Source organism: Salvelinus alpinus, chromosome 9 (genome assembly GCF_045679555.1).
Source record: "Salvelinus alpinus chromosome 9, SLU_Salpinus.1, whole genome shotgun sequence".
NCBI lineage: Eukaryota > Metazoa > Chordata > Actinopteri > Salmoniformes > Salmonidae > Salvelinus > Salvelinus alpinus.
This window is the reverse complement of record NC_092094.1, coordinates 50370589-50442677: the sequence shown is the minus strand read 5'-3', so window position 1 is coordinate 50442677 and position 72089 is coordinate 50370589. Positions and strand designations below refer to the sequence as shown.

General features: G+C 42.4%; 1 protein-coding gene across 1 annotated transcript; it reads right to left on the bottom strand.

Annotated features, from left to right (window-relative positions):
- Positions 1–48273: 48273 nt before the first annotated feature.
- Positions 48274–58830, bottom strand: LOC139530297 (guided entry of tail-anchored proteins factor CAMLG-like). The gene is made up of 4 exons (XM_071326561.1): positions 58448–58830; positions 52462–52934; positions 52236–52301; positions 48274–49695 (listed from the first exon to the last, which is right to left on the bottom strand). Exons 1-4 carry the CDS (start codon positions 58608–58610, stop codon positions 49495–49497), a joined length of 903 nt encoding a protein of 300 aa, XP_071182662.1. The 5' UTR covers positions 58611–58830; the 3' UTR covers positions 48274–49494.
- Between the last annotated feature and the right edge of the window lie 13259 nt (positions 58831–72089).

Sequence of the window (72089 nt, the reverse complement as noted above, 5' to 3'; positions counted from 1 at the left end):
AACTGGACATGCATTGTTGGAGTGCATTGTTGTGCTCTGATCCGTCTAGGCTAGTCTTGCTGGGGGTAATGAGGGATCATCGTGTGATGTATGTCGGGGTATGCATCCAGGTGAGAGCTTTCTCGAGGAGGCAGGTTGTTTTAAACGGTCTCAGGCAAAGCCACATTGATTAATGTTTAGCGGCTATAAATGTGGTGCAATATGTTCACAAGATTAGGTATGATTTAAAAAGTGATCATGCCTCTCTTGGGTTCCTGCTGGGTCATAGTGTGCCTACTAGAGGGCGTGGTGTATGGTATTTGAATGCTGAGCTACTAAAAGAAGAAATATATTGATATGATTGCCGATTGTATTAAACAGAGAAATGTTGAGTGATTTTAAATATGATAATATTAGATTGCGGTGGGAGGGTCTAAAAGAGAAGATTAGAGGGTTGAGTGTTGACTATGCAAGACGGAGGATTTTTCTTTTAAAGAGGGAGCGTATAGCTTTGAATAAACGACTTGACATTGAGCTGGAATAAGTTGATATGGTGGAGGGTTATGATGTGGCAGACTTTATGGAAGCTCAGGCACCTGTACATAACTTTGAAAAGAGTGCATGTATGGGGCAATGGGGGGTGGCGATCAAGGCTGTAATGAGGTGTGAGGTTTTATTGATGCTAAAATATCTGATGCTGAACGAAAAATATATGACATAGATATGACAGTTAAGGAGATACGGGAGGCTATCTTGGCCAGTAATAGGAAAAAATGTCCGGGATCAGATGGGCTGAAAAGTGAGTTTTATCATCAATTTGTGGATATTTTAGCACCTGCATTGTTGAAACAGGCACAGGTAGTTCCAGAATCATTGTCCACAGGATTGTTAAATATTATAAAACAGATGAGAGAGAGAGAGAGAGAGAGAGAGAGAGAGAGAGAGAGAGAGAGAGAGAGAGAGAGAGAGAGAGAGAGAGAGAGAGAGAGAGAGAGAGAGGGAGAAAGAGAGAGAGAGAGAGAGAGAGAGAGAGAGAGAGAGAGAGAGAGAGAGAGAGAGAGAGAGAGAGAGAGAGAGAGAGAGAGAGAGAGAGAGAGAGAGAGAGACTTTTATCACCTAGTTGATCCCAAACCCAGGTGCAACTTGTCACCTTAACAACCCAATCAACTCCACCTGTCCCCAATCTGCAAATATAAACACAGAGAAGGAGGCAGGGAAACCGAGGGGGTATAACCCCCCCCTTGAAAATCAGGATCTAACAAAGACCTGAAAACAAAACCCACAAATACGCCAATACAACTGATCAAAAACCATAACTAATAATGGTTCAGACACAAAATATTATACAAACCATAAAGGTAAGATGCCCACCGGATGCCCATGATACCAACCCAGCCAAATCACCAGACCCCATCCGACCTCAGCAACCGTGGTGCCTGGAAGCAATTTAAGAGAAAGAAATGGAGACCAAGCGACAGGAGAGCAGAAGCCAGAGCAACAGGAAGGACAAAATAAACCCTGTACAGACCACCATCCGAAAATAAAAACAAACAACGAAGGCATCCGAAGATCGACTAATTGGTGCAGGGGAAAGCGCATCAGCCACCACATTATCCAGACTTTTTACATGTCGTACATCCAAATGGAACACCTGCAGGAACAAACACCAGCGCATAATCCTGCGATTTGGGCAAAGCATGGTGTGCAGGAAAGTAAGGGGGTTGTGGTCAGTGTAAACCACAATAGGGACCACACATATACCTCAAAAGGCTGCAACGCCCTCTTTCTCCCCCACTGAATAATTCAACTGATAGCTGTTAAACTTTCGGGAGAAATAACAAACAGGATGTTCAACACCCCCATCTGCTTGAAGCAACACTACACCTGTCCCTAAGTTACTGGCATCCACATATAGGCTGAAGGCAGTTCCAATCATGGGGCAGCCAACACAGGGTCAGAGCTAAAAATAAGTTTCACATTTTCAAAAGCACTCTGACAGCAGGAAGACCAGATTAAATCAGCCCTCTCCTTCAACAGATCAGTCAGAGGTGCTACAACCGTGGAGAAGTTGAAGCAAAACCCCTGATAATACCCAACCATACATAGGAAGCGTTGCAGCTCCTTCTTGGTGGTGGGCGGTGGAAACAGATCGATGGCGGCCACTTTAGCCCGCACCGGGAGAACACGACCCTGCCTGACCACTCTGCCGAGGTAGGTCACTGTTGGCTAAGTTCACAGTGAGACAGGCCTCAGTCAAACGTTCAAACAGAGTGCGTATCTGCACCAGATAGCACTACCAAGTGTCACTATAAAACAACCACATCATCTAGATAAACAGGCCAGAGATCACCCTATTCATAAGACGCTGAAACGTAGCAGGAGCGTTGCGTAGGCCTAAACTCCTGACCGTATAGGAGAAAAGACCTGAAGGAATAATAAAAGCAGATATTTCAGGAGCTCTTGATGGCAAAGGCACCTGCCAGTAACCCTTCAGCAAATCATACTCGCTGAAAAACCGGGCAGCATCAACCTGGTAAACACAATCTTCCATCCGTGGGAGTGTGTCACACTAACCTTCCGGTAGTCAGTGCAAAATCTAAGAGATCCATCTGGCTTGCTCACCAAGAGACACGGGGAGGCCCAACTAGAGAATGATGGTACAGCGATATCATTAACCAGCATGTAACTTCTTAAAAAGTTGGAAATAAATTGTTCATGCGGTTACTAAAACAGCTGTATTGTTCGATTGGTATAAATATATTTTTGTTCCGAATTCCAGATTTGAATAGCAGAACAATTAGAGGAAGATTTCATACACTAACTGTTTACCTAAGTTGTTGGGAAAGTTGTCAAAGTAGCATATCTGTGTCAAAAGTGGAATGGAATGTTGGAAGTCATGATGTCACAATGGGACCTTTAGAATGTTGAAGAAATCCCATGAAAGTGGAAAAAGGACAAAAAGAAGGACAAAATATATATATTTTTAAAGTATCAAAAGGTTATATAAATTAAACTTAATCCAGACCGGTTTACACATTTTAAAGTATGAATGACGTTTCTAGCTTAAACGATGTAAGAGGAGTAGCGTGGCAAATATTTAACAACTATATTAAGTCGAAGTATGACAAAGATTTAAAGTGGGGACTCTTGCTTCCGAAGCTCCATTAATACGTCAGAAATCATTCTTACAGGATTTAAAGTAGGGACTTTTGCTTTGCAAGTCTTACTAATTATTAGAATATGGTATATATTAGTAAATTCTTGAATTCTATCCATACTGGCTTTTTTTATTTGTATGTTTTATTTTACCCCTTTTCGTGGTATCCAATTTGTAGTTACAGTCTTGTCCCATCGCTGCAACCCGTACGGACTTGGGAGAGGCGAAGGTTGAGAGCCGTGCGTCTTCCGAAACACAACCCAGCCAAGCCGCACCGCTTCTTGACACAACGCCCGCTTAACCCAAAAGCACCAATGTGTCAGTGGAAATGCTGTACACCTGGTGACCGTTTCAGCATGCATTGCCCCCTGCTGGCCAAACCCTCCCCTAAACCGGACCAATTGTGCGCTGCACCATGGGCCTCCCAGTCATGGCCGGCTGCGACAGAGCCTGGACTCGAACCAGGATCTCTAGTGACACAGCTAGCACTGCAATGCAGTGCCTTAGGCCACTGCACCAGTCAGATACCTGAAAGTTGAAACAGATAGGTGTGAGGGCCTATGTCGTCCATACAAGCTGTCACCAATTTATTAATGTCACACCCTGATCTGTTTCACCTGTCTTCGCCTGCCCTGACCCTGAGCCTGCCTGCAGTTCTGTACCTTTTGCCACTGCCCTGGATTACTGAGCTCTGCCCGCCCCCAATCCTGAGCCTGCCTGGCGCTCTGTACCTTACGAACTCTCCCCTGGACTATCGACCCCTGCCTGTCCTTGACCTGTCCTTTGCCTGCCCCCTGTTTATATAATAAATGTTCGTTATTCAAACTGTCTGTATTTGGGTCTTTTCCTGAGCCGTGATGAACTGGCCATTACGGACCCAGCAGACTCGGATCAGCTCCGCAACGCCGTCTCCTCCCAAGGAGCCACAATTGGAAGGCACGAGGCGTTGCTTCGGTTTCCAGACCTTAGCAGAACGCCATGACTGAGCGTTGAATACATTGCTGGAGAATTCCGCGGGTTGTCTGATACGCAGTCTACCACGACAGTAACCTCCCAGCCCCTCAGTAACCCGGCTGTCAGCAGCGCGTCTCTCCCGGCCACCCAGGCTTCCCGAGAACCACACTTACCTCCCCCAGAATGCTTCGCTGGAGAGTCGGGAACCTGTCGGGCGTTTCTCTCTAAGTGTTCCCTCATCTTCAAGCTGCAGCCCTCCTCCTTCCCCTCGGACTGCTTGAAGATAGCGTACTTCATCAAGCTGATGTCTGGGAGGGCTCTCGCCTGGGCTACGGCAGTGGGGGAACAGCAGTCTACTGTGTGCTTCAGTCTGGAGTTAGTGGTGGAGGTGAAGAATGTTTTTGATTTCCCATTTTCCAGGAGAGATGCTGCCCGGAAGTTACTCCAGCTTTGGCAAGACTCCCACAGTGTGGCAGACTATGCTGTGGATTTCCGCACATTGGCTGCTGAGAATCCCTGTTCGACACGTTCCTGCACGGATTATCAGGGGAAGTTTATGGACGAGCTCGCAGCCTGGGAACTGCCAAGGATCTCAACTCGCTCATCGCCCTGACCATCCGGATCGATGGGCGGCTACGGGAACATAGGAAGGAGAGGAGGTCCGATTCCGGTCCCACTCGCCTGCCCAAGGATTCCACCTTGCCTCCAATGCATCTTGGAAGTTCCCGACGTCTACATTTCCAAGAGAATCCGAGGCTACCCAAGTTCCACGAGAGTCTCCGAAATCTGGGCCAATGCAACTAGGCAGAGGTACAGTGGGGCAAAAAAGTATTTAGTCAGCCACCAATTGTGCAAGTTCTCCCACTTAAAACGATGAGAGAGGCCTGTAATTTTCATCATAGGTACAGTTCAACTATAACAGACAAAATGAGAAGAAAAAAAAACTGAAAATCACATTGTAGGATTTTTTATGAATTTATTTGCAAATTATGGTGGAAAATAAGTATTTGGTCACCTACAAACAGGCAAGATTTCTGGCTCTCACAGACCTGTAACTTCTTCTTTAAGAGGCTCCTCTGTCCTCCACTTGTTACTTGTATTAATGGCACCTGTTTGAACTTGTTATCAGTATAAAAGACACCTGTCCACAACCTCAAACAGTCACACTCCAAACTCCACTATGGCCAAGACCAAAGAGCTGTCACCAGAAACAGAATTGTAGACCTGCATCAGGCTGGGAAGACTGAATCTGCAATAGGTAAGCAGCTTGGTTTGAAGAAATCAACTGTGGGAGCAATTATTAGGAAATGGAAGACATACAAGACCACTGATAATCTTCCTCGATCTGGGGCTCCACGCAAGATCTCACCCCGTGGGGTCAAAATGATCACAAGAACGGTGAGCAAAAATCCCAGAACCACACGGGGGGACCTAGTGAATGACCTGCAGAGAGCTGGGACCAAAGTAACAAAACCTACCATCAGTAACACACTACGCCGCCAGGGACTCAAATCCTGCAGTGCCAGACGTGTCCCCCTGCTTAAGCCAGTACATGTCCAGGCCCGTCTGAAGTTTGCTAGAGAGCATTTGGATGATCCAGAAGAAGATTGGGAGAATGTCATATGGTCAGATGAAACCAAAATATAACTTTTTGGTAAAAACTCAACTCGTTTGGAGGACAAAGAATGCTGAGTTGCATCCAAAGAACACCATACCTACTGTGAAGCATGGGGGTGGAAACATCATGCTTTGGGGCTGTTTTTCTGCAAAGGGACCAGGACGACTGATCCGTTTAAAGGACAGAATGAATGGGGCCATGTATCGTGAGATTTTGAGTGAAAACCTCCTTCCATCAGCAAGGGCATTGAAGATGAAACGTGGCTGGGTCTTTCAGCATGACAATGATCCCAAACACACCGCCCGGGCAACGAAGGAGTGGCTTCGTAAGAAGCATTTCAAGGTCCTGGAGTGGCCTAGCCAGTCTCCAGATCTCAACCCCATAGAAAATCTTTGGAGGGAGTTGAAAGTCCGTGTTGCCCAGCAACAGCCCCAAAACATCACTGCTCTAGAGGAGATCTGCATGGAGGAATGGGCCAAAATACCAGCAACAGTGTGTGAAAACCTTGTGAAGACTTACAGAAAACGTTTGACCTCTGTCATTGCCAACAAAGGGTATATAACAAAGTATTGAGATACATTTTGTTATTGACCAAATACTTATTTTCCACCATAATTTGCAAATAAATTCATAAAAAATCCTACAATGTGATTTTCTGGATTTTTTTCCCTCATTTTGTCTGTCATAGTTGAAGTGTACCTATGATGAAAATTACAGGCCTCTCTCATCTTTTTAAGTGGGAGAACTTGCACAATTGGTGGCTGACTAAATACTTTTTTGCCCCACTGTAGGTTGTCTCCAGCCAAATGTTTACACAGGCTTAACACAGTGTTGCCTGTATTGCGGGACTACTGGTCATTTCGTGTCTACCTGTCCACTAAAAGACCAGGCTCACCGGTAGGGGCAAATACTCTGGTGGGCCATACGGAGAACTTTCCTTCTCTCGTTACTCGCACCCCTCTCCATGCCTTCCTGCTGTGGGGGAACCAGTCAAAATCTCTCTGGGTACTCATCAACTCTGGGGCCAATGAGAGTTTTATGGACACCACCCTGGTGTCAGAGCTGGGCATCCCTACTCAACCCCTTTCCATTCCCATGGACGTAAGAGCACTGGACGGGCACTCTATAGAAAGGGTCACCCACAATACCATCCCCATTAACCTGCGGGTGTCAGGGAACCACAGCGAGGCTATACAGTTCATGCTTATTAAGTCTCCTAAGGTTCCCGTGGTATTGGGATTCTCTTGGCTCCAGCGACACAATCCCCTCATCGACTCATTCACAAGCATTTCGCTACACTCGCATAAACATCTGCTAACCATGTGTATGTGACAAATAACATTTGATTTGATTTGACTGGGCTGCTAGTGCTATCAAGGGCTGGAGCCCGTTCTGCCACGCCCATTGCCTGAAGTCGGCGCAGCCTACCCTGGGACGTCTTCCTGTGGGCTCAGAAGTAGCCTCAAACCTCTTTGTCGTTCCTGCAGAGTACCAGGACCTCCGGGAGATTTTCAGTAAGGCCCGGGCCTCTTTGCTTCCTTCGCATCGACCCTATGACTGCGGGATTGATCTTCTCCCGGGCACCACACCACCCCGGGGACGACTGTATTCACTGTCAGGTCCGGTGACCAAGGCTATGAAGACCTACATCGAGGACTCCCTGGCTGCAGGGTGTATCTGTACTTCTGCCTCCTCCTCCAGCGCAGGGTTCTTCTTTGGGGAGAAGAGGGACTAAACCCTGCGGCCGTGCATCGACTATCAGGACCTCAATGACATCAAGGTTAAGAACTGCAACCTGCTAACATTCACCGCCTCGACCTTTGAGCTGCTCCAGGGGGCCACCATTTTCTCCAAGTTGGACCTGCGGAACACCTACCATCTGGTGTGGCTACGGGAAGGGGAAGAGTGGAAGAAAGACTTCAACACGGCCAGCGGACACTATGAATATCTGGTTATGCCATTTGGCATATCAGCCCCTACTCTTCCCAGAGTAAGAGGATGAGGTCAGCATACCCTCGCCCTAGATGTTCGTCCGCCGCTGTCGCCATACCTGGAAGAGAGCCCGGTCGGCTCTTCTCAAGACCACCTCCAGGTATCAGCGACAGGCTGACCGCCACCGGACCCTGACGGTCCCCGTTATCGTCTCGGGCAGAGGGTATGGTATGACTCGGGATCTGCCCCTCTGGGTGGAGTCCCGCAAACTTTCCTCATGTTTTGTTGGCCCTTTCCCCATCTCCAAGATTCTTAGCCCCTTTGCTGTTTGTCTTCTGTTGTCCCGTACCCTCCGTATACATCCCACTTTTCATGTGTCTAGGATTAAACCTATGTCTCACAGCGCTTTGTCTCCTGTTTCCAGGAGCTTGTGCTTGTGTCGCCCATCTTCCCCATTATCCCCTGTGCATTTATACCTGTGTTCTCTCTTTGTCTGTTGCCAGTTCGTCTTGTCTTGTCAAACCTACCAGCGTGTTTTTTGTCCTCCTGTTTTCTTGAGCCCCTGTTTTCTAGTTATCCCGGTTTTGATCATTCTGCCTGCCCTGAGCCTGCCTGCCGTTCTGTACCTTTTGCCACTGCCCTGGATTACTGACCTCTGCCTGCCCCCGACCCTGAGCCTGACTGCCGCTCTGTACCTTACGGACTCTGGCCTGGACTACCAATCCCTGTCTGCCCTTGACCTGTTCTTTGCCTGCCCCCTGTTTATATAATAAACGTCTATTATTCGAACTGTCTGCATCTGGGTATTTTCCTGATCCGTGATAATTAATGCATAATTTGTCTAAATGGATAATGGAAACACTTCGACCACTTTTTTTTAGGCGTCATCATTAAGACCAGCTGTTTTTATAGATACAAGATAGTTCAATGGAAACACATCATAGCAGGCAATTGTCACATCTATTTTCTATGCGAAATTTCTAAGTGTTGCACAAAAAATCTCTGGAAAGATAGCTAATGATGTCTTGCGCCTGTCTGTCTGTGGCATCTCACCAGCGGAGGGAGGGGTTGGGTCTCAGGATACTATGGATAGTACTTTACAGTGGCCAAACCTGAGCACAGAGATGACTGTGAGCATTCTGGACTAGCTGACAGCGTGGCCTGGAGCAGTCAAAAACATAATTCTATATTGCCACAGATGAATTTCTGTAGTTCAATGCTTCCCATGTCTCCCCCTTCTGGATATTGGGATACAATTCATACTGCGGTTTCAAAATATACAGTGCTTTCAAAAAGTATTGACACCCCATTACTTAAAAAATGTAGCTCAACATGTGAAAACAGCTATTTCACATGTTTTTTTGTAAGGGAAGTGATTCAGCTAAATAGCGTAAAAATCTTGAATCAATTACAATATGATTTACATTTTACATGATCACATAGCACTGACTTTTCAATATGACCCTATCTGGGATTTGGAGTCTGCTGATCTTTCTGCTGTGCCACAAATTCTAGCATTCTCTGAAGTCCCCTACACATTCAATACCTATAATTCATCTCAGCACTTAGCAAAATAGTGCCATCTACGTGGTTATTTTAGCTATCAGTTAATCTGACTATTCACTCATCATCGATTTAATTTGCTAATTTCAGCAAATTCAGGGTTTTCTGTATAGTCATGTTGGTGGGTGTCACACCCTGGCCTTAGTTATCTTTGTGTTCATTATTATTTTAGTCAGGTCAGGGTGTGACATCATGAAGTATGTGTTTTTGTATTGTCTAGGGGGTTGTATGGTTTAGAGGGTTAAGGAGTATAGATGGTTTAGTGTTATGTGTAGTTGTCTAGGAAAGTCTATGGTTGCCTGAATGGGTTCCCAATTAGAGACAGCTGGTTACTGTTGTCTCTGATTGGGAGCCATATTTAAGACAGCCATAGGCTTTAGCTGTTGTGGGTCATTGTATATGTCTTGTCTATGTAGAACGTTTGTTGCTTGTCTGTGCACTTACGTTATTTAGCTTCACGGTTGTTTTTGTTAGTTTGTTAAAGTGTTTCGTGTCGTGTTCTTTCATCTTCATTAATAAAGGGAAGATGTATCAATATCACGCTGCGCCTTGGTCCGTCTCTCCACGTGACAGTGGGGCATATTATTCTGTTTAATGTTACTCCTGAATCACTGCTATAAAAATAATAGTTTTTCTTGAGTGTATTTTTAACAAAGCTGAGATTGACTTTGTCCAAAGTGTGTAGGAATCCAGGTGAAATCAGTCATTGACACTCACATAATGTTTTAGCAGGAAGCTTGGAACGCCATGAATCAGAAGGTTGTGAGTTCAAATCCCAGGTTAGGCCATGTTGAATAATAATTACTGTATAAATTAACATACAGTACATCATGCATGTCAAATATGTAAATTGGAAACACTGACTATTTCGTGACATCACCTGTGAAAAATATTCCCATATGAAAATTTGTATCGTCATGTGTTCCAAAACCACGTGAATTATCATCACATGTGAAGTGTTCCAAAAATGCATGATTTCACATATGGGGGCAGCGTTCATTGTTGTGGAGGACTTTAACAAAAGTAGTTAGTAATCGGTGACCACGGATGTCTATCAACACATTGACTATCCAACTCCACACTTGACCACTGCTACACACTACACAAGGGTTTAAGGCCCTCTCCCGTCCTCCTTTCGGCAAATCCGACCAATACTACATTTTTCTCCCCCCAGCCTACAAACAAAGACTCAAGAGGGTAGTTCCGTTGGTCAGGTGTGTATAACGCTGGTCTGACCAATCAGAATCCATGCTCCTAGACTGTTTCGATCACGTGGACTGGAATATCTTCCGTAAAGCCTGTGGGGATAACATCAATGAATACACAACACAGTCACTTGATTCATCAAAATATTCATAGATGTCATGTCTTTCAAAACTTATCAGAATAAAAACATTTGGATTGATGGCAGCCTTGTTGGGAAACTGAAGGACATCATACAATTGTATTACTAAACAGTACAAAACAACCTACGCATTTTGATCAATATTGCGAGACACAAGTAAAGGGACAAAGTGGAGGAGCAATTCAACGGGTTGGATGACTATGCAGCACTCACTTCCGTCATCATGAAGTGCTTCCAGAGGCTAGTCAAAGACCACATCACCTCCTCCCTCCCCGACACACTCAACCCTCTCCAATTCGTCTACCGCCCTGACAGATCCACAGACGACGCAATCACCATTGCACTGCACGTTGCCCTCACCAACCTGGACAAAATTAATGCAGGTAGGCAACATTACCTCCTCCACATTGATCCTCAGCAAAACAAAGGAGCTGATTGTGAACTTCAGGAGGAACCAGGTTGGGCCCGCCCCCATCCTCATCAATGGGGCGGCCATGGAAACGGTCAAAAATGTCAAGTTCCTCGGCGTACACATCTCTGATGAGCTGAAATGGTCAAACCACGCAGACACAGTGGTGAAGAGGGCAAGGCAGCGACTCTTCAACCTCAGGAGGCTGAAGAAATTTGGCCTGTCCCCGAGGACCCTCACAGTGTTCTACAGGAGCACCATCGAGAGCACCATCAAGAGCCTACTGTCAGGCTGCATCACAGCCTGATACGGCAACGACATTGCCGCTGACCACAATGCTCTACAGGGGATGGTACGCTCAGCCGAATCATAGATGAACATACTTCCGGCGCCGACCGAGATGGCCACCTCGCTTCGCGTTCCTTGGAAAATATGCAGTATTTTGTTTTTTTATGTGTTATTCCTTACATTGGTACCCCAGGTAATCTTAGGTTTCATTAAATACAGTCGGGAGGAACTACTGAATATAAGAGCAACGTCAACTCACCACCGTTACAACCAGGAATACGACTTTCCCGAAACGGATCCAGTGTTTTGCCTTCCACCCAATACAATGGATCTGATCCCAGCCGGCGACCCTATGCGACGCCGTAAAAGGGGCAAACGTAGCGGTCTCCTGGTCAGGCTTCGGAGACGGGCACATCGCGCTCCACTCCCTAGCATACTACTCGCCAATGTCCAGTCTCTTGACAATAAGGTTGATGAAATCAGAGCAAGGGTTACATTCCAGAGAGACATCAGAGATTGTAACGTTCTCTGCTTCAAGGAAACATGGCTAACTCAAGTGACGCTAACGGAGTCGGTGCAGCCAGCTGGTTTCTTCACGCATCGCGCGGACAGAAACATACATCTTTCTGGTAAGAAGAGGGGCGGGGGTGTATGCCTTATGATTAACGAGACGTGGTGTGATCATAACAACATACAGGAACTCAAGTCATTCTGTTCACCCGATCTAGAATTCCTCACAATCAAATGTCGACCGCATTATCTACCAAGGGAATTCTCTTCGATTATAATCACAGCCGTATATATTCCCCCCCAAGCAGACACATCGATGGCCCTGAACGAACTTTATCTGACTCTTTGTAAACTGGAAACCACACACCCTGAGGCTGCATTCATCGTAGCTGGGGATTTCAACAAGGCTAATCTGAAAACAAAACTCCCTAAATTCTATCAGCATATCGATTGCTGATAGTCTTCCGACTAGCTTGGAAAGACAGTACCGTGCAGTACCGAAGAGCCCTCACTGCTGCTCGATCATCCTACTTTTCCAACTTAATCGAGGAAAATAAGAACAATCCAAAATTTCTTTTTGATACTGTTGCGAAACTAACTAAAAAGCAGCATTCCCCAAGAGAGGATGGCTTTCACTTCAGCAGTAATAAATTCATGAACTTCTTTGAGGAAAAGATCATGACCATTAGAAAGCAAATTACGGACTCCTCTTTGAATCTGCGTATTCCTCCAGGGCTTAGCTGTCCTGGATCCGCACAGCTCTGCGAGGGCCTGGGATCGGGAGAGACACTTAAGTGTTTTAGTACTATATCTCTTGACACAATGATGAAAATAATCATGGCCTCTAAACCTTCAAGCTGCATACTGGATCCTATTCCTACTAAACTGCTGAAGGAGCTGCTTCCTGTGCTTGGCCCTCCTATGTTGAACATAATAAACAGCTCTCTATCCACCGGATGTGTACCAGACTCACTAAAAGTGGCAGTGATAAAGCCTCTCTTGAAAAAGCCAAACCTTGACCCGGAAAATATAAAAAACTATCGGCCTATATCGAATCTTCCATTCCTCTCAAAAATTTTAGAAAAAGCTGTTGCGCAGCAACTCACTGCCTTTCTGAAGACAAACAATGTATACGAAATGCTTCAGTCTGGTTTTAGACCCCATCATAGCACTGAGACTGCACTTGTGAAGGTGGTAAATGACCTTTTAATGGCGTCAGACCGAGGCTCTGCATCTGTCCTCGTGCTACTAGACCTTAGTGCTGCCTTTGACACCATCGATCACCATATTCTTTTGGAGAGACTGGAAACCCAAATTGGTCTACACGGACAAGTTCTGGCCTGGTTTAGATCTTACCTGCCGGAAAGATATCAGTTTGTCTCTGTGAATGGTCTGTCCTCTGACAAATCAACTGTACATTTCGGTGTTCCTCAAGGTTCCGTTTTAGGACCACTATTGTTTTCACTATATATTTTACCTCTTGGGGATGTTATTCGAAAACATAATGTTAACTTTCACTGCTATGCGGATGACACACAGCTGTACATTTCAATGAAACATGGTGAAGCCCCAAAATTGCCCTCGCTAGAAGCCTGTGTTTCAGACATAAGGAAGTGGATGGCTGACAACTTTCTACTTTTAAACTCGGACAAAACAGAGATGCTTGTTCTAGGTCCCAAGAAACAAAGAGATCTTCTGTTAAATCTGACAATTCATCTTGATGGTTGTAAAGTCGTCTCAAATAAAACTGTGAAGGACCTCGGCGTTACTCTTGACCCTGATCTCTCTTTTGACGAACACATCAAGACTGTTTCAAGGACAGCTTTTTTCCATCTACGTAACATTGCAAAAATCAGAAATTTTCTGTCCAAAAATGATGCAGAAAAATTAATCCATGCATTTGTTACTTCTAGGTTAGACTACTGCAATGCTCTACTTTCCGGCTACCCGGATAAAGCACTAAATAAACTTCAGTTAGTGCTAAATACGGCTGCTAGAATCCTGACTAGAACCAAGAAATTTGATCATATTACTCCAGTGCTAGCTTCCCTACACTGGCTTCCTGTTAAGGCAAGGGCTGATTTCAAGGTTTTACTGTTAACCTATAAAGCGTTGCATGGGCTTGCTCCTACCTATCTTTCCGAGTTGGTCCTGCCGTACATACCAATACGTACGCTACGGTCACAAGACGCAGGCCTCCTAATTGTCCCTAGAATTTCTAAGCAAACAGCGGGAGGCAGGGCTTTCTCCTATAGATCTCCATTTTTATGGAACAGTCTGCCTACCCATGTGAGAGACGCAGACTCGGTCTCAACCTTTAAGTCTTTACTGAAGACTTATCTCTTCAGTAGGTCATATGGTTGAGTGTAGTCTGGCCCAGGAGTGTGAAGGTGAACGGAAAGGCTCTGGAGCAACGAACCGCCCTTGCTGTCTCTGCCAGGCCGGTTCCCCTCTCTCCACTGGGATTCTCTGCCTCTAACCCTGTTACAGGGGCTGAGTCACTGGCTTGCTGGTGCTCTTTCATGCCGTCCCTAGGAGGGGTGCGTCACTTGAGTGGGTTGAGTTACTGACGTGATCTTCCTGTCTGGGTTGGCGCCCCCCCTTGGTTTGTGCTGTGGTGGAGACCTTTGTGGGTTATACTCGGCCTTGTCTCCGGATTGTAATGTTGGTGGTTGAGGATTTCCCTCTAGTGGTGCGGGGGCTGTGCTTTGGCAAAGTGGGTGGGGTTATATCCTTCCTGTTTGGCCCTGTCCGGGGGTTTCTTCGGATGGGGCCACAGTGTCTCCTGACCGCTCCTGTCTCAGCCTCCAGTATTTATGCTGCAGTAGTTTATGTGTCGGGGGACTAGGGTCAGTTGGTTACCTGGAGTACTTCTCCTGTCTTATCCAGTGTCCTGTGTGAATTTAAGTATGCTCTCTCTAATTCTTTCGTTCTCTCTTTCTCTCTGAGAACCTGAGCCCTAGGACCATATGTCAGGACTACCGGGCATGATGACACCTTGCTGTCCCCAGTCCGCCTGGCCTTGCTGCTATTCCAGTTTCAACTGTTCTGCCTGCGGTTACGGAACCCCTACCTGTCCCAGACCTGCTGTTTTCAACTCTTAATGATCGGCTATGAAAAGCCAACTGAGATTTATTCCTGATTATTATTTGACCATGCTTGTAATTTATGAACATTTTGAAAATCTTGGCGCTCTCTAATTTTCTCCTTCTCTCTTTCTTTCTCTCGGAGGACCTGAGCCCTAGGACCATACGTCGGGACTACCGGCCGTGGTGACTCCTTGCTGTCCCCAGTCCGCCTGGCCTTGCTGCTATTCCAGTTTCAACTGTTCTGCCTGCGGTTATGGAACCCCTACCTGTCCCAGACCTGCTGTTTTCAACTCTTAATGATCGGCTATGAAAAGCCAACTGAGATTTATTCCTGATTATTATTTGACCATGCTTGTCATTTATGAACATTTTGAAAATATTGGCTCTCTCTAATTTTCTCCTTCTCTCTTTCTTTCTCTCGGAGGACCTGGGCCCTAGGACCATGCGTCGGGACTGCCGCCCGTGGTGACTCCTTGCTGTCCCCAGTCCGCCTGGCCTTGCTGCTATTCCAGTTTCAGCTGTTCTGCCTGCGGTTATGGAACCGCCACCTGTCCCAGACCTGTTGTTTTTCAACTCTTGATGATCGGCTATGAAAAGCCAACTGAAAATTATTCATGATTATTATTTGACCATGCTTGTCACTTATGAACATTTTTGAACATCTTGGCATAGTTCTGTTATAATCTCCACCCGGCACAGCCAGAAGAGGACTGGCCACCCCTCATAGCCTGGTTCCTCTCTAGGTTTCTTCCTAGGTTTTGGCCTTTCTAGGGAGTTTTTCCTAGCCACCGTGCTTCTACACCTGCATTACTAGCTGTTTGGGGTTTTAGGCTGGGTGTCTGTACAGCACTTCGAGATATTAGCTGATGTACGAAGGGCTATATAAAATAAAATTGAATTGAAAATTGAAATTGATTGTGCTACCAGGGCTGGTAAAACCTTGGATCATTGTTATACTAACTTCCGCGACGCATATAAGGCCCTCCCCCGCCCTCCTTTCGGAAAAGCTGACCACGACTCCATTTTGTTGCTTCCAGCCTACAAACAGAAACTAAAACAACAAGCTCCCTCGCTCAGGTCTGTTCAACGCTGGTCCGACCAATCTGATTCCACGCTTCAAGACTGCTTCGATCACGCGGATTGGAATATGGTCCGCATTGCGTCCAACAACAACATTGACGAATACGCTGATTCGGTGAGCGAGTTCATTAGAAAGTGCATTGACGATGTCGTACCCACAGCAACGATTAAAACATTCCCAAACCAGAAACCGTGGATTGACGGCAGCATTCGCGTGAAACTGAAAGCGCGAACCACTGCTTTTAACCAGGGCAAGGTGACCGGAAACATGACCGAATACAAACAGTGTAGCTATTCTCTCCGCAAGGCAATCAAACTAGCTAAGTCCCAGTATAGAGACAAAATAGAGTCGCAATTCAACAGCTCAGACACAAGAGGTATGTGGCAGGGTCTACAGTCAATCACGGATTACAAAAAGAAAACCAGCCCCGTCGCGGACCAGGATGTCTTGCTCCCAGACAGGCTAAATAACTTTTTTGCACGCTTTGAGGACAATACAGTGCCACTGACACGGCCCGCTACCAAAACCTGCGGGCTCTCCTTCACTGCAGCCGAGGTGAGTAAAACATTTAAACGTGTTAACCCTCACAAGGCTGCAGGCCCAGACGGCATTCCCAGCCGCGTCCTCAGAGCATGCGCAGACCAGCTGGCTGGTGTGTTTACGGACATATTGAATCAATCCTTATCCCAGTCTGCTGTCCCCACATGCTTCAAGAGGGCCACCATTGTTCCTGTTCCCAAGAAAGCTAAGGTAACTGAGCTAAACGACTACCGCCCCGTAGCACTCACTTCCGTCATCATGAAGTGCTTTGAGAGACTAGTCAAGGACCATATCACCTCCACCCTACCGGACACCCTAGACCCACTCCAATTTGCTTACCGACCCAATAGGTCCACAGACGACGCAATCGCAACCACACTGCACACTGCCCTAACCCATCTGGACAAGAGGAATACCTATGTGAGAATGCTGTTCATCGACTACAGCTCAGCATTTAACACCATAGTACCCTCCAAACTCGTCATCAAGCTCGAGACCCTGGGTCTCGACCCCGCCCTGTGCAACTGGGTCCTGGACTTCCTGACGGGCCGCCCCCAGGTGGTGAGGGTAGGTAACAACATCTCCACCCCGCTGATCCTCAACACTGGGGCCCCACAAGGGTGCGTTCTGAGCCCTCTCCTGTACTCCCTGTTCACCCACGACTGCGTGGCCATGCACGCCTCCAACTCAATCATCAAGTTTGCGGATGACACTACAGTGGTAGGCTTGATTACCAACAACGACGAGACGGCCTACAGGGAGGAGGTGAGGGCCCTCGGAGTGTGGTGTCAGGAAAATAACCTCACACTCAACGTCAACAAAACAAAGGAGATGATTGTGGACTTCAGGAAACAGCAGAGGGAGCACCCACATATCCACATCGACGGGACAGTAGTGGAGAAGGTGGAAAGTTTTAAGTTCCTCGGTGTACACATCACGGACAAACTGAATTGGTCCACCCACACAGACAGCGTTGTGAAGAAGGCGCAGCAGCGCCTCTTCAACCTCAGGAGGCTGAAGAAATTCGGCTTGTCACCAAAAGCACTCACAAACTTCTACAGATGCACAATCGAGAGCATCCTGTCGGGCTGTATCACCGCCTGGTACGGCAACTGCTCCGCCCACAACCGTAAGGCTCTCCAGAGGGTAGTGAGTTCTGCACAACGCATCACCGGGGGCAAACTACCTGCCCTCCAGGACACCTACACCACCCGATGTCACAGGAAGGCCATAAAGATCATCAAGGACAACAACCACCCAAGCCACTGCCTGTTCACCCCGCTATCATCCAGAAGGCGAGGTCAGTACAGGTGCATCAAAGCAGGGACCGAGAGACTGAAAAACAGCTTCTATCTCAAGGCCATCAGACTGTTAAACAGCCACCACTAACATTTAGCGGCCGCTGCCAACATACTGACTCAACTCCAGCCACTTTAATAATAGGAATTGATGGAAATTATGTAAAAATGTACCACTAGCCACTTTAAACAATGCCACTTAATATAATGTTTACATACCCTACATTACTCATCTCATATGTATATGTATATACTGTACTCTATATCATCTACTGCATCTTGCCATCTTTATGTAATACATGTATCACTAGACATTTTAAACTATGCCACTTTATGTTTACATACCCTACATTACTCATCTCATATGTATATACTGTACTCTATACATCTACTGCATCTTGCCTATGCCGTTCTGTACCATCACTCATTCATATATCTTTATGTACATATTCTTTATCCCTTTACACTTGTGTGTATAAGGTAGTAGTTGTGGAATTGTTAGGTTAGATTACTTGTTGGTTATTACTGCATTGTCGGAACTAGAAGCACAAGCATTTCGCTACACTCGCATTAACATCTGCTAACCATGTGTATGTGACAAATAAATTTTGATTTGATTTGATTTGATTTGACCTTTGGGTGCTCACTCCCTGCCTTCCAGGAAACCTACGACACCAGGTGTCGCAGGAAGGCCAAGAAGATCATTAAGGACTTTAGTCACACGAGCCACAGCCTGTTCTCCACACTTCCATCACTCAGATGCCGGCAATATAGGAGAATCATGGCAAAAACTGTCACACTGGCCAAAACCTTCCTTTCCCAAACCTTGAGGCTGCAAAATATCCACTAGGCAGCTTCCTGCTCCTGCTGTCCACCTCATGCCCCCCAGAAATTCTACCCCTCCCCCTTGCTGCTCCCTCGATGGATATTCCTGCAATTTCTTTGTATTTTTATTTATTATGGATCCCCGTTACTCTTTATGGGGTCCAGAAAAATTACAATACATTGACATATTTCACAACACACTGTGTGTTCTCAGGCCCCTACTCCACCACACCCTACCTACAGTTGAAGTCGGAAGTTAACACACACCTTAGCCAAATACATTTAAACTCAGTTTCTCACAATTCCTGACATTTAATCCAGGTAAAGATTCCCTGTTTTAGGTCAGATTGGATCACCACTTCATTTAAAGAATGTGAAATGTCAGAATAATAGTAGAGAGAATTATTTATCTCAGATTTTATTTCTTTCATCACATTCCCAGTGGGTCAGAAGTTTACATACACTCAATTAGTGTTTGGTAGCATTGCCTTTAAATTGTTTAACGTCGGTCAAACGTTTCGGGTAACCTCCCACATGCTTCCCACAATAAGTTGGATGAATTTTGGCCCATTCCTCCTGACAGAGCTGGTGTAACTGAGTCAGGTTTGTTGGCCTCCTTGCTCGCACACGCTTTTTCATTTCTGCCCACAAATGGTCTATAGGGTTGAGGTCAGGGCTTTGTGTTGGCCACTCCAATACCTTGACTTTGTTGTGCTTAAGCCATTTTGCCACATCTTTGGAAGTGTGCTTGGAGGCGTTGTCCATTTGGAAGACTCATTTGTAACCAAGCTTTAACATCCTGACTGATGTCTTGAGATGTTGCTTCAATATATCCACATAATTTTCCTTCATCTGATGCCATATATTTTGTGAAGTGCACCAGTCCCTCCTGCAGCAAAGCCCCCACACAACATAATGCTGCCAACCCCGTGCTTCATGGTTGGGATGGTGTTCTGCGGCTTGCAAGCCTCCCCCTTTTTCCACCAAACATAACAATGGTCATTATGGCCAAACAGTTCTATTTTTGTTTCATCAGACCATGTGCAGTTGCAAACCGTAGTCTGGCTTTTTTATGGCGGGTTTGGAGCAATGGCTTCTTCCTTGCTGAGCGGCCTTTCAGGTTATAGTCGATATAGCACTCGTTTTACTGTGGATACAGATACTTTGTACCTGTTTCTTCCAGCATCTTCACAAGGACCTTTGCTGTTGTTCTGGGAATGATTTCCACTTTTCGTACCAAAGTACGTTCATCTCTAGGAGACAGAACATGTCTCCTTCCTGAGCGGTATGATGGCTGCATGGTCCCATGGTGTTTATACTTGCGTACTATTGTTTTTTCAGATGAACGTGGTACCTTCAGGCATTTGGAAATTGCTCCCAAGGATGAATCAGACTTGTGGAGGTCTACAATTTATTTTCTGAGGTCTTGGCTGATTTCTTTTGATTTTCCCATGATGTCAAGCAAAGAGGCACTGAGTTTGAAGGTAGGCCTTGAAATACATCCACAGGTACACCTCCAATTGACTCAAATTATGTCAATTAGCCTATCAGAAGCTTCTAAAGCCATGAAATAATTTTCTGGAATTTTCCAAGCTGTTTAAAGGCACAGTCAACTTAGTGTATGTAAACTTCTGACCCACTGGAATTGTGATACAGTGAATTATAATTGAAATAATCTGTCTGTAAACAATTGTTGGAAAAATGTACTTGTGTCATGCACAAAGTAGATGTCCTAACCGACTTTCCAAAACTATAGTTTGTTCACAAGAAATTTGTGGAGTGGTTGAAAAACGAGTTTGAATGACTCCAACCTAAGTGTATGTAAACTCCTGACTTCAACTGTATCTACAGTACAACATCCATATGTTAGCGTGTATAGTGCATATGTTATCGTATGTGTGTATGTATGTGTCTGTGCCTATGTTTGTGTTGCTTCACAATCCCCGCTGTTCTATAAAGTGTATTATTATCTGTTTCTTAAATCAAATGTTATTGATTGCATCAGTTACTTGATGTGGAATGGAGTTCCATGTTGTCATGGCTGTATGTAGTACTGTGCGCCTCCCAAAGTCTGTTCTGGACTTGGGGACTGTGAAGAGACCTCTTGTGGGGTATAATCAATTTCCATGATGTGTCGGCGCTCAATATATATATTCAGTATCCTATAATGATTTGTATCATCAGCGCTGTTTGGCGCGTTGGTAACACATTTACCTTTAGATTAGAGGACCGGAGTTCCAATCGCAGACAGCATCATGATTCATTAAATCTCATTCTAACCAATAATGGGGGGTGCTCATTATAAATATATTGTGATTTAGTTTAGGTATCAGACTAACTTTTCTTATGATTTGGTTTGCAGAGCATACACGCTGGCAGTTTTATCGCCAGTTCACCCTAAAAGAGAATTAGACGAGGTGTACATCATCTCATCCCTGTGTGTGTCGTCTCTTCCCTAAAGCACGCATAGCCAGAAGCAAAGGCATTGAATAAAAGTTTGAAGAAAACCAGTTAATTTCTTTAAATCTAGCCAAGCCTAAGACATAGACCTAATGCCTGCGCCTTATGTAAAAAATAGTATTAGTTAGCTTGTCCACTATAACAACAGGTTCAAGTGCAACCAGATTAACTTGCTTTGAAGATAAAACGACTTTCAACGCCCACTAATCCCTTGTCCCTGTTGATAGAGTAGTGACTTCAACTAGCTTTGGCTGCTATCTAGTGGAAAGGAATGGTAACTACACTGGACAGCTAGTTGGCAGAGTCAAAGTAGACTTTAATAATATATGCCATATAGCAGACGCCTTTATCCAGAGCGAACTGGGTACATGGTAGTGGAAACAGATCACAGAAACAGGATTACAGTTTTGATATCATGGGTGGTCAGTCCTTGCATCTATAGCTCTGTCTATGAATTTGAGAGTGGTTACATTTCTCCAGCCCCATCCCTCCGCTTTTTACCAAATAAGGACCAGGGAGTCACTGTGTTATTGTTTCTACTGCTGATTGACCCTTTAATAAGTTAAGATGCAGATGAAATACACACCAACATATGTTACAGATACTGTATAAAAATGTCCCATCACTCAGACGTTTAGTGAATACACAGCATCCAGCACAGCAAACAATCAATCAATCAAATATATTTTACAAAAGCCCTTTTTACATCAAAATAATAACCACAGTGGTTATAGAGGGTGCAACAGTTCAACACCTCAGTAGCAAATGTCAGTTGGTTTTTCATAGCTGGGCATTAATAGGTTGAGAGAGAGAGTCGAAACAGCCGAACTGGGACAAGGTTAGCACATCCATTGAAAAGGGTAAAAAAATCAGTGGAAAATCAATTCCACTCAGATTCCCTTCATGGATGGGTGCATCTTTGAATTTGCTGTTGAAAGGCCTGCTCCTTCTCCATTTTCGTAACACCACCCCGCTCCCCCAAAGTGATAGACAGTTTATCTTGGCTAGGACTGTGATGACTGTGATTCTGAGCTCTCAGGTTCATACAGCGAGTTCTGGTCTTCACTGATCTCACTCTCCGTCAGCTCCATCTGTGGCGTATAGGGGCAGGACTCGGTTGCATACTGATGGTCGTGAGCTCAATCTAGCCGGGCCCCGAGCTCTTTAGTGATGGTCCCTGTGGACCTCTTCTCCACCGCAGCACAGGAACACTCTGGCACCCAGGGGTCAGTTTGGCATGCTGTACTAACTGTTCTCTCCTGTTGGTAGAAAACAATTAAGGCATCTATTAGGCTATAGTTATATTCAATAATCACTGCATATACTTGAACTAAACAATAGCCTTAGAAATAACATGGATTTGCAGATGTACCTCCTCTGCCTCATGTACAGTCTTCTCCAGGATGAAAACCTTTTCAGGGAAGAAGATGTCATCCTGAAAACAAACAAACGTTTTGTTAAGACAACTAACCCAAATATATCAATTGGCGATGACAAGCTACTTGTCTTGTAGGCTTTGTCCATACACACACACACACACACACACACACACACACACACACACACACACACACGGCAAATACAGGGACATTCGTTTTTCAGCAAGCATTAAATATGTCTACTTCAGTCTAGCTAAATGAGGTGGAGCTAACAAAACATTACTAAAACAAATCTGTCAACAAAATGTATTACAGTACTTGACTATCTGAGGTGGAAGCTAGCTACAGTAGCTAACATTACCTAATAACAGGGGTAATGTACGCTAATCCCATTCCGTACAAATGTGCGCAACCGCGACATTCAAACGAGGCTGCAAAGAAAACTAATGGGACTGTAGTGACTGTGTTGACTTCAAAATCTGGGGTGTGAACTACGTTTCTATTCAAGTGTTGATTGACATGGTAATGGCTCTATAGTATTGGAGAAAAGTTGAAAAAACTGACCCCTCCGACGCTGTACGTTACATCGTGACGTGTCATGGCGTAACGTACAGCACGCATAAAGCAACTAATTCTGTCTTACAGCCTCTCTCCACCAGGTGTAGCACTTCTCTCGCCGTTTAAAAACAAGAAACGGACAGTGACGGGGGTAAGGGGGGGATACCTAGTCATTTTTTGCATCATCACTGCAAGCTATCATGACTCTCAAAAGCCGCTGTTTACTTCTGAAGATCACTTTAGCACCGCCCTAAAAACACGATTCAAATTCGACACAAACCTTCAAATAGGTATGTAATGACACATTACATAAACTCTTTATAGTGTTTTATTTACATTTTAGAGGCGATAAGGTAATAAGTTGGACAGATCGAGTGAAAAAAGCCGTTTCCCCACACGACATCTCTCCTTCCCACTATCACGCAATAGGTTTCGCTTCCCCACCCGCCATTTTTAAAAAGACCCGACGGAGCTCATTGCCTTCTTGAATCATGCAGAGATTGGCATCATGAAGTTCTGGCATCATTGATTTTGTTGGAAAGAGGAGAAATTGTACTTTACAATGGTATTGATATTACAGTAGATCTGGAAGTATTACGTTTTTTGGGCGCTAAAATAAAGTAAATTGTATTGCCCAGCGTGATGTACAAAAGTTAGTTAGTTGACCTTACACAGATAAACTGTGTTGCAATTTTAGTTGCATTTGAGTTGCTTGCTAACGTTATTTGCTGGGGGGGTGTTACGCTAAACACTTCAGACGCAATTAGCTAGTTACCTTCAACTTGTCCAGTGTCTAACGCTAGACTAGTCAACAACGGTCATGACTGGTTAACGTTACCTCAGGCTCCATTGCATGGCTCGCGTCGTCTCCTCCGTTCAGTCGCTTTTGCTTGACTCCAAAGTCAGCGATGTTGATGATGGTCAGTCAGTAACCCCTACACCATAACCCTCGAAATGTCAAATTGAGGCGCAAGCAAAGGGCTTCAACATAGGCCTATGAATCCTTTCCATTTGGAAACTCCCGGTTGCCGCATGGAAAGTGCCCTTGATTGCGAAGTCTGCCTCTGCGAAATGGTGTCTGCAAATCCTGCTAGCTTGAGCTGGCACGTCCTTCAAAAGTTGGAGGTCCTTTGGCAGCCGATGTTAGTTTACCAAGGGATTTTTGGAGCCAATTCATACAGCCTGGCACTATACAGTGTTTGAATTTAATTACTACTTGATGTTTCCATCTTCGTTGTCCGCCCTTAACCTCACTCTCTTCGATTCACTTTCCGCACGAAAACTCAATACCACAGACAATTTGCTGATTCCTGCCAGTGACACACTGGCGTCAGTCATTACTATGGCAATTTAAAATGGCGCTGACAATAGCTAAAATAAACCTCATCAGCGATCAAAATACTAAATATAGAAATGTTTTTATGTTAAATGCACATGTTTAGTATTAGTGGATTGAATACATCTCTTTGCTTCGATTTACTTCCTAAAGTGTTTCCAGAAGACAACCCTGTATAAACAACCAGTAACTGACCTAGAGACAGAAACCTGGCACAATGAATAGGTGTTCAGGAGTCTTATGGCTTGGGGGTAGAATATGTTTAGAAGCCTCTTGGACCTAGACTTGGCACTCCGGTATCGCTTGCCGTGCGGTAGCAGAGAGAACAGTCTATGACTAGGGTGGCTGGAGTCTTTGACAATTTTTAGGACTTTCCTCTGACACCGCCTGGTACAGAGGTCCTGGATGGCAGGAACTTGGCCCCAGTGCTGTACTGCGCCATTCGCACTACTCTCTGTAGTGCCTTGTAACCAGTTACGAAAAAATATACTTATTTTTAAATCATATATCTTTGTAGTTCCATAGAAATTATCTGTGAAGGGAAAATTCCTGCTTATGGAATTTGGACAATTTTACTGGGATTTTATCAACATCAAAATTACACAGCAGAAATTCTAAGCCACCAACAGAGTCAAATAAATACTTAGGGAAGACATTCCAAATACTGTTATGGTTCTCAACATACTTTAAAAAATCCCATTTATTTAAAAAATATTATTTAGAGTATTGAAATCTAAAACCTCAAGACCTCCTTGTTCTTGGGTATTACTGAGAATATATTTCCGTAGATACTGAGGCTTGTTCCTCCAAATAGAATGATAAAGAATCTTGTCTAAGTCCTTTACAATTTTAGGGGCAAGTCAAGTGATGACGATACATAAACCGATCTGGATAACCCTTCAGCTTTGAACAATAAAACCCGACCATATAATGAAATATCTCTCAGTAACCAGAGGTTCAATTTATTCTTTGTTTTCTCAATAAGGGGGTTAACGTTTAATTCTCTCCTTTGTTATTCGTCCTTGCATATACCAATTCCAAGATAAGTTACCTTCTCTTTAATTGGGATACCATATACTTCCTGTAAAACACAGACCTGAAACTAAGGAAATGTCTTCAATATAGGAAACTGCTTTAGAAACCTCATTCCTGTCTCTCAACAAATATGGTGGTATCATCATCCAGTTGACATAGTTTAAATTCCTTACCAAGTGCTGAAACACCTTGAAAATTCCCTTTCTTGATATGATGAGCCATAATTTGAGTAACCAATAAAAATAAAAATGGACTAATTGGGCAACCCTGCCTAATGCCACGCCCAATATCAAATCTTTAGGATGTCCCGTGAGCTAATTTCACAGAGCTAGTACAACCACTATATCAAGTTTGGACTGCTGTCAAAAAAAGTCACCAAACCCCAAAACCGTATTGCTTTGAATATAAACTCATGTTCTACAGTGTCAAAAGCTTTATAAAAAATCAAGAAACATAAGAATAGTCAATCATATCTAAGATCAACCTGATGTCATTACTAATGTGTCGACCATGCATAAAACCAGATTGTTCTTCATCAATTATATGATGTAAGCCTTGTTTCAACCTCTATTCAACAGGCTAATGGGCCTCCAGTTGTCTATATAAAGACTACCCTTATTAGGTTTGGGAATCAAAGTAATTACACCTTGCTTTAAGGAAGCTGGTAACTACCCTTTTTCTATTGATTATTGGAACATAGCAAGAATGAAAGGAGTCAAATGATCATTGAATGTTTTATAAAACTCGCTTATTAAACCATAATTTCCAGGGGACCTATTGTCCTTAAGGCTTTTAATAGTCTTTTATCTCAATTTCAGATAACTCATCATCACAAAAATCCCTGAAATCATTATCTATCTTCTTAGCAATGTTTGCTACATTGTCTAAGAAAGGATCCATATTGGAAGTTGCATTTCCAGTAATTCCGGATTAGTCAGATCATTTTTTTTTTTGTATAATCCATTATTCCATTTATGATGTCATATTCTTTCTCTCTCTTGGCACAAAAAAATTCTTTCCCCGTTGAAATAGCCAAAAGCCTTATATCAAATTTCATTAGCTCCCAGTAACTTCCAAACGTATTCATAACACAGGCACGAATCCAACATTTATCAATAATTTTTGCTACTTCCTTCTTAAATACTTCATTCTCTAGTAAAGTCTTATTCAATTTCCAGTAACCTTAACTAACTTTTTTGTTGACAAACCATGCATATTTATCTTTATTGAAATCCCTGTGGTGGTTGGTTCAATTGAGACTGCATCAACCTTGTCAGCCATATCTTCAGATATCAGCCAGCAATCAATATGGGATTGTATAGATAAATCTTTGGTACTCCATGTAAACATCATCTTACCTGGGTTCTTATGTCTCCAAATATCTAGAACACCTAACCTAAGACATATATTCCTCATCTCACAAACAGAATTGCTATCCTTAGGAGGCCATCTATTTAGATTATCATGTAATACTGTATTAAAATCTCCACCCCATATTACTTTGGCCAATGGAAATTTAGACATCATTTTACTTATTTTCCTCTCAATGTCTCTAAATAAAATACAGTTACTTGACTTGTTATTGGTAGCATAAGTATTCACAACAATGAATTGACTGTGGTTGACATCTACCAGTAGCAATAATCCATCTCCCTGTATTATCTTCTTCATGACTCATTATATGACCCTTAAAGTTGCCAGTGACGGAATTCTCCATCACAAAGTTTTTGAGCAATAATGTATCAATATCTATCATTCACAAATTAGCTATGACATAGGCAATGAATATACAGCAAATTTGTTTTATTTCATCCCCATCTCAAAATCAAATGGTTTTGACCGCTTGGATGTTTTTAGTGAGCTTCCTTTCTCCTCCCATTTTTAGCCATGCAGTGCTTTCATAAAAAGTTATTCTTTGTTATGAAATTATCAACTTTACCCAGTATATCTAAAAATAACTATATACACTGATTGCTTAGAGCAAAACTACCAAAACGATTGCTGATGGTGAACCTGAACAATTAAAAATGAAATCTATTGTAAACCCCATTCAACAGTTATAGCTAGATGTGTTGTGTCTCCGGTAGTTTAATTGTATTCCGGTAAAACACAATTTTCAACAGCACATAGATAACAATAACCTAGCAAATGACATAGGTTGTCACTAAACTAATATAGCCTAATATCACGCAAGCCATATCAGGAACATAGTGTGGGTCAATGTGTGAAGCTGGGCAGTTTGACCAGGCTACTGATATTCCCTAGTGTTGTTCAGAATGCAAAATGACTTGTAGATCAATGACTGTCAACACAGTTAAATGCTTAGTTCCACACTGAAGGAGAGAACGCATCAGGGTTTCTGTACAGCACGTTGAGATATCAGCTGATGTAAGAAGGGCTATATAAATACATTTGATTTGATCAGTTGTCACAAAAGAGGAGGGTTTTTCCAAAGTGGTGATTCTAAATGTTTGAATTGATTTTCTGGCCAATGCATGCTACATTTGGATTGGTTTGGTGTCTGCAGACCTATGCAGTCTATTTTACACATTAGAATTCTGGATCGACGTGTGTCGTGGTTGTTGCATCCATAAGGACAAAGGACATAGGAAGTCCATACTTCCTGAACATCGTTGGCTGTACCTACAACCTACCTGTCACTCACAGGCTGCAGATTAGTTCTGGATAGCACAGGGAGGGAAATGTTTAGACAACACGTGATATGGCAGCAGGCCTATTTAATAATCTCTATTATTGCCAATGAGAGTCGAGAAAAAGCAGACTGACTCCAAACCCAAATTGGTGCCACGGGTTCAAGTTTCAGGAATATGCCGATTACTTAAATTGGGACATGACTTCCTTGATAACCAACTTGATCAAGTTCACCGATTGTGTTACATCATGCGAGGGAGAAAAGTAGGTCTCCAAATTGGTTACAACACACTAAAGGCTAAATGCAATTTCCTCTCCTGAGTAATTCTATTTCGTCCTGTCCGTCCCAAATGGTACCCTATTCTCTATAGTCCACTACTTTTGGCCAGGGCCCATAGGGTTCTGGTCAAAAGTAGTGCACTATGTAGGGAATCTGGTGCCATTTGGGGGGGGGACATCATGTCAGAAGGTGGATAGAGCTACAGATATGGCTGCAGCCTATAAACAATGGCATTTGAGTTGATTTAATTATATGAGGAGGAAGTATTTATGGGCTTAGTTGAGATTGCAGTGGGCAATTGCTCTGAAATAGCTGTTCCTGATTTTTTTTCACAGTGGGCTCCGGAGCGGAGCGAGGAATTTCACTCTTCTTTTTAGATTATTAGAATAACCATAATCACTCCCTGGATGCCTAGACTCTGATTTGAGTGCACACATGCCACCAGAAATAGGGTGAGAGAAAGAGGGAGAGAGTGTGTGTGTGCTTGCGTGTCAGGTGGCAGTGTCGGTGGTGTGGGTTCTTTCTGCATTTCAGAAAGCTTGACGCCAGCAGCTTACTGACACTATAGCTGTGTTTGAATACTCATACTAACCGTACTATTTAAGACATCAATTGAGTATGTTGTATGCTTATTGGTCATAGTATGAATATAGTTAGTATGACAAAAGTTCCCGGATGTCGTACTAAATTTGACAAAATACAAGCAGTGGACACTATTTCCGGGCGTAGCTTCAGAACGTTTTCAGATCTGAAGAAACTGCCGGAAAATATGCAGGCAAAGTCCGACAGCGGATACAAATTCATTGCTTTAACTAATTATGACAAATGTTAAGAAAATGTTGAGCAATGTAATAAAGTAATGGCTTTTCAAATAATTGAAAACATGTTACGTTGGCTGACAATTTGTTAGCTACGCTATCCTTATGAACAGCATAGCATTACAGGAGTCTGTACTGGTATGTTTGCAACTGATACATCGAACTTGCCAGGCAGTATATTAACTATACTCTAACTAACTACCCAACGTTTATTGACTTGATTATTCACATCATTCTTAGCTAAGTCGTTGTGCATTCTCAATGGAGATTGTTAATTCTGGCTGTCTACTCCAATTTCAGAGCACTTTCAAAGCCTAACCAGCTCTGCTTTGGCAAGTAAAATGGTCAGTGAGGTTCTCTCCTTTGTGTCTGGAAATAGGTAGCCAATGATAGCCAGTTAGCTTGGGTGCTTTTGTGAGGTCAGAGTGCTCGGATCAACCCTACTCCTCGACCAGAGCGCCCAGTGACGCTCTCCGAGAGCAAAGCGCTCTGAATTTACGAATGGACAATCTGACAACGCTATGGATTTACAGACGCCCAGAGCATACCCTGAGCACACTCTGGCACTCCAGATTGAATTTACAAATACACCAGATATAGTAAAATGTCTAGCTAGTGATTTGTTATCCTAGCAAGAGCTTACATAGCAACAGCATCAACTTCCGGTGGACAGGTGAATCGCTAGTACGCTCAACTGAAAGGATACTGTTCGTTTACAGTATACCAAAAGGAACTAATAGTATGTAGTATATACTCATTAAGTATTTAGTATCCAGTATGTTAGTATGGGTATTCCCACACAGTTTATGTTCTCAAACATCTCAAACAAATATGCAACCATTTAAACAACTGGATTAGCACGAGAAGCAAAAACGTATTTTAATTACTCATCTACAAGTACCTTCTCCTTCCAATCTTTCTTGCATGCAGGACTTCTCATGTCACTTTTCCGGTAAATTTCTGCAATAATCTCATCCAAATGTGTATTCTTGAAGTACGATTTAGTGTTTATACTCTCAGTAGCCATGTTGTACTTTTTCAGTTTTTAATAAACTTTGTAGAAAAAAGCATGTGCTGCGTCTTGTGGATTTTCAATGGAGAATGAATTGCATTGCACGCAGCTATAGGACAATGGCCGTTAGTACTACAAAGGGCTATCTAGCTAGCTATGTTTCAAAACGATAGGTGGTCATTGGACCAAGACACTGTCAATCAAGTGAACACCGCTCATCTCATTGGTGCGTAATGATGGCTGTCCTTCATGGGTTAATTGACGTGTTGTGTAGCCAAATAGTAATGTAGAATGAGGAAACAAAGTTTGGTTGCCTTCTAGAGTGTCTGAGGATTAAACAGGAACCAAATTTGATCGGGTGACACAAGGTTTAGCCGGTTAGATTTCATAGATTGTTTTGTAGCAAGTTGAAAGAGTCGGAATTCCTGCAAAACGCTATATACAACATGGATTGTGTCAGGATATAAAAAATAAAAAAAATCCAGCAAAAATACGCAACATTTTATCTCTGGGACCTTCAGGCTGACAAATCAGAGCAAGATTCCTTAATGTAAGTACATAGTCATACCATCAGAGGTGAATATATCAAACCAGTTGCATTGATTAAAGTGTTTTGTTGTTGTGCACTATCCTCAAACAATAGCATGGTATATTTCTTGCTGTAATAGCTACTGTAAATTGGACAATGCAGTTAGATTAAGAATACTTTTAAGCTGTATGACCATATAAGACATGTCTATGTCCCGGAAAGTTGGCTTTTGTTTACACCGCCATTCTAGTCAAATATCGCATATTGAGGAGCAACTGTCCCGATTTCAGGACACTGATCCAGTAGAGGTAAAATATCAAAAATACCTCATTTACATAAGTATTCAGACCCTTTGCTTTGAGACTCGAAATTGAGCTCAGGTGCATCCTGTTACCATTGATCGTCCTTGATGTTTCTGCAACTTTATTGGAGTCCACCTGTGATCAATTCAATTGATTGGACATGATTTGGAAAGGCACACACCTGTCTATATGAGGTCCCACAGTTGACAGTGCATGTCAGAGCAAAAACCAAGCCATGAGGTCGAAGGAATTGTCCGTAAACCTCCGAGACAGGATTGTGTCGAGGCAGAGATCTGGGGAAGGGTACCAAAAAATGTCTGCAGTATTGAAAGTCCCCAAGAGCACAGTGACGTCCATGATTCTTAAATGGAAGAAGTTTGGAACCACCAAGACTCTTCCTAGAGCTGGCCGCCCGGCCAAACTGAGCAATCGGGCAAGAAGGGCCATGGTCTGGGAGGTGACCAAGAACCTGATGGTCAATCTGACGTAGCTCCAGAGTTCCTCTGTGAAGATGGGAGAACCTTCCAGAAGGACAACCATCTCTGCAGCACTCCACCAATCAGGCCTTTATGGTAGAGTGCTAGGCAGAAGCCACTCCACGACCCGCCTCAACCTGTTAAACAAGTCATTTTTTCTCCACATGATTTGTGTTAAGGTAATTAAACAATAGGTGTAATAATGGAGCTGTGAGTCAGGAAGCAGGTGAAACGTTTAATAAAACAAAACCATGACCGAGACAATCCCATGTGGCTACACAAGAACAATACCAACTGGTGAATGAACCTGGAAGAGTGACATATAAAGGGAGGAAATTATGAAGGTAATGGAGTCCAGGTGTGAATCATAATGATTAACCGGTGCGCGTAATGATGAGTGACAGGTGTGCGTAATGATAAATCCCAGGACCGGTGGTTAGTTTTCCGGTGATGTCGTATGCCGGAGGGGAGGAGCAGGATAAGATGTAACAATACCCCCCCCCCCCCCCCCCCCCAAACCTCTGACCTCTGACAACCTCTGACCGCAGGACTACGATGACCAGAGGGATGACCCCGAGGACGAGGAGCGGGTCGGTCTGGGCGGCGAAGGTGTAATCACGGATGATGTTGGGGTCCAGAATGTTCTCCACCAGAGCCCAACACCGCTCCTCTGGGCCATACCCCTCCCAGTCCACCAGATACTGGAGCTGACCCCCACGATGTCAGGAGTCCAGTAAGAATATGACAGTGTATGCCGGACCATCCTCGTAGTCCGGGGGGTGGAGGTGTGTCGTGGGGAACAGTATCAGCTAGGGAACCAGGAACCACCGGCCTGAGAAGGGTGAGATATGATAGTGACTGGGTAGTTGTAACCTGTATGTCACCTCGTTGACCCCCCGGAGAACCTTGAACAGCCCCACAAACCGGGGGCTCAGTTTCTTGCATGGCAGGCGGAGTGGGAGGTTTCTGGTAGAGAGCCAGACGTGGTCCCCAGGATGGAACACAGGGGTCTTACTGCGGTGGCTGTTTGCCTGTTCCTTCTGATGATGGACAGCGCTGGAGCCACTCATCTACCGCGGGAGCCGCGGTCTGGCCCGGGGTCAACGGGGCCAGGGCTGGCTGGAAACACAAAACACACTGCAAGGGGGTCCAGCCAGTGGAGGAATAATGTAAGGAGGAATCGTGCCCACTCACCCTGCCGGTCCTGACAGTGACTTCTCAGGAACCTCCCCAGCTCCTGGTTCATCCTCTCCACCTGCCTGTTGGACCTAAGCCGATACCCAGAAGTGAGGCTGACCGTGACCCCAAGCTCCTCCAAGAAGGCCCTCCATACTGATGATGTGAATTGGGAGCCACGGTCCGAGACGATGTCCTCTGGAAGACCAAAATGCCAGAAGACCTCCTGGAAGAGTGCATCAGCAACCTGGAGAGCAGTGGAGAGACCATTAAGAGGGATTAATCGACATTCCTTGGAAAATCTATCCACTACCACCAGAATGGTGATGAAACCATCACAGGGGTAAGATCAGTAACAAAGTCAATGGACAGATGTGATCAAGGTTGCTGAGGCACAGGAAGTGGCAGGAGCTTCCCTGCTGGAGCATTCTGGGGGGACTTGGTTTGAGCACATACAGAACAGGAATTGACTTACCGAGTGACATCCTGCACCAAGGTGGGCCACCAGTACTTCTCAGCGATGGAGTGGATGGTGCGAGAAATACCTGGATGTCCAGCGACAACAGCTGTGTGTGCCCAGGTCAGCAGCCAATCCCTTATCCCTGTGGAAACGTAGATGCACTCGGGAGGACAATTCCGGGGTGCAGGCTCCCTCTCTAGAGCCTGGCGGATGTCCACATCTACTTCGCAAACCACTGGACCTACAACTTGGGAAGATGGGATTATGGGTGCCCTCTGGACAAGAACCTCTCCCAAATCGTAGATACGAGACAGGGCATTGACCTTGATGTTCTTAGAACCTGGGCGATAAATCAGCGTAAAGTCGAACCTGGTGAAGAAAAGTGCCCACCTGGCTTGGCGCGGATTCAGTTTCCTCACTGTCCGAATGTACTCTAGGTTCCGATGGTCGGTGAGGATGACAAATGGTTCCTTGGCGCACTCCAGCCAGTGTCTCCACTCTTCTAATGCCAACGTCACTGCCAGGAGCTCCCAAATTCCTGACGTCGTAATTCCTCTCTGCAGAGGACAGTTTCAACAAAACTGCCCCCACGCCCACCTCAGATGCATCTACCTCAACCATAAAAGGTAGAGTGGGATCTGGGTGTTTTAGCAAGGGGCGAAGGTGAAACGCCCCTTGAGGAGACGAAAGCCCTCGTAGCTGCTGGAGACCACACCAACCTACAAGGCCCACACTTGAGGTGAGAGGGGCTGCAACGGCTCTGAAGTTCTTGATGAAGTGGCGGTAGAAGTTGGAAAACCACAAAAACCGTTGTAACCCCTTGATGGTGGTTGAAACTGGCCATGACTTACGGCATCTACCTTCTTGTCCTCCATCCTCCCTACAGGGTGATTTGGTAACCCAAGAAGGATACAGCTCCCTGATGGAATTGGCACTTCTCCGCCTTGACGAACAGGTGATTGGCCAAGAGGCATTCCAGGACTGCTTGAACGTGGGTGATGTGATCCTCCAGGTTGGTCGAGAAGATCAGGATGTCATCGATGTATACAATCACCTGACGTCCGAGCATGTCCCTGAACACCTCGTTGACGAATGCCTGGAACACTGACGACCAAATACTCGTAGTGACCAGACATCGTGTTGAACGCCGTCTTCCACTCATTGCCCTCCCGGATGTGGATGAGATTGTACGCACTCCGCAGGTCCAGTTTGGTGAAGAACGGGCACCGTGGAGCTGCGCGATGGCTGACGGCACCAACGGGAGAGGGTACCAATACTTTGTGGTGATGTCATTGAGTCCTCAGTAATTGATACATGGGTGTAATCCTCCCTGCTTCTTGGCCACAAAGAAGAAACCAAACGACGAAGGAGATAAGTATGTGCGGATGAAACCCTGTTGGAGTGCCTCTTAAATATAATCCTCAATGGCCTGGGTCTCAGCCACAGACAGAGGGTAGATGAGTCTGCGCGGAGGTGTAGCTCTGAAAAACAGGTCAATGGCACAGTCCCAGGGGCAATGAGGAGTGAGACAGGTAGCGTGGGTCTTGGAGAATACCTCCCTTAGGTCCTGGTATTCCTCTGGGATGTTGGGCTGAAGGGCAACCAACCGACGTGGAACCACAGGGGACAGGGAAGCAGGTTCTCCGGCATTCAGGTGACCGGTCTGTGATTCTTATCCTCGACCATGAGATGGTATGGTCATGGCATTGGAGCAAGGGAGGCCGAGGATGATTTTGTGACCTGGTGCACTGGTGATGAAGAAGGGGATGTTCTCCTGGTGATTGGACTCAAATGTGAAGGTGAGTGGTTGAGTGATGTGTGTGATGGTTCCAGATATTAATGGCCGACAGTCGAGACCTTGAACTGGAAAAGGAGAGGGTAGATGGTAATGTTATGGTGGTAATGTTATGATGGTAATGTTGAGAGAGGAGGCAAGGGTCTGATCCATAAAGTTCCCCGCAGCACCGAAATCCACTAAAGCTGTAGACAAGGTAAATGAGGGACAGTCAGCCAGAGTGATGGACACCAAAAAGAGTCTAGCAGGAAGAGCTGAATCTGTAATACTCACTGCTGGTCCAGGGGATGGACCATCACGTGACTGTCCCTCTGCTCTAGTGGATTCTGGATTCTGAAGTACCGGACACCACTGGAACTTGTGCCCTCCCTGGCCACAGTACAGACATAGCCCCAGCTGTATCCGTCTGCGTCATTCTGCCGCAAAAAGGTGTGTGACCCCTACCTCCATAGGTTCATGCTCTGATCCCGAGTACTCGCCGAAGGAGGGAGAAAAGTGATGAGAATGCCAACGCTCCCAGAGAAGGTTATCCAGCCAGATGGCCATCGCAATGAGTGCGTCCAGGTCTGTCTGGACCTCCTCGCGCAGCCCTCTTCTAAATAGGCTTTGAAGTGCCGGCTCATTCCATCCACTGGAAAGTGTTACTTTCCAGAAGGTGAGCGCATACTCAGGTGCCGTCTGATTCCCCTGCTGTAGCTGAAGCAGATGCTCACCTCCCTCTCTGCCCTCCATGGGATAATCAAAAATGCATTTAAACAGTATCAATGTAGTATCAATGTTGTGACTTTACTTTCATTAATCTAATGACTGTTATTTATTTAATACACTAACTATGTTTAATTGTTACCCGATTAAATTAATCATGTAACAATTAACTCATTAAGATTTGGGGCACCGCGGAATAAGTTGTTTAAAACTTCTTGTCAATAGGAGGGGCCATTTCGACTTTGTAAAAAATTCGTTCCCAAATTAAACTGCCTCGTACTCAATTCTTGCTCGTACAATATGCATATTATTATTACTATTGGATAGAAAACACTCTCTAGTTTCTAAAACCGTTTGAATTATATCTGTGAGTAAAACAGAACTCGAGTTGGAGCAATCTTCCTGTCAGGAAGTGAGAACCAAATTGGGAACTCTGTTCCTGGGTCAGTAAAATAATTTGCAATTATTCTATTGGTCGACAAGCACTGCATGCGATTTCCCCTAGATGTCAGCAAGCGTTGAGAATTGGAATTGTGTTGCTAGGTAGATCTGAGGCAGTATAAATAGGCTTTGCACGAGGGGTGCACCCTTTTCATCGTTCGCCATGACGCAAGACAGACCTCAGGATGGCATTCTGAGAAGCTCACGTTATCGGCGTTAGATATATCCGGCTCTGATTTTATTCGATATAGGTGTTAGAAACATTAAACCGAGTTATATCAGTTTACATGAGTATATTGCGATTTTCGGAATTTTCTTTGCCCTGCGTTTTGAAGAGTTGGGCATGTTTGGGCCACATAGCTAATGTTTGCTGCTAATTACACGGTTGAAGACAACATTCTACAGCCGAGCAACGATTATTATGGACAAAGGACAACTTGCCCAAGATTCTGATGGAAGCTCATCAAAAAGTAAGAACTATTTATGATGTTAATTCGTTGTTCTGTTGAAAAATGTAAAACTACTATTCGGCCATTAATTTCGGTGCGGTCTCGCTTTAACGCACGCTGTATGTCGTAGTAACGTTAATTTTAAAAATCTAACACAGCGGTTGCATTAAGAACTAATGTATCTTTCATTTGCTGTCCAACCTGTATTTTTTTGTCAAGTTTATGATTAGTTATTGATTAGATTAGGTGCCTCTCCAAGATGGCGCAGGACAGATTATATGATATGATTAAGGTTACTGTGAGAATAAATCTGAAATGTCTCGACGATAAGTTTGCCTTTTTCGCTCTCCCCCCTTCCCTCCATCTATGTTGTAACAACCCGTCATATTGCAAAAGTTTGCTAGGGACCTTTGTCTCATGTAATAAGTGTGTGTGGGTATTCTGTGTTATTATTTAATTAGCTAGTAAATCATATATTAAACCAATTTGTGTAGTGCTGAATAATGAGCAAGGCTGGGGTTTTTGCAGATCAAAGAAGGTTACGATCGTTCAGAATGATGATATGATACGAGGTAATGATTAATATGTTGACTGTTTTATGGATGTTATAGGTAAAGACCTTAGAGTTTAATTCAGGAGATGGTAACTCTTTAAAGCTTAGTCACAAATGGGTCTTCCATGTTGACATTGACCCCAAGCATACTTCCAAAGTTGTGGTAAAATGGCTTAAGGACAACAAAGTCGAGGTATTGGAGTGGTCATCCCCGAGCCCTGACCTCAATCCTATAGAACATTTGTGGGCAGAACTGAAAAAGCATGTGCGAGCAAGGAGGCCTACAAACCTGACTCAGTTACACCAGATCTATCAGGAGGAATGGGCCAAAATTCCCCCAACTTATTGTGGGACACTTGTGGAGGCAACCTGTAATGTTTGACCAAAGTTAATCAATTTAAAGGCAATGCTAACAAATACTAATTGAGTGGATGTAAACTTCTGACCCACTGGGAATGTGATGAAAGAAATAAAAGCTGAAATAAATAATTCTCTCTACTATTATTCTGACATTTCACATTCTTAAAATAAAGTGGTGATCCTAACTGACCTAAAGATAGAGACTTTTTACTAGGATTAAATATCAGGCATTGTGAAAAACGAAGTTTAAATGTATTTGGCTAAGGTGTATGTAAACTTCAAACTTCAACTGTATGTACTTTATTTTAAGAATGTGAAATGTTCATTCTGCTATGCCGTGCGTAAAACAACTCACGCTGGGGGCGACCGTTAATTGGAACTCGTGTGAAAAGGTTGAGTATGCGGAATAACAAGATTGTTCTTGCTTTCAGCAAGCCCACTCGTGCAAGACTGCACACTTATTATAACACCTCTATGAGATAACCTTATTTCCTTTCTGCATGAATGCAGCTAAGCCAATCAGGCAGTCTACACAGACAGAACACTTCTGCCAAAATTGAATCATGAATGAATGCGTTTGCGTACCTGGGCCAGACCCTTTTGTGAAATTACACAGTCATGACTAGCTGAGTTCATGTCGCATACACAGAGTCACATTTGCCTAATTTGGCGTGAACAAAACCAAAACACTTAGGAAGACTTCTTAATCCCTGTCCGAGGAATGATTTAACAGCTAGTAAGGTTTTAGAGACACAGCTGTAGAGTCTAACTTGTAGCTATCATCATCTTAATTACTCTCATTGTATGTGAAAGTTCTCTGTCCCTTACTTTAAAACAAAACTTTAAAGATGCCTTTAAACAATCTAAATAAACTTACCGACAGAAGAGGCAGGACTTGGTCCTAGGGAGAGGGTCTGACCCCCTTGTCCTACATTCAGGCTAATGTCAGCCGACAGGTGATTGGTTACAGTCATTATCAGTGACTGTCTGTGATATAAGCCACCTTGTCTTCTTTAATGACAAAATTGGGTTGACTTGACAGCAATTATGTTGGCAAAAACTAAGACAGATATGGAAACAGACTACTGACGTTATCTTACCGTGCAACTGGTTTACAGTTTTGCGGAGGAAGTCCCACTCTTCTTCCAAAGCCTCCATCTTGATCTTCATCTTCAGCGTCTGCAATTTTCACCTGTTCAGTTGCATGGTCAGAGGGACTTGATACAGACACTACAATTCAAACAAAGGGCATTCGTCATAACGTCATAAGATGTTCTGCAGAACAGTTGTTTTAAAGATGTCATGAAACAATGCAAACACACTGACCAACAGACGAGGCAGGACTTGGTTGTCCTAGGGAGGGAGTCGGACTACCTTGTCCTAAAGGGAGAAACAAAGAGAACCTTCAGGCTGTCAGCCAACAGATCATTGGTTACAGCAATGATTCCCAACCACTAGGTCGTGGACCGGCCTGCCCTTTTAATAGTTTAAAGCCTGGCTAATGCACAGATCTGTGATACTCACAAACAGGTCGGCTAACCATTCTTTCCTCCGCAATATTCAAAACACAAGCAATCAAGATGGATTTAGGGCCTGCTTAGTAACACATGTAAAACATGGTTGAGCCATTTGTCTGTATGGGTCGACCTGTGTTCACTGACCCATAGTCAGTCATGTCTAAACGCAACAGCCCTACTTTTTAATTTTGTTTTCCGTGAACGGCCCTGCATGCTTACAACCTGTGTCGTAGGTTTAGTATGAATGGGTCTGACAGGGGTTAAACAACTTCAAATATACAGGGTAAAACCATGGTTCTTGGTGTGAAAGGGGTACCATTATACCCTCTCTGATTAATTCATTGTTGCAGCACTTCGGAACTGAAATGTGAACTGAAGCTTACTTACAAAGGTTCTACCTACTAGCTAGCGCTTTGCAGTGTCAATATTACAAACTCGTCACATAAACAATATCAAAGAGCCAACAGAGTCTGGTTGAGAGAATGCCAAGAGTGTGCAAAGCTGTCATCAAGGCAGAAATATATTTTGATTTGTTTAACACCGTTTTGGTAACTACATGATTTTGGCTACCAAGCGGCGCTGCATCTCAGTGCTAGAGAAGTCACTACAGACACCCTGGTTTGAATCCAGGCTGTATCACAACCGTCTGTGATTGGGAGTCCCATAGGGTGGCGAACAATTTGGCCCAGCATCGTCCGGGATTGGCCTGTGTAGGCCATCATTGTAAATAAGAATTTGTTCTTAAATGACTTACCTAGTTAAATAAAGGTTATTTAAAAAAATCCATGTGTTATTTCATAGTTTTGATGTCATCATTATTATTCTACAATGTAGAAAATAGTAAAAATAAAGAAAAACCCTGGAATGAGTAGGTGTGTCCAAACTTTTGACTGGTACTGTAGCTGTTATTGCCAGAGGTTTGGACTTGCTTTAATATTGGTCTTTTAACTAATTTACCACCTGGTGATGTCACAGTCAGACCAAAACTCCATCCAACCAAAACAGGCTGAAATATCAGGAAGTCTTTTCAAAAAGCTCTTACTAAAAGGGCATTATCATCATTTTCACAATTTCACAGTATTATTCCAACTTCATAGTGTGGAATACAGTGCCTTGCACATGTATTCAGACCCCTTGAATTTATTTCAATTGCATTGTGTTACAAAGTGCTAATAAAATTGATTCAATTGTCATTTTTTGTCAACAATCTACACAAAATACTCTAATGTCAAAGTAAAAATTCAAAAAGATAAATTGCATAAGTATTCAGTGCCCTGAGTCAACGAATGTTAGAAACACCTTTGGCATCAATCACAGCTGTCTTTTTGGTGAAGTCTATAAGAGCTTTGCACACCTGGATTGTGCAAAAAATTTCAAGCTCTGTCAACACGTTGAGGATCGTGGCTAGACGGAAATGTTTAAGTCTAGCCATAGATTTAAGTCAAACTGTAACTTGGCCACTCAGGAAGTTAACATTTAAAATGGTTAGGGTTGGGGTTAGGTAAGGGTTATGGTTTAGGGTATAGGGATGTCCTAAGGATCCCAGATAGCACTAACCCTAAAATGACTGCCCTCGGTAAGCACAACAAGCTGGTGTGAAAGACCAGTGTCCTGTTGTCATAACTCTCCTAATGACAACGCTAATATTTGTGAAAACTCTTCACATTTGTGTTCTGTGGGTGTCATCGAGTAGGCTGATACCTATGGATCTTCAGTCCATGACTTCCTTAGGTAAGGCTGTACATTGCAGTATGAAAGTTCAATACGCACAATCGGCTGAATGGTGAATTGATTTCCCACAGGTCCCTAACATAAGCTACGGCGCTAAAATTTGTGTAAACACTTAAGAATTGTAATCTGTGGATGTCATGGAGTAGGCTGATACCTTTATTTAACCAGGTAGGTTAAATGGTGGGTGCTGTTATGGTGACCAGTGAGCTGAGATAAGGTGGGGCTTTACCTAGCCTCTACCGCTTCTCTCTCCCGGATCCGGGATCCTCCTCATCAAAAAAGCTGACTAGCATAGCCTAGCCTAACGGGACAGGGATATCATATAATATCATTTTCATGAAATCACAAGTCCAATACAGCAAATGAAAGATAAACAACTTGTGAATCCAGCCATCATTTCCGATTTTTAAAATGTTTTACAGCGAAAACACAATATGTATTTCTATTAGCTAACCACAATAGCCAAACACACAACTGCATATTTTCACCATGTTTCCACCGCATAGGTAGCTTTCACAAAACCGACAAAATAGAGATAAAATTAGTCACTAACCAAGAAACAACTTCATCAGATGACAGTCTTATAACATGTTATACAATACATGTATGTTTTGTTCGAAAATGTGTATATTTGAGGTATAAATCATAGTTTTACATTGCAGCTACCATCAAAAATAGCACCAAAGCAGCCAGAATAATTAGAGAGAGCAACGTGAAATACATAAATACTCATCATAAAACATTTATGAAAAATACATGGTGTACAGCAAATGAAAGATAAACATCTTGTGAATCCAGCCAATATTTCCGATTTTTTAAAGTGTTTTACAGCGAAAACACAATACAGAATTATATTAGCTTACCACAATAGCCAAACACACAAACGCATTTATTCACCGCAAAGGTATCTTTCACAAAAACCAGCAAAAGATATAAAATTAATCACTAACCTTTGGACAACTTCATCAGATGACTGTCTTATAACATCATGTTATACAATACAATTATGTTTTGTACGAAAATGTGCATATTTATAGCTACAAATCCTGGTTATACATTGTGAATACGTAGCATCGATTCACCAGAATCTCCAGAGATATTTTGGACACTCACCTAATCTGACCAAAGAACTCATCAAAAACTTGACATAAAAATACTTGTTGTATGGCAAATGAAAGATACACTGGTTCTTAATGCAACCGCTGTGTTAGATTTAAAAAAATAACTTTACCATAACATACAGCTTGCGTTATTGAGAGACAGCGCTCACCAAAACGGCGGAGAATAGAACTCAACATTTTAAACAGAAATACGAAATAACATCATAAATGTTTTCTTACTTTTGCTGAGCTTCCATCAGAATGTTGTACAAGGAGTCCTTGGTCCAGAATAAATCGTTGTTTGATTTTAGAATGTCCATTTCTTCTGTCGAATTCGCGCCACAATGCTAGCCAAGGTTGTTAACATTCCCATCCTCTCTTGACGCAAAGAACGGAAAACTCCAAAAGTCCCATTAAACGTTGAATAAACTGATAAAACTCGGTTGAAAAAACCTACTTTATGATGTTATTATCACATGTATCAAATAAAATCAGAGCCGGAGATATTCGCCGTGTAAACCGAACGCTTTTCAGAAGACAGTGTCGAGCTCCGCCGCGCGCCGTCGAAGACAAAGAAAATTCCGGACCTGTCACTCCAAAAGCTCTCATTCAACCTCAGATCAAGCTAGACACCCCATTCCACCTTCCACTGCCTGTTGACATCTAGTGGAAGGCGTATGAAGTGCATGCATATCGATAAATAAAAGCCAGTTGAATAGGCAGGCCCTGAAACAGAGCCTCGTTTTCAGATTTTTCACTTCCTGTATGGAAGTTTGCTGCAAAATGAGTTCTGTTTTACTCACAGATATAATTCAAACAGTTTTAGAAACTTCTGAGTGTTTTCTATCCAATAGTAATAATAATATGCATATTGTATGATCTAGAAAAGAGTACGAGGCCGTTTCATTTGGGCACGATTTTTTCCAAAGTGAAAACAGCGCCCCCGTATTGACAAGAAGCTAGCAAAGGCTTATAGATGACCTGGAGCCAGTGGGTTTGGGTTTGGCGGGTTTGGCTTTGGTGACAAAACGGATGGCACTGTGATAGACTACATCCAGTTTGCTGAGTAGAGTGTTGGAGGCTATTTTGTAAATGACATTGCCGAAGTCAAGGATTGGTATGATAGTCAGTTTTACGAGGGTATGTTTGGCAGCATGAGTGAAGGATGCTTTATTGTGAAATAGTAAGCTGATTCTAGATTTAATTTTGGATTGGAGATGCTAGTGAATCTGGAAATCTAGTGAATCTGGAAGGAGAGTTTACAGTCTAACCAGACACCTAGGTATTTGTAGTTGTCCACATATTCTAAGTTAGAACCGTCCAGAGTAGTGATGTTAGACGGGTGGGCGGCTGCGGGCAGCGATCGGTTGAAGAGCATGCATTTAGTTTTATTTGCATTTAAGAGCAGTTGGAGGCCACAGAAGGAGTGTTGTATGGCATTGAAGCTCGTCTGTAGGTTTGTTAAAACTTCTTGCAGATCAGTGAGACGCTAGCGTCCCATTTCGACAATTTCCTGTGAAATTGCAGAGCGCCAAATTCAAATTAAATTACTAGAAATATTACATTTTCATGAAAATACAAGAGCAATACATCAAAATAAAGATTAACTTGTTGTTAATCCAGCCGTCGTGTCAGATTTCAAAAAGGCTTCACGGCGAAAGCAAACCATGCGATTATCTGAGGACAGCGCCCAGCACACAAATGCATAACAAATCATTTTCAACCAGGGAGTTGCGACACGAAAGTCAGAAATAGCGATATAATATATGCCTTACCTTTGAAGATCTTCTGTTGGCACTCCAAAAGGTCCCAGTTACATTACAAATGGTCCTTTTGTTCGATAAAGTCCTTCTTTATATCCATAAAAACTCAGTTTAGCTGGCGCGCTTCAGTCAATAATCCACTCGGTTTCCCTCCTTCAAAATGCATACAAAATGAATCCCAAACGTTACCAATAAAGTTATCCAATCAACATTTATAATCAAACAATAGGTACCCTAATATACAAATAAATGATCAAATCTAAGACGAAGAATCGTTATTGTCTTTACCGGAGAAAAATACCAAAGAACGTGCTCTCATTCGCTCGTTTGGAAACACTACAGCCAAAATGGGAGCCACCTAGAAAAACTTCAATTTCTGGCTCATTTTTCCAAAAACCAGCCTGAAACTCTTTCTAAAGACTGTTGACATCTAGTGGAAGCCCTAGGAACTGTAATCGGGCACGATTCTGCCCTATTATAAAAGTGCCAGCCATTGAAATCAGTGGTAGGATGATTTTTTTTTTTGGGGGGGGGGGGGGGGGGTTCACCTGCCATTTCAGTTCTGTTATACTCACAGACATTACTTTAACAGTTTTGGAAACGTTAGAGTGTTTTCTAACCAAATCTACCAATTACATGCATATCCTAGCTTCTGGGCCTGAGTAACAGGCAGTTTACTTTGGGTACGCTTTTCATCCGGACGTCAAAATACCGCCCCCTATCCCAAAGAAGTTAATGGTGTCGTCTGCATAGAGGTGGTTCAGAGAATCACCAGCAGCAAGAGCGACATCATTGATGTATACAGAGAAAAGTGTCGGCCGAAGAATTTAACCCTGTGGCACCCCCATAGAGACTGCCAGAGGTCCGGACAACAGGCCCTCCGATTTGACACACTGAACTCTATCTGAGAAGTAGTTGGTGAACCAGGCGAGGCAGTCATTTGAGAAACCAAGGCTGTTGAGTCTGCCGATAAGAATGCGGTGATTGACAGTCGAAAGCCTTGGTCAGGTCGATGAAGACGGCTGCACAGTATTGTCTTTTATCGATGGCGGCTATGATATCGTTTAGGACCTTGAGCGTAGCTGACGTGCACCCATGACCAGCTTGGAAACCAGATTGCATAGCGGAGAAAGTATGGTGGGATTCGAAATGGTCGGTGATCTGTTTGTTGACTTGGCTTTCGAAGACTTTAGAAAGGCAGGGTATGATAGATATAGGTCTGTAACAGTTTGGGTCTAGAGTGTCTCCCCCTTTGAAGAGGGGGATGACCGCGGCAGCTTTGCAATCTTTAGGGGTCTCAGACGATATGAAAGAGAGGTTGAACAGGTTAGTAACAGGGGTTGCAACAATTGCGGCGGATAATTTTAGAAAGAGAGGGTCCAGATTGTCTAGCCCAGCTTATTTGTAGGGGTCCAGATTTTGCAGCTCTTTCAGAACATCAGCTATCTAGATTGGAGAAATGGGGAGGCTTGGGCAAGTTGCTGTGGGGGGTGCAGAGCTGTTGACCGGGATAGGGGTAGCCAGGTGGAAAGCATGGCCAGCCATAGAAACATACTTTTTTAAATTATCGATTTATCGGTGGTGACAGTGTTTCCTAGCGTCAGTGCAATGGGCAGCTGGGAGGAGGTGCTCTTATTCTCCATGGAATTTACAGTGTCCCAAAACTTTTTGGAGTTTGTGCTACAGGATGCACATTTCTGTTTGAAAAAGCTGGCCTTAGCTTTCCTAACTGCCTGTGTATATTGGTTCCTAACTTCCCTGAAAAGTTGCATATCGCGGGGGCTATTCGATGCTAATGCAGTACGCCACAGGATGTTTTTGTGCTGGTCAAGGGCAGTCAAGTCTGGAGAGAATCAAGGGCTAGTAGTGAGCCATTCTACTGCCAATGTTTGTCTATGGAGATTGCATGGCTGTGTGCTCGATGTTATACACCTTTCAGCAACGGGTGTGGCTGAAATAGTCGAATCCACTAATTTGAAGAGGTGTCCACATACTTTTGCTATGTAGTATATCATCCAATTTCATGAAAAACACGTTTTTGACTGTGCAGGACCTTTTAAGGATGTCTCATTGCAATATGTTTCAGGCAGGAATTCCTGATTTTTAGAAATAACATTTGTTTAATAGACTAGTAGTGTAGCCGTCGGGACTCCACCACTCACTTTGTTCCCGGCTCTCCCTGTGCGTCCGGCCCTGTGAACGTAGTCCTCGTAGTGGATGACCAGGATCAGCTGCTTGATGTCCAGCCCCCTGGCTGCCCCAGAAGTGGCCCTGTTCTGAAAGTCATTGATGATGCTGCCTCTGTAATACTGGTCAATACCTACAGGGAAAGAGATAAACAAAAGCTTGTTATCAAAGGACAGGGGTTCAAACCCCTGACATGTCAGAGACAAAATGATTATCGACCACAAACATGCTTTAATTAATAAGATATAATAAGAAAAGAATGGTCTAAGATACAAAATGAGCTCAGCCAGGTGACTTTCAAACCGTGGATTGACAGTATGCATCCCAATACTCAGCATAATGCACTACTATTGACCAGAGAACCGTTTGGGACAGAGACTCAGACTAATGACGCTAGAGCACTACTCATGTGTTTGCATGACATTACCACTGTGCAGAGACATGCAGGGGTAGGAGGCCTTCATCAGATATTTTAGCAGCCTGTCAGCGTGCTCCTGTTTGTCCACAAAGATGATGACTGAACCCTTCTCCTGGTAATGTCCCAGGATCTGCAGCAGCTTCAGGAACTTCTGGTCCTCCTCGATTACCAGCTAGATGTGGCCAACAACAGTCATTTAGCAACTAAGCAATTATACTACGATTTAGGCTTACTGTTTTTATGTTGTTTTCTCTCTTTTTGAATTACTGTGTGTATGAATCATGTAGTAACCAAAAAAGTGTTAAACAAATTAAAATTTGAGATTCTCAGCTCACGATAACAACACCCACACCTAGCACGTGCTCCAGCAGGTATATCTCACTGGTCATCCGCAAAGCCAAAACCTCCTTTGGCTGCCTATCCTTCCAGTTCTCTGCTGCCAATGACTGGAACGAATTGCAAAAATCGCTGAAGCTGGAGACTTTATATTTCCCTCACTAACTTTAAACATCAGCTATCTGAGCAGCTAACCGATCACTGCAGCTGTACATAGCCCATCTGTAAATAGCCCACCCAATCTACCTACCTCATCCCCATATTGTTTTTATTTACTTTTCTGCTCTTTTGCACACCAGTATTTCTACTTGCACATCACCATCTGCTCATCTATCACAACAGTGTTAATTTGCTAAATTGTAATTACTTCGCTACTATGGCCTATTTATTGCCTTACCTCCTCAATGCCATTTGCACACACTGTATATAGACTTTCTTTTTTTCTATTGTGTTACTGACTGTACGCTTGTGTATTCCATGTGTAACTCTGTGTTGTAGTTTGTGTCACACTGCTTTGCTTTATCTTGGCCAGGTCGCAGTTGTAAATGAGAACTTGTTCTCAACTAGCCTACCTGGTTAAATAAAGGTGAAATAAAAATAAAATAAATGCATGCCGCCGGCATATCTGTGTCAGATGGCTACAGCGTCTGCTATACAGATATAGACATACAGAGGCTAATTCATACATTTTCGATCAGTATATTTTGTATAAATATAAGCATTATATTGATAGATTATAGGAGTAACTCTGGTAGGCCTGAAACAAACTTCCTCACCTCAAGTTCAACTGATGGAGTGAGTTGGAGTGCCGGGATGCAATGCCTTCATATCATAGGCCTGCAGTAGGTAAAGCTTAATAATAGACACCACACCAAACCTCCACAAACTATTCTAAACTTTATTAGGGTCATATCAAAAGTAAGTCAAGCCATTGTTTATAAGGAAAATAAGAGCAAAAGAGCAAATGTAAACCAGGGGAAAAACCACACCACCCTCGCCTGCCCAATAAAAAAAACACCCAATCCTGCACAAAGCAAAAAACATTGTTTTGGACCACCTCCCCTTTGTAAATGTCGATCTGTCCCTTAGACAGCGCTAGCTGCGCAACTAGAGATCCTGGTTCGAGTCCAGGCTCTGTCGCAGCCGGCCGCAACCGGGAGACCCATGGGGCGGCGCAAAATTGGCCCTGCGTCGTCCGGATTATGGGAGGGTTTGGCCGGCAGGGATGTTCTTGTCCCATCGTGCACTAGCGACTCCTGTGGCGGGCTGGGCACAATGCACACTGACACGGTCGCCAGGTGTATGGTGTTTCCTCCGACACATTGGTGCGGCTGGCATCCGGGTTAAGCGGGCGTTGTGTCAAGAAGCGGTGCGGCTTGGCTGGGTTGTGTTTACGGGACTCCGTACGTACGGGAGTTGCAGTGATGAGACAAGACTGCAAATACCAATTGGATACTACAAAATTGGGGATAAAAAAAGGATTAAACAAAAAAGAAAATTAAATGCAGTGATTGCCGAAATGATTCAGCAATCATGATTTGAAAAACACTGTTTCCATCATAATTTGTCACAATAAAGGAAGTTCTACATATGAAAAATCCACCCGTCTAACGGATAATGTTGATCTTTTGAAAATGTCTCCTATATTTGCTGTTTCAATACACGTCGCACTTTTTTGTTGTTGTGTCATTGCTTTTGTCAAATAAACCCGGGTCAATGGAAACCTGCCCACTGATATCACCCCAAATGAACAAGGTCACATATGTACACTTAGCCTACATCTCAGGTCGAATGAAGCAGCATCATTGAGATAGGAGTTTGATGACTGACTGATCTAAAATCAACCAGAGACAATTGTGAAATGCTCCAAGGTTTTATTGGTTTAATACAGCATATTCATTCCAGTATGTTATTACCAGAAGCAACATTAGCTTCTCTGTATCTTTGTGTTGATATCAATTTCAATATTTCACATGAAATAATAAATTATGAATACAGCATTTACACAAAAAAAGATATAAATAATTGCAAAAAATTATGAAAAGGAAACAAGTAAATCTGACAAACGAGAGATCACACCAATGAAGTTACATAGAAAACCTGTCTCAAACTGAATCAATTAATTTGGACGCAATGAGGGATTAACAGATGATGTAACATGCCACAGAGAGAGTTTGAGTGAGGCTGGGATAGCTAGAAAAGCAATACATGACATTTCCACAATCAGAGTTATCCAGCACAGATATATACAAGCTTATAAGATCCCACTGCCCCACATTGAATAGCAGTGACAACACACACTTTCCAAAAAGACAATCCTAAGCCAACCTTTAAATTTTTTTACATTTTACCTTTATTTAACTACGCAAGTCAGTTAAGAACAAATTATTATTCACAATCACGGCCTACCCCGGCCAAACCCTAACGACACTGGGCCAATTGTGCGCCGCCCTTTGGGACTCGCAATCACGGCCGGTTGTGATACAGCCCAGGATCGAACCAGGGTTTGTAATGACGCCTCTGAGATGCACTGAGATGCAGTGCCTTAGACCGCTGAGCCACTCGGGAGCCCTATCCTTCTCCTAGCCCAGATTAAAAGGTAAATGTAATAAGAGTTTAGACATGTACAGATAAAGTCAACCATGTCTTTAAGCATACAAGGGTGAAAAAATCATAGGCAATATTCAGAAAACCCTGAATGACAAATGCATCTCCTGTCTTCCAAATGAGATAAATCAATTCACTAGAAACAAAACAAAAATTGCAAAGTAACTGGACCCCTTATATAAACACTGTAGAGAGCAAAATAAATGGTAACTTAAAGCAGCTCCTATCGACAAGATGTAGTCGAGGGTCAGAACACAAATGAATGTTATGTTACCTTGTTCAACCTGTTATTTCTGTCTTCTTCCCTTATCTACCTGCGGACATTGCACTTCGACCCCCTCTCCCCTATGGGTTCTACTGATTCGGGAGGGGAAATGGTGTGGAGAAGGAGGTAAGGTAAAGGATCAGTATCAGGGGTCAGCATAATGTCCACCTCTGTGACACCGCCATAGCACAGGGACTTCCTGTCCATCAGGGAGTCTCAGCCTCTTCTGGACCAACCAACAGCAGGATCTCGTGACTGAGGATGAATGTAAAGAAGTAGACACAGAGGTCAGCGAAGACGTCGCCCATCTTCTTGTAGGTTGCCATGGAGCGGTTGATGACCTCCGCAGGGATACCAGACAACAGGAGCGCGGCAGTCAGCACTGTGGTTTGCATCTTCTTCTCAACCTGGTGGATGATGGAAGGTTTTTACACGTGTATGCATGCACAATACACAGGTTATGACCATATATGCCTGACCCATTTGGTATACACTATATATACAAAAGTATGTGAACACCCCTTTCAAAATGTGTGAATTCGGCTATTTCAACACACCCGTTGCTGACAGGTGTATACATCGAGCACACATCAATAGAATCTCCATAGACAAACATTGGCAGTAGAATGGCTACTGAAGAGCTCAGTGACTTTCAACGTAGCACCGTCATAGGATGCCACCTTTCCAAGTCAGTTCATCAAATTTCTGCCCTGCTAAAGCTGCCCCGGTCAACTGTAAGTGCTGTTATTGTGAAGTGGAAACGTCTAGGAGCAACAACGGCTCAGCCGCGAAGTGGTAGGCCACACAAGCTCACAGAAAGGAACTGCCGATTGCTGAAGCTCGTAAAAATCATCTGTCCTCGGTTGCAAAACTCACTACAGAGTTCCAAACTGCCTCTGGAAGCAACGTCAGCACACTAACTGTTCGTTGGGAGCTTCATGAAACGTGTTTCCATGGCCGAGCAGCCGCATACAAGCCTAAAATCACCATGCGCAATGCCAAGTATCGGCTGAAGTGGTGTAAAGCTCGCTGCCATTGGATTCTGGAGCAGTGGAACGCATTCTCTGGAGTGATGAATCATGCTTCACCATCTGGCAATCCAACGGATGAATCTGGGTTTGGCGGATGCCAGGAGAACGCTATCTTCCCCAATGCATAGTCACAACTGTAAAGTTTGGTGGAGGAGGAATAATGGTTTGGGGCTGTTTTTCATGGTTCGGACTTGGGAAGGCCTTCTCCTGTTTCAGCATGACAATGCCCCCATGCACGAAGTGAGGTCCACTGTCAAGATCGGTGTGGAAGAACTTGAGCGGCCTGCACAGAGGTATGGGATGAATTGGAACGCCGACTGTGAGCCAGGCCTAATCGCCCAACATTAGTGCCGACCTCACTAATGCTCGTGGCTGAATGGAAGCAAGTCCTTGCAGCAATGTCCCAACTAGAGGTTGACCGATTAATAGGTATGGGCGATTAATTAGGGACGATTTCAAGTTTTCATAACAAATCGGTACTCAGCATTTTTGGACGCCGATTATGGCTGATTACATTGCAATCCACAAGGAGACTGCGTGGCGGGCTGACCACCTGTTACGCGAGTGCAGCAAGGAGCCAAGGTAAGTTGCTAGCTAGCATTAAACTTATCTTATAAAAAACAATCTTAACATAATCACTAGTTAACTACACATGGTTGATGATATTAATAGTTTAACTAGCTTGTCCTGTGTTGCATATAATCAATGCAGTGCCTGTTAATTTATCGAATCACAGCCTACTTCGCCAAACGGGTGATTATTTAACAAAAGCGCATTCGTGTCAGGGTATATGCAGCAGTTTGGGCCGCCTGGCTCGTTGCGAACTGTATGAAGACCATTTCTTCCTAACAAAGACCGTAATTCATTTGCCAGAATTTTACATAATTATGACATAAAATTGAAGGGTGTGCAATGTAACAGCAATATTTAGACTTAGGGTTGCCACCCGTTCGATAAAATATGGAACTGTTCCGTATTTCACTGAAAGAATAAATGTTTTGTTTTCGAAATGATAGTTTCTGTATTTTACCATATTAATGACCTACGGCTCATATTTCTGTGTGTTTATTATATTATAATTAAGTCTATGATTTGATATTTGATAGAGCAGTCTGACTGAGCGACGGTAGGCAGCAGTAGGCTCGTAAGCATTCAAACAGCACTGTCCTGCATTTGCCAGCAGCTCTTCGCAATGCTTGAATCACAGCGCTGTTTATGACTTCATGCCTATCAACTCCCAAGATTAGGCTGGCAATCATATAGTGCCTATAAGAACATCCAATAGTCAAAGGTATATGAAATACAAATGGTATAGAGAGAAATAGTCCTATAATAACTACAACCTAAAACTTCTTAACTGGGAAATTGAAGCCTCACGTTAAAAGGAACCACCAGCTTTCATATGTTCTCATGTTCTGAGCAAGGAACTTAAACGTTAGCTTTTTTACATTGTATATATTGCACTTTTACTTTCTTCTCCAACACTTTGTTTTTGCATTATTTAAACCAAATTGAACATGTTTCATTATTTATTTGAGACTAAATAGATTTTATTGATGTATTAAGTTAAAATAAAAGTGTTCATTCAGTATTGTTGTAATTGTCATCATTACAAAAAAATATATATATAAAAATTGTCCGATTAAATCGGTATCTGCTTTTTTTGGTTCTCCAAAGATCGGTATCGGTGTTGAAAAATCATAATCGGTCGACCTCTAGTCCCAACATGTAGTGGAAAGCCTTCCCAGAAGAGTGGAGGCTGTTATAGCAGCAAAGGGAGACCAACTCCATATTAATGCCCATGATTTTGGAATGAGATGTTCGACGAGCAGATGTCCACATACTTTTGGTCACGTAGTGTAGCTGTGCTTCATTCACTATATATTAATGCCAAAAGGTCAAGCGGTATCTCTTACCTTTGGAAAATATTTGTACAACCCCATGTAGGCCAGTTCGAGGGTGAGGAATGGTGCGAATATGGACTGCAAAAGGGAAGAGTAGCCTAGTTAATAAACTGCTTCAACAAATCCTTACTCTCATATTACCATACGTGCGGCATAATCTAAAACAGAATAAGTCAGTGGTATTAAACAAAATCAAAGCTCTCAAGGGAAGAGACAACACTTTTCCGATCAGACTCACCAGATACTTGCAGACAAAAACCCTGACAAAGAGAGCAAGGAGGACACTGCCGACAAGCCTGAAGAGCCTGAAGGAGTCCAACTCATCTGGGTCTGAGCCGGCTGCATCCTGGGCTTGTTTCTCATTGGCCAGTTGGCCTCGGAGCTTCATGGCGTCATCAAAGCGGGACAGGTACTTCTGCAGCCCTCTGCGTGGGGATCCGGAGCGGCTGGGCTCATCGGCCGCCAGCTGGGCCTCTCCGCGTGGCCTCTGACGGACGCCCGGTGTCACGTCCTTGTCCACACCGCCACCCAGCACCTCGCTGGTGTCTGGCAGGGGATACCCTCTCCTCTCTGAGAGATCACTGTGGGGGTGGCTGCTGCCTACTGCCTCCGGGAGGAATGGAGACAGTGTGGGGGAGGGGTATGTTGACCACGAGTTGCTCCTGTCCAAGTCCAGATGGAACACGGGTGCCGTGACACTTCTGGACGCTCCTGTTGGGACAAGGTCGGGATTGACATGACGTTGTCAGTGTAATGGATTAGGCTAACTAGATTTCTCTGTGATATGACCATAGAGATTCTATATATGGATATATTGAATGCAAATCAGTAAGCTTGTTAGATAATACAGAAGAGCGCTGAATTGTCATGACTGCAGCACATTTCACACTGATGCAAAGGTTTATTTTCTAGCTCACTGCATCATGGTCCATAGCAATAGCGGTGTGTGGGTAAAATCAATGGGGAAGCCAAGCCAGGAAAAAAGCCTTAATACAATAATACAACCTGGTTTGTGATAATTGCGTTGGTTGCTCTAGAACAATAAGAAGAAAGTGGCAGAATAAATTTAACCACTCCTTCGTTTAATCACAAAACTGGAGAGCAACACTGCCCTATCAAGCAAAAAGGCAGTGACTGCTCATAGCGTGGAATTGAGAAAAATTGCTTTTATTTACCCTGGTTTCACAGTAACTTTATCCAGTTACTGCTCAAACACAATAGATTAAGCATGTATTTAATGCAGCAAAAATGACATAACTAATTTTCGACCAAATGAGCAGTTACTGCCTTTTTGCTCGGTAGGGCAGAACATGTGTCTGGTGAAGTCCACAAAACATATTGCATGTAACAAACAGTTACATGACCTACAGCATGGTCAAGGTTAAAATGCTTGCTCGCTAGCCTAACTTCTTTTCATGGACAACGATGCGCCAGGCGAGCTAGTTAACATTATCCTACTAAACCTAGCTACACGTTTTACTTCCATCCTCTCAGGCCAGGGGCACAGTGTATGAATTTATGGTTGGATCAGAATCGCCGTTATAACCATTGGCCAGTATGGAGAACTAAGTAAAACCCCAAGTCCAAATCTACATACATAGCTATTATTTTATTTTTCCTAAATTAGCCAACTACCCACTGGAGGACAATGACACAAGACGCAACAATTCAAGTTTTTTCTGTCAATAAGGTTTGGCTTCTGATGTGATTGGTGTGAATCCAAATCCAAACTGGCTTCCCTTGACAAGTGTTTTTGGTGCACCAGGAACATTCACAGTTGAGCTTATTGATTGGCTATTATTTTATACTTTTTTTTATCAAGGGAGGCCAAATGCTTGCTGGCTTCCCTTGCATTCCATGCTATAGGCAGGAACAATGTCATACTCTTTTTGACCAGACAGCATCAGATAGCTGGGCTACACATACAGTACCAGTCAAAAGTTTGGACACACCTTCTCATTCAACGGTTTTTCATTATTTGTACTATTTCTACATAGTTTTGATGTCTTCACTATTATTCTACTATGAAATAACACATATGGAATCATGTAGTAACCAAAAAAAGTGTTAAACAAATCAAAATATTATACATTTGAGATTCTTCAAAGTAGCCACCTTTTGCCTTGATGACAGCTTTGCACACTCTTGGTACTCAACCATCTTCATGAGGTAGTCACCTGGAATGCATTTCAATTAACAGGTGTGCCTTGTTAAAAGTTCATTTGTGAAATTTCTTAACGCATTTGAGCCAATCAGTTGTGTTGTGACAAGGTAGGGGTGGTATACAGAAGATAGACCTCTTTGGTAAAAGACCAAGTCCATAGTTTGGCAAGAACAGCTCAGATAAGCAAAGAGAAACGACAGTCCATCATTACTTTAAGACATGAAGGTCAGTCAATACAGAAAATGTCAAGAACTGTAAAAGTTTAAAAGTACAACTGATTGGCTCAAATGCAATAAATTCCACAAATTAACTTTTAACAAGGCACACCTGTCAAAGCTGTCATCAAGGCAAAGCGTGGCTACTTTGAATAATCTCAAATATAAAATATATTTTGATTTGTTTAACACTTTTTTGGTTACTACATGATTCCATAGTTTTGATGTCTTCACTATTATTCTACAATGTAGAAAACAGTAAAAATAAAGAAAAACCCTTGAATGAGTAGGTGTGTCCAAACTTTGGACTGGTACTGTACTGAGACGAGAGGGTCGCCGTTTCGTTCGCTCGGATGCTTTCTCTGGTGAGATACATTCAGCCTCTTGTGAATTGAGAGACAAAAGATCAATAATTTAGTATTGTTTTTTCCTGGTACATTTTTGGGGGAAGCCTGGCTTCCCTTGGCATCCATGAATACACGCCACTGGTTCATAGTAGCTAGTAGATTGTAACAGGGTAATGTGAATTTTTTATCAACCTTCTCAATGAGAGAAGATTTGAAATTGTCAAGATGGCGGCGTAAACATTGTTTGATTACTTCATGGAGCAAAACATTTATTTTATTTAATAACAGAATTTTATAAATTCAAACAAACCCCCTGTTACTAGACATGGACATTAGGCAGATTTCCATTGACCTAGATTTAATTCTAAATGCCTACTGCTTGCAAAATCTATTTACATTTTTTTTATTTTTATAATGTTTCTATACAGGACAAGGATTGTCCTGACTTTCAAGAATGCCTGTTGAATTGCTTCGCCTTGCTTTTATGGCTGGCAAGTTTCACCATCCAATTATTTCAGATCTACAGGAGTGCAAGTTTCACCATATGACAGTTGTGGCAGCTCCACCATGGCACAGACAGTGGCGATACGTTGGAACATGAGAATTATTAGAATATGGCAAATATTGGAAGACAATTGTGCCGAAGGAAATGGCTGGCGTTTTACGATCCCGTAACCAATTGTAATATTGTGTATGTTTTTCCGCAACTTATTTCGTACATAATGTTTCTGCCACCGAAAAGAGATTCTAGATAGCGATTACTCATCCCGTACTGGAGGGATACTTTTTCTTCAACGAGTCGGACGGGAAGGATTTACTTCAGATGCCCGACAAGGCCCTCATCCCCGTCATTCGCAGGAGAAAGAGACGGCGGTATCGAGAACGAAGGTCCGGGTGCCTTGTAAGGATACGTCGCCAAGAGAGGGTAATCTACCTTTACCATCGGTCCCATTAGCCAACGTACAATCAATCGATAATAAAATAGACAAACTACGATCACGTATATCCTACCAACGGGACATTAAAAACTGTAATATCTTATGTTTCACCGAGTAGTGGCTGAACGACGATACGAATAACATACAGCTGGTGGGTTTTAAGCTTTTTCGGCAGGATAGAACAGCAGCCTCTGGTAAGACAAGGGGTGGCGGTCTATGTATATTTGTAAACAACAGCTGGTGTACGAAATCTAAGGAAGTCTCGAGGTTTTTCTCGCCTGATGTAGAGTATCTCATGATAAGCTGTAGACCACACTATTTATCAAGAGAGTTCTGTATTTTTTGTAGTTGTCTATATACCACCACAAACCGATGCTGGCACTAAGACTGCACTCAATGAGCTGTATACGGCCATAAGCAAACAGGAAAACGCTTAGCCAGTGGCGGCTCTCCTAGTGGCCAGGGACTTTAATGCAGGGAAACTCAAAATCCGTTTCACCTCATTTCTACCAGCATGTTAAATGTGCAACCAGAGGGAAAAATAAAACTCTAGACCACCTTTACTCCACACATGTGAGGAGTAACCGTGTTTCACCCCCCTCTATACCAGGCGGTGTCAGAGGAAGGCCCTAAGACTCCAGCCACCCTAGTCATGGACTGTCCCCAAGCCATACGACTCTTGAACAGGTTACCGGAACAGGCTACCCAGACCCCTCTTTTATGCTGCTGCTACTCTCTGTTAATTATCTATGCATAGTCACTTTAACTCTACCTACATGTACATATTACCTCAATTACCTCTACTAACCGGCGCCCCCACACTTTGACTCTGTACCGGTATAGCCCCTGTATATAGCCTCGCTATCGTTATTTTACTGCTGCTGTTTAATTATGTTACTTTTATTTTGTATTTTTTGTACTTAACAATTTTTCTTAAAACTTCTTGTAAGCATTTCACTGTAAGGTCTACACCTGTTGTATTCGGCGCAAGTGACAAATAAAATTTGATTTGATTTATTAGTCAGTTATTGCATTCTATCCATGCTGGCTCTGGCAGGCTACCAGGGACATGAAACAGAGATGGAAGGGCATACAGGCTGTCGCTAATTTATTAATGCGCAATTTGCCTATATTGGTAATGGAAACACTTCAACCACTACATTTTTATTAGACAATATATTACAAAAAAATTGTAAAGGTGTGACTTCATTACGTCCAGGTGTTTTTATAGACACAAGATATTTAAATGGCAACGCACCCTAGCAGGCAAATTTCACATCTATTTTCTAAGGAAACTTCATATTTGGTCCAACTCAATGAGTTATAAAAACATTTAAATGCACCCCCCTCCCCAATGTAAAAAAAATATTTTCACACAAGCCTCTCCTTGTATTGTAAAATAAATTAAACACCCTCCCCCCTCAGAATTAACTCAAAATAATGTTAATGACCACAAATAACAATACCTGCTGTAGTGACCCTGTGCTTATAAACATGAATATCAACTTTGCCACTCCAGCATGCTTTTGGGACACAGTCGAAGCCACGCAGGGCTACAGGCAAGAAGGTTGAGGTTTCGCCCACCAACAAGCTCACTCTCCTGTTTCATTACACTACAATCAGAGCTGGCTGCAGACAATGATCAGCTTGGAGGAAATCAGATCTCGACAAACAGAAACCACATCCCTCCTTACCTTGTAGGCTTGCCCAGTATCGAAGGCTTGGTTTGACAATCTCCGAATGTCATTAAACATTTTGGTGTTTTGTCTCTTTCCATTCATCAATTGGCCACTGCACAGTTTGGATTGATTGATTTTATTTGTCAGTTAAAAAAATATATATATATATTCACAAAGATTTTTTCAAATTACTGGGATTGCACGATAAATATCGGGGGACTAATTTGTGGTCCCCATTTTTTACGTAAATATATATACAATTACATAGATACAGACACATTACAGACATAGAGACGTAAAAATGCCCAACCTACAGATGAGTATGAGGGGGCAGTTTAAGTACAATTCTTACAAGCTTGTTTGGCTGGTAGCTTATTTTTTAGATGTTTGGAGCTGCTGGTGAACCATGATGTGCAGGCATAATCAAAGTGACACTGGCCTATAGGCTTAGGTGTCCACTGTATGATATTAATAGTTGAATACATATACTGCCTATATAAAGGAAGAGAAGCTTAGGCCTAACACCAGAGATATAGAGATATGCTGGTGGCATGCTACGACACTCACAGTAAATTTCGATCTGTCCCTTAGATTTCTGGCTTTCGAGGGAGTTTTTCTAAGCCACTGTGCTTCTGCATTGCTTGCTCTTTTGGGTTTTAGGATGCGTTTCTGTATAAGCACTTTGTGACAACTACCAATGTAAAAAGGGCTTTATAAATAAACGTGATTGATTGATCTAAAAACGCCTATCAGCCAGCTGGCTGAGTAATGGTCTGACTGTCCATTGAAGCGAGCTGCAAGCTAATATAAGCTATCAAGCTAAACAATTTGCTTGTCTCATCAGCCAGCAAACCCTTGACCACCACTTAGGTTTTCCTTACCGTTGTTTTCAGCTTCAGCTTTGGTGAAACCCACAATTCTGTTCATTCTGTCTTCGGAATTCATGAGCAATTTTCGTCTCCGAATTTCTGCTCTTCTTTGCGCAGAAGAAAGACAGGTTTTCTCTTCTGGTGTATTTAGACTAGTGTCATCTGGACACTGCATGGTTTCAGAAATATTACGATTATTTCATATACAAGACACAATATTCTGATCGTGTAGACAAATTCTTAGATTGTTGCACTTTACTGCAGCTGGATACAACAGAATGGGGCCTGCCTGTATTGTCTGTGTAGTGCGCACGTTGATGATCTCATCATCTACGTAAAGCTAAAAGGTTCAAATCGTCTTACACGGAACACGTCTTAACATTTGTAATGATCCTTTTTCACTTGCTTTTTTCAAGTGTCAAAAGTAATTTTAACACGTGTTCTTTACACCTGTCCAGTGCGCATTTACAGGTCATTAGAACGGTTTTTATAGTCATTTTTACATATATTCATTACACCTGTCCAGTCTGTATTTACAGGTGATTAGAACGCTCGTTATGGTCATTTTTATATATATTTTATATATATTCATTACACCTGTCCAGTGTGTATTTACAGGTGATTAGAACGCTCGTTATAGTCTTTTTTACATATATTCATCACACCTGTCCAGTGAGTATTTACAGGTGATTAGAATGCTCGTTATGGTCATTTTTACGTGTTCATTACACCTGTCCTGACACCTGGAGACGGGGGTACATTTTGTTCTATGAGATCATCTTCATTAGTTAACGTCACATTTTGTGATTTTTTAAAGCATTTATGTATTGAAAAAAAGCACATAAAGGCTCCATAATTCATAAAGGTCATGTTAAATGACTGATCTTATCTCATGGAAGAAAACATTAAATATCTCCTAAGGCCATCTTAACCTCTTCTCAAGGCTTTTTTTCAGCGTTTTTTGTCATACGTCATATTTCCACCGTTATTACATTTAAATTTTAGTAACTTATCAGATGCTTTGGTAATATTTTGCTAAATACATATAACTCACATCTCTGGGCCATCTTTTAGCATTTTCCTCATAGTGACACACATTTTTTGCCTTTGTTGGTCTAATTACACCAATATCAATACCTTTATGGCATTGAAAAATCTATTCAGTTCCTCCAAATTAAAATAAGTCATGGCCAACTTGAAAATAGGCTGCTGTGACTGATTGTACACTAAATCTATAATGACTCTATTAAACTTTTCCAATGGGTATCCTTGTTCTGTGGGAAATGTGGTGTAGTTATCATCTAGGGTACCATGTGATAATAAAGCACATCCCAAAACTGCCTGTTTTGTCTCTATATACCCATAAAATGCATACAGCTATGACACCCCCCCATGTCATTAACATTTCAATTATTTCATACCTTATTTTATGTTGTATTATCAAGTTAACATATCAATTGCCTTATTTTGGTACTGGTACTCCTTGTATACGACTCATTATTGATTTTATTGTGTTACTTTTAGTTTTTTATTTCGCAAATATTTGTATTTGTTTTTAACTCTGCCTTGGTGGGAAATGAGCTCCTAAGTAAGCATTTCACAGTAAAGTCTACACTTGTCATACTCTGCGCATGTGACCAATAATCTTTTATTCTGCAACGATTGTTCCCTGATAATACAAAATTACATTTCAGACCCTCTATCCTCTTGACCCAAACAACCAATGCCAGTGATAACCACATGTAGATATGTCACATGCACAGGGTCTCAGGTATAGTTGCAGGGTACAGTGAAATACTTCAGCTCTGAGCTTCAACAGTGCATCTGAGTGAAACAATAAAACATTTAATAATAATCATTTAGCTACCTCCCATAAGTGGTTATCATAACAGAATAAGACCCTCATAATGATTTTCACCAAGGTCCATGTATAAAACTTTGCCACCCCAAAGTGGACAAATAAGTCAAACTAATTTGAGATGCTTACAGTGACTCAAATTAAGAAGGAAATGTTGAACCATGTTTGTCCTTGTCCTGCATTGTGTAGTCCATATTTTTCTTTAAGTGTGCTTTATATGCATTTTCTGCTGTCAATTCAGAATCCATTCCGTTTCTGTATAACGTGAGCAATACAATCAAAGTCTATTGCTATTGATATCAAAAAAGTGTCCTAGTGGTTAGCTGACTAATTGAATGACTGACTGACTAATAGACTCCCGGTGATGACAACAATACAATTCTAGAGCTCCATTCCAAGAGTATAGTTGATCGTTTTTCACTTTAATTAGCTATCCATCATGTCTCCTTGTCTGAAGATTCAAGCTGTATGTGTGAAAACACATTTTAATGACACTTTCCATCCACCAGATGGGGCTGTTTGTGAGAAAAGTACCTACTTTTCCAAAACCCCATCTGTTAGATAAATAAAGGAAAGCAATAGTCACTCCTTTCCAAACCACAAATGCTGGATTAAAATATGTATTCTAAAAAGGAATTTATAAACTGTTAAGGAGGCAACGAAAGAAGGACCAGGGTGCGCAACATTTGAGAGAAATAAGCTTTTTGTGCGTATGGAAAATGTCTGGGATCTTTTATTTCAGCTCATGAAACATGAGAGCAACACTTTACATGTTGTGTTTATATTTTTGTTCAGTGTATATATATCCATGTGAAAACGTGCTACAAACTGAGACGTCATCGCTCAAATTGATAATCCAATGTTTTGCGAATAGCTGGCTAGCAAATATCTACTATTATCTTAAGGCTACATCTCTGCACCATTTATTTTGTCATTGATAGGCTGTACATTTACCTGCTTATTCCCTGACATTGTCCAAGTTCTGATTTCTCATTAATTCTCCCTTCCTCCTCTGATGTATTCCATATTTCCCACTTCCTCACCAGACGGTAGCAACAAATTATTCATCAACAACTTTAAAAAAAAATGGTAGTAGACATTTACAGATCATAGTCTAGCCCAAAAATAATGAGACTGTTTCAGCATGTAAAAAGTAACAGTACAAAACATACATCATTTTAGAAAACATTGAAAAAGTCAACATAAAATAACAAGTGTTGTGACTGAATAGATATTTAATAAACGTTTCAAAACAATACATTATACTATAGACCTGCAAAATTACTAACGTCCAGCATAAAAAACATTTGAAACAGAATTTACTGAAATAGTTCTGTATTTATTTCAAAAGATGTAACAATTGTTCATGAAGCAAACATTGTATGACTTGGTGAAGATGTGGGAGAAAGAAGCAGTCTGTTTTCCTCCCCCTCCTTCATCCGTGGTGCTCGTTCAACATAGCATTTGGAGATTCCTGTGAACATCAACAGTCATAAACATGTCATTCTGAACAGCACCATCTTCCTAACAAGAATTTAGACCAGTTGACAATTCAACAAAATTCAGTCTTGTCCATGTTGATTATCGGTACAACATGAGACAGATCGCAAGATAGCAAGCTGTGACTTGTTGCACCACATAGACTTACAGATCTAGTTTTTTCAGGCATCAAGATAAAAACAGCATACAAAAAATGTGGTTCAATTATTTCCAACTCACTACAAGTATGGTACTACGCTGAGAAACATATAGGCAACACTAAGAAGTTCTGTGATTCTTCTCCTATATGGCATAACTATAACCTGCTGACAAACAATAAGCCTTTTGTGTGCCCATTGTGGGCAGATAAGGGTGTGCATAACTTGCGAGTCATGTATAATGATAAGGGGCTAATACCTTTACAGGACCTCAAACAAATGTATTCACTTCCAGGCTTTTCATGATTCCTTTACCGACAGTTAACATCTTTGTTAAAAGCTTATGGTGTACCATGGGATGCCCCATTAACATCCCACATAATGCTTACATGGATAGCCCCTTCATTAACATCTAAAATGGTCTCTGACACTTATGATTGGCTGCTGTCTGTTAAATGCTCTACATTGGGTGTCACTGTAGTATAGAACCGTGAAATGCAGGGATTGGGGCACGACCTGAACTGGGATACCATTTGGGAAAATGTATTTGTTACCTCTAAAAACCCAGCACACCAGCTCATACATTATAAGCTTATACATAGAAGTTATGCAACTCCATTTAGACGTTTTAAGATGAAGCTGATTCCTACTCCCAATATGTGATAGATGAATGCTGTTGGAACACTAATGCACATGCTTTGGGAATGTCCTGTGGTTTCCCAGTTCTCACATGTTTCAGATTTCCTTACAAAAAGTATGGGTTTCCCTGTCAACAAAGATCCACCTTTATTTTTTTTAATCCAGGGTTACTGTAAGCAGTTTAGTCACCTCAACTTGCTCAAATTCCACATTATTTATTACAAGATTTAGTTGAAGTTTAGGGTTTAGTGAATGATCTTTTCCAAATACAATACTTTTAGTAAAACATTTTTTAGGACTAATATATTCCTTGCCACCCACTCTGAAACGGACTGCAGCTCTTAAGTTTTGCAGTCATTTCAGTCGCTCAGTCGTCAAAGCCAGTGGCATGTCGTTAGTAAAGATTGAAAAAAGTAAGGGGCCTAGACAGCTGCCCTGGGGAGTTCCTTATTGTACCTGGATTATGTTGGAGAGGCTTCCAATAAAGAACACCCTCTGTGTTTTGTTAGACAGGTAACTCTTTATCCACAATATAGCAGTAAAGTGTATAGCCATAACACATACGTTTTTCCAGCAGCCGACTACGATTGATAATGTCAAAAGTAGCACTGAAGTCAAACAAAACAGCCCCCAAATCTTTTTATCGTCAATTTCTCTCAGTCAATCATCAGTCATTTGTGTAAGTGCTGTGCTTGGTGAATGTTGGATGTCCTTCCCTATAAGTGTGCTGAAAGTCCGCTGTCAATTTGTATACTGTAAAATAGTCATGTCATTTCACTTTGTCATTTATCTTTGTTTCATGGTGCAGTTTCATCTTCTTTTTACTCAGTTTAGTCGCATGATTTTTCAATTTGCAATATGTTTGCCAAGCAGATGTGCCGCCAGACTTATTTGCCATTCCTTTTGCCTCATCCCTCTCAACCATACAATTTTTTACAAATCCTCATCAATTCATGGTGATTTAACAGTTTTAACATTATTTTTCCTAATGGGTGCATGCTTATTAGTAATTGGAATAAGACATTTCATAAATGTGTCAAGTGCAGTGTCTGGTTGCTCCTCATTACACACCACTGACAAACAAATATTCTTTACATCAACAACATAGGAATCACTACAAAACGTATTGTATGACCTCTTACACACTATTTTAGGCCCAGTCTTTTGAACGTTGGTGTTGCTAGATATGGCTACTATATTGTGATCACTACATCCGATGGATCTGGATACTGCTTTAAAGCATATAGCTGCAGCGTTAGTAAAGATGTGATCAATACATGTTGATGATTTGATTCCTGTGCTGTTTGTAACTACCCTGGTAGGTTGACTGATAACCTGAACCAGGTTGCAGGCACTGGTTACAGGTAGAAGCGTTTTCTTGAATGGGCAGCTTGATGAAAGCCAGTCAATATTTAAATCACCCAGAAAATATACCTCTCTCTTGATATCACATACATTATCAAGCGTTTCACACATGTTATCCAGATACTGACTGTTAGCACTTGGTGGTCTATAGCAGCTTCCTACAGGAATGGGCTTTAGGTGAGAAAGATGCACCTGTAGCCATATTATTTCAACAGTATTTAACATGAGATCCTCTCTAAGCTTTACAGGAATGTGGTCCTGAATTTAAACAGCAACACCTCCACCATTGGCATTTCTGTATTTTCTGTAAATGTTATAACCTCATATTGCTACCACTGTATTATCTAAGTGAGTTTCAGAGATGGTCAGAATATGAATGTCATCTGTTACAGGCAAATTATTGATTTCATGAACCTTGTTTCTTAAAATGTTAACGTGAGCTATTTTGAGCACTTTTCTTCTGGGATGCTTACTTTTAATTTTTTTTCTAGGGGGTGGATCAGCTTTAATATTGCAGATTGTAGCCTCCATCAATGTAATTGTCTGCATCATTTCCAATCCCCCATATATTTTTGGGGTAAATATACAGCTGAAGTCTGAAGTTTACATACACTTAGGTTGCAGTCATTACAACAAATTGTTCAACCACTCCACACATTTTTTGTTAACAAACTATAGTTTTGGCAAGTCGGTTAGGACATCTACATCTAGTGGCCTATAGTAGTAGTCACCCGCAAAGTGTACCTTGATGAAATTATTATTTTAATGGACAAATAATGAGCTTTTCTTTCAAAAACAAGGACATTTCTAAGTGAGCCCAAACTTTTGAATGGTAGTGTACATACATAAGCATTCATACTTAAACACATACATACACACATGCACATTCATATATACACACACTTTATACCTTTATTATTCCCTGCAAACCCTACCACCCTTCCCCCAATTGGAGTAAACTAATAAACAATAACACGTAGGCTTCTCTGTTCAGTTTATACATATTATACACATTTTACAGACACAATATATTTTACAATAGTTCTATTTTGTTTGTTTTTAGTCCTGGTCTTTCTCTATTTCTGATGTCCATACAGTTTGATTTCTATTTGTAACTGTGCTATTCTATTTGTAACTGTAAGATTTCTGAACCTATATACATTTATACAGACCCCGTATGTCTTACATTTGTTATCTTGTTGTTATTAGTCTCACCCTTTAGCTCCATTCAACCCCTTCCATCTATCTCTTAACACCATCCATTTTGGATTTCTATTTGCCATATATTTTTCAACTGTGCTGTGATGCTCCACAAAAGTACTGAACCTTTCAATTCGCATAGCTTCTACAGATTGTAAATTAAAGATAAACATTTTTGCTAAAATAATTATTATATTATTGATCGTGTTACTATGACGATTCAAATACCCAGTATTGCTATCTGCAGCGTTAGTTCTTGGTAAATGTTGCAATTCTTCCACAATTCGTGGACCTGTGACCAAAAACGAGCTACATATAGCTAGCTATTTACATATACTGCATATAATTTATAAATAAACATTTGTTTTCTAAATATAAAGGCTTTTCGAAAAGAGAAAATCAACCATATAATTCCATTTATATTTAAACAGGGAAATTAATACTCTGAAAAACAAACTTCAAAGACATGTGTTTTCTATACTTGCAAACACAACAGGTGAAATAATCAGGTGTAAAAAATGCTTAACATGCTCACAACATGTGAAATAAAGTGCTTTATTCACCTGTTCATGCAAAAAAGACATGCGGAAGAATCACGTGTAAAAATGTACACCAAGCGATTACAACGCTAGAATGTTGTATTTTCAGACACATGGAATTGTGCCACTGCAAACGTTTTGAATGCCTGTGGAATAACTGGCATAATTTTATGCGTTCTTATGCACGGCGCAACGCAGTGCCTGGATACAGCCCTTAGCCGTAGTATATTGGCCATATACCACAAACCCCCAAGGTGCCTTATTGCTATTAAAAACTGGTTTCCAACGTAATAACAGTAATCAAGTAGTATTGCCATTGACCTTCTCCCGGACACTCTTCTTCAACCACTCCCTGTTCTTCACTGCCCCTGGTCCCATATATCCCTGGACTTTGTTACTGATCTTCCTCCGTCAGATGGCAACACAACGATCCTGATTGTGGTGGATACGTTTTCTAAAGCCACCCATTTAATTCCCAAGTTACCCCTCAGCCAAGGAGACGGCTCAGCTCATGGTGCAACACGTCTTCCGGATCCATGAACTTCCAGTCGACAAGGTCCTCAGTTCTCGTCCCAGTTCTGGAAGGCGTTCTGCACCCTCATTGGGTCGTCAGCCAGCCTGTCCTCTGGTTTTCACCCCCATCTAACGGACAGTCGGAGCGAGTCAATCAGGACCTCGAGACGGCTCTTTGTTGCTTCGTCTCCACCAACCCCACCACCTAGAGTCAGCAACTCGTGTGGGTGGAATACGTCTGTAACACCCTTCCCTGCTCGGACACTGGTCTTTCGCCCTTTGAGTGTTCCTTGGGATATCAGTCCCCGCTCTTCCCTGACTAAGAGGAATAAGTCAGCATACCCTCTGCCCAAATTAATCGTCCGCTCTTGCCATGCCTGGAAGAGCCTGAGCAGGGAAGGGTGTTACGGGCGTATTCCACCCACACTTCTTCTGAAGACCACATCCAGGTATCGGCGACAGGCGGATCGTTACCGGACCCCTGCTCCCCGCTATCGGCCCGGGCAGAGGGTATGGCTTTCCATTCTCTAAAATCCTTAGCCCCTCTTCTGTTCGTCTTCTGTTGCCCCGCACCCTCTGTATACATCTCACTTTTCATGTGTCTAGGATTATACCTGTCTCACAGCCCTTTGTCTCCAGTTTCCTTTGTCGCCTTGACCTACCGATTGCCTGCCGTCCTGTACCTGCCTGACTCTGATAACGACTCTTTGCCTGTCTTGACTTACCTATTGCATGCCCCTTGTACTATAATAAACTCTGAGACTCGTACTATTCGCCTCCTGTGTCTGCATCTGGGTCTTAGCCTGAGCCTTGATAGGTTGTGTCGGAAACTAAAAGGCTATTGGGATGCTATTTTTAATGCAATATCCAATATAACACAAGTACCTATAACTCCTGACCCACTTATAGCTATCTTGGGGATAACTGCTGGTAGTTCTGGAATAGCAAATGCGGAAGCAAATACAGTGCCTTTGGAAAGTATTCAGACCCATTGACTTTTCCCACATTTTGTTACGTTACAGCCTTATACTAAAACAGATTAAATAAATGTTTCTCATCAATCTACACACAATACCCCATAATGACAAGGCAGAAAACAGGTTTTTGAAATGTTTGCAAATGTATTTAAACTAAAAAAGAGTAAGTATTCAGACCCTTTGTTATGAAACTCGAATTTTAGTTCGGGTGCATCTGGTTTCCATTGATCGTCCTTGAGATGTTTCTAGAAATTGATTGGAGAATAAGTAACGTGGTCTGAATACTTTCCGAATGCACTGTACGTTGGCAAATGTCTGTCTGATTGCCAGAAAACTGATTTTGACCCACTGGAAAATCCCAAACCCACCATTTTACAATCAATGGGTTAATAGCATGTTGCAAAGTCTCACCTTGGAAAAAATGAAATGTACACTGTGGATCCACAACTTTATTTTATAAGACACGGCAACATTTTCTTTCTTTTGTTGGCACCGATACTAGTGTTTGATTATGTACCTGAGTTTACATTTGCACTCGTGTGTATATATATATGATGTGAACCTCAATATGAGGATATAAATAAAATAAAATAATTGAGGAACATTTGGGGTGGAAGGGGAGGGAGGAATTTGGACATGATAAAAAAAAACAATCTATTGCTGGTATTTTTTTTAAATAATGCTCTGTCATAAGTGACTCCTGTCTTTTTTCTCTTATTTCTTGAATGCTAAGCCATCTTGGAACATATCAGTTGGGCTGCGTTTGGATGGGAGGTTTGTTTTGTTTTGTTTTTTGTTGCTGGTTGGTCGTTTAACCAATCAGATCAGCTCTGAGAAAGATCTTAGGTGAAAATGTCTGGTGTGGTTGGTTGGAGGACCGATTGGTGGAGGGGAAATCAGAATTGGGCTACCTATGAAAACGCATGTTGATATTGTACATTGTTTATAGTGCTTTCGGAAAGTATTCAGACCCCTTGACTTTTTTCAAATGTTACGTTACAGACTTACTCAAATGTATTTAATCGTTTTTTCCCCAAACTACACACAATACTCCATAATTACAAAGCAAATTTACTTTAAAAAAAACATAAATCACATTTACATAAGTATTCAGACCCTTTACGCAGTGCTTTGTTGAAGCACCTTTGGCACCGATTACAGCCTCGAGTCTTTTTTGGGTGTAACGCAACAAGCTCGGCACAGCTGTACCTTGGGATTTTCCCCCATTCTTCTCTACAGATCCTCTCAAGCTCCGTCAGGTTGGATGGGGGGGAATTGCTGCACAGCTATTTTCAGGTCTCTCCAGAGATGTTTGATCGAGTTCAAGTCCGGGAACTGGCTGGGCCACTTAAGGGCATTCAAAGACTTATCCTGAAGCCACTCCTGCATTGCCCAGGCTGTGTGCTTAGGGTCGTTTTCCTGTTGAGCAGGTTTTCATCAAGGACCTCTCAGTACTTTGCTCCGTTCATCTTTACCTCGATCCTGACTAGTCTCCCAGTCCCTGCCCGTGAAAAACATCCCCACAGCATGATGCTGCCACCACCATGCTTCACCGTAGGTTTCCTCCAGACGTGACGCTTGGCATTCAGGCCAAAGAGTTCAATCTTGGTTTCATCAGACCAGGGAACCTTGTTTCTCATGGTCTGAGAGTCTTTAGCTCCAAGCAGGCCTTCATGTGCCTTTTACTGAGGAGTGGCTTCCATCTGGCCACTCTATCATAAAGGCATGATTGGTGGAGTGCTACAGAGATTGTTGTCCTACAAGGTTCTCCCATCTCCAAAGAGGAAATCTTGAGCTCTGTCAGCGACCATCAGGTTCTTGGTCACCTCCCTGACCAAGGCCCTTTCTTAGCAGCAATTCGACCACTCTGAACAGTTGATGTTGAGATGTGTCTGTTACTTGAACTCTGAAGCATTTATTTGGACTGCAATTTCTGAGGCTGGTAACTCTAATGAACTTATCCTTTGCAGCAGAGGTAACTCTGGGTCTTCCTTTCCTGTGGCAGTCTTCATGAGAGCCAGTTTCATCATAGTGCTTGATGGTTTTTACGACTGCACTTGAGTAAAGTTTCAAAGTTCTTGAAATGTTCCTTATTGACTGACCTTCATATCTTAAACAAAAAAATGTAAAATGTAATGATGGACTGTCGTTTCTTTTTGCTTATTTGAGCTGTTCTTGCCATAATATGGACTTGGTATTTTACCAAAGAGGGCTATCTTCTGTTTACCCCTCCTACCTTGTCACAACTCAACTGTTTGGCTCAAATGCATTACGAAATAATTAAATTCCTCAAATTAACTTTTAACAAGGCATTTGAAGAAACTTTCAAAGTTTGACATTTTACGGATGACTGATCTTCATGTCTTAAAGTAATATAGACACAGCACCTGTCAAAAGTTTGGACACACCTACTCATTCAAGAGTTTTTCTTTATTTGAACTATCATTGTCGCATATTAGTGAAGACATCAAAACTATGAAATAACACATATGTAATCATGTAATAACCAAAAAAATGTTAAACAAATCAAAATATATTTTATATTTGAGATTATTCAATGTAGCCACCCTTTGGCTTGATGATAGCTTTGCACACTCTTGGCATTCTCTCAACCAGCTTCATGAGGTAGTCACGTGGAATGCATTTCAATTAACAGGTGTTAATTTGTGTAATTTCGTCCCTTAACTTCTTATGGGCACCGTCCCACCTGGCCAACATCCGGTGAAATTGCAGAGCGCCAAATTCAAAATACAGAAATACCCATAATAAACATTCATGAAATATTGTTATACATCGGCTTAAAGATGAACTTCTTGTTAATACAGCCGCTGTGTCAGATGTCAAAAAGGCTTTACGGCGAAAGCATACCATGCGATTATCTGAGGACAGCGCCTTACAAAAGCATACAAACATTTTACAATCAAGTAAAGGAATTACAAAAGATAGAAATAGCAATATAATTAATCACTTATCTTTGATGATCTTCATATGTTTGCAGTCACAAGAGTCCATGTTACACAATAAATGTTTGTTTTGTTCGCTAAACGTCACCCTTTATGTTCCAAAAACTCAGTTTTGTTGGCGCGTTTTCTTCAGTAATCCACTGGCTCAAAGGCGGTCACGACATGCAGACGAAAACATCCTAATAGTACCTGTAAAGTTCGTCGAAACATGTCAAACGATGTTTATAATTAATCCTCAGGTTGTCTATTGTCTAAATAACCGATAATATTTCAACCGGACAATAGCGTCTTCAATAGAAAAGAACAACAACGAACGGCGCACAATCGGTCACGCGCTCAAAACAGCTCTGGTTCATTTAGAGTCCACTGAAAGAATGTTCTCATTCTTCCTAGTTTTTCAGAAAAAAAGCCTGAAACAATGTCTAAAGACTGACATCTAGTGGAAGCCATAGGAACTGCAACTTGGGTCCTATCCAAATACATACTGTATAGGCATTCAATAGAAAAGTACCCACATCAAAAATATCCCACTTCCTGGATGGATTTTCCTCAGGTTTTTCCTCTGTTATACTCACAGACAATATTGTAACAGTTTTGGAAACTTAAGAGTATTTTCTATCCAATACTACCATGCATATGCATATCCTAGCTTCTGGGCCTGAGTAACGGGCAGTTTACTTTGGGCACGTTTGTCATCCAAGGAGTGGCATTCAGAAAATAGCCCTATTTGGTAAAAGTCCATATATGGCAAGAACAGCTCAAATAAGCAAAGAGAAACTAGAGTCCATCATTACTTTAAGATAAGGTCAGTCAATATTAAAAATGTCAAGAACTTTTAAAGTTTCTTCAAGTGCATTCGCTAAAACCATCAAGCACTATGTCTGCTGCAGAGGATACATTCATTAGAGTTAACTGCACCTCAGATTGCAGCCCAAATAAATGCTTTACAGAGTTCAAGTAACAGACACATCTCAACACCAACTGTTCAGAGGAGACTTCGTGAATCAGGCCTTCATGGTCGAATTGCTGCAAAGAAACCACTTCTAAAGGACAAAAATAATAAGAAGAGACTTGCTTGGACCAAGAAACACAAGCAATGGACATTAGAACGATGGAAATTTGTCCTTTGGTCTGATGAGTCCATATTAGATTTTTGGTTCCAACCGCTGTGTCTTTGTGAGATGCAGAGTAGGTGAATGGATGATATCTGCATGTGTGGTTCCCACTGTGAAGCATGGAGGAGGAGGTGTGTGGGTGTGATTTGCTGATGACAATGCCTGTGATTTATTTAGAATTCAAGGCACAATTAACCAGCATGGCTACCACAGCATTCTGCAGTGATACGCCATCCCATGTGTTTTGCGCTTAGTGGGACTATCATTTGTTTTTCAACAGGCTGTGTTAGGGCTATTTGACCAAGAAGCAGAGTGATGGAGGGCTGCATCAGATGACGTGGCCTCCACAATCACCCAACCTCAACCCAATTGAGATGGTTTGGGATGAGTTCGACCACAGAGTGTTGGAAAAGCAGCCAACAAGTGCTCAGCATATGTGGGAACTCCTTCAAGAAAAAGCATTCCTCATGAAACTAGTTGAGAGAATGCCAAGAGTGTGCAAAGCTGTCATCTAGGCAAATGGTGGAGAGTTAGATGCACTATTGTAAAGTGGTTGTTCCACTGGATATCATAAGGTGAATGCACCAATTTGTACGTCGCTCTGGATAAGAGCGTCTGCTAAATGACTTAAATGTAAATGTAAATGGTGGCTACTTTGAAGAAGTAAAAATATAAAATATATTTTGATTTGTTTAACACTTTTTTGGTTACTACATGATTAAATGTGTTATTTCATAGTTTTGATGTCTTCACTATTATTCTACAATGTAGAAAATAGTAAAAATTAAGAAAAACCCTTGCATGAGTAGGTGTCCAAAATTTTGACTGGTACTGTATATATTGTTAGT

Bases quoted from the DNA above. Each gene is read 5' to 3' on its own strand.
- LOC139530297 (XM_071326561.1), bottom strand. From the start codon at position 58,610: ATGCAGTGTCCAGATGACACTAGTCTAAATACACCAGAAGAGAAAACC. The intron at 52,935-58,447 runs GTAAGGAAAACC...TTGTCCCAACAG, and splicing joins AGCTGAAGCTGAAAACAACG to GAGCGTCCAGAAGTGTCACG. The intron at 52,302-52,461 runs GTGAGTCTGATC...TCCCTTTTGCAG, and splicing joins TTTTTGTCTGCAAGTATCTG to TCCATATTCGCACCATTCCT.